This window comes from Zingiber officinale, chromosome 2A, assembly GCF_018446385.1.
Source record: "Zingiber officinale cultivar Zhangliang chromosome 2A, Zo_v1.1, whole genome shotgun sequence".
NCBI lineage: Eukaryota > Viridiplantae > Streptophyta > Magnoliopsida > Zingiberales > Zingiberaceae > Zingiber > Zingiber officinale.
Window position 1 is genome coordinate 13194641 of NC_055988.1, and position 72089 is coordinate 13266729.

The window sequence follows — 72089 nt, forward strand, 5'->3', positions numbered from 1 at the left end:
GTTTGGTATGCACGTTTTTCATTTTCATTTTCTGGAAAATGCGTATTTTTAGAAAACAGAAAATGACTTTTTTGTTAGTCTCTGTTTTTCTAGAAAACGCTAGCCATTTTTTTAGAAAACAAGCACGAAAAACGCAAATCAAATACCATTTTTCAAAAAAAGCACATTTTCCAGAAAATGAAAAACGCGCATACCAAACACACCCTTAATTTTTCAAACAATATTGAAAATTAAAACAAATTCAATTTATGCATAAAATTTAACTTTAATCATATTAAGCATAATTTAGGAATTCAAAATAAGTTCATACGTATTGGATTTATCAAGTATTTTCTAAGAATATATTTTATAGCTACTTTAGCAATTTGCCCCAATGATTTCTAATATACTAATTAAGTCCTTTATAATTTATAAAATTATTTTGTGGGACATATGAGTTTGAATATGCAAAATCTTTTTCTAATTTTAGTTTTTCTATTTGTTCAGTTAACTTTACATTTACAACTTTATTTTTTTCATAAATTTCTTGTAGGCATGCATAGGCTCTTTTGGACTTTACATATTTAGATCTAGATTTGCATAACGATCTACTTAACTTTTTTATAGCATCGTATAATTGATCGGAGGGTAGAAACCTTACCTCACTTACCGTGTTAAACTCATCATTTGATGCTCCCCCTTTATCATTGCTCGTTGCTGAAGTGTCTTTATCATCGTCTGATTGATGGTTGACCATTAGCGCCAGTCCGACATACTCCTTGAGTTCAGACTCTTCTGATGACGACTCATCCCATATAACTTTGAGATTCTTGTGTTTGGACCTTCATGTTCCTTTCACTTTTTCTTTTTTCTTGGTCTTCAATTTTGGGCAGTTGTCTTTGACGTGTCCTTCATTTTGACAATTGTAGCACCAAACCTTTCATTTTCTCCGAAGAAGCTTCTTAGCCTGTGACTTATAAAAAATTGTTAGATTTAATTTTTTAAATTTTCTTACCATGTATGCTTCTTCTTTTCGTTGAGTGATGATTCTGAGTTTGACTCAATTTCTTAGCTTTAAATGCTAGGTTCTGATTTGGCTCCTTTTTCTTTGTTAGACCTGCACATCAAATTTATGCAATTCTAAGATTAAAAACAAACTTTCTAAGGTACTTACCTCAAGATCCTTAGAAATATAGAGGAATCTACTATCGTTGTCCAATCCGGGGTCCCTAGGAAGGTGTTAAGAGCGTATCAGAGAGAATCTTGATTTGTTATCATTTCTCCTAGGTTGGTGATTTCGGTGATCAGTTCCTTGAGTTTGGCATGTAGTTGAGCAACCGTTTTTCCTTGTTCAAACCAGAGGTTGTTGAGTTAGTTCCGGAGCAAATCTCGTTTTGTAAGTTTAGCCTCTGAGGTACTTTCGTTTAGCTCTAGAAACTTCTCTCAAAGTTCTTTCGCTGAGTCATAGGTGCCGATCTGATTGGCTTCTTATGACAGTAGAATGTTCAGCAGATGAAACTCTACTTTGCCGTTTATCACAAAATCAGTCTGCTCCTTTTTTCTCCATAAGTGCTCTTCTTTTTCCTCTCCATGTTGATCTCTGGGTGCTACAAAGTCATATTTTATTGTTAGTAAACTTTCAAAATTCATTTTAAAGAGTACCTCCATCTTCTTTTTTTAGATCGTGAAATCTCCCTCGAACTTAAGTGGACGAATACTCACTTCGGTCATCTCCTTGTTGTTTAAGTTGGTGATTAGTCCTTCTAAAACACACCTTACTCTGATATCACATGTAGGTCCTAGTTAGGTCGACCGGAGGGAAGTAAATAACCTTCAATAAAAATTAATACTTTTTCTTGCTTTGAAACACACATTAATTAACTAATTAAAGATAATAAAAGCATTAATTAAAAGAAGAGTAAGAAAGAACTTTGAATTTACTTAGTTTACAACCGAGAAGGTTGCTAATCTAAGACGATGAAAGCTCCACTAAGAAGATATCCTTCGTTGAAGGCAAAGTAGCCTCTTATAACTTTGTAGGCTCGAAAAACTAAATAACGGCTTGAAAGTACAACAAATGAAATACTGAGTGTGTTGCACTAAACTTCAAGTATCAGAGCTCTATTTCTAGCCCACTAGTCGAAGTTAGTTGTTGGCTGACGTGGAAGCTCCCAAGCTCCTAGATATGGTTCGAGTGCCTGGACGTAGTCACTTTAAACCACTCCGCAACAGCTCTTTGTCAACGACATATCGATTCTATGGCACCTGAACCCAGTCTGGGTGCTTGGAGTCGGCTGACGTGGACTTCAGTACTGATCCTCACTGCAATGACTCGAAGTCGCTAACTTGGTTGGGGCTGGTCCAGGCGCCTGAACCTAGTCCAGTGCCTAGGCAAAAGTAAACTCAACATCGACTTTTGTTTGATCGCTTGGGTGATGTTGCGGTCGTCCAGAGATGAGTTCACTCAAACCCAACTCTAGTCTTCTCCTCGAACAACCTTCCTCTCCGGCTTCTCGCCCCTTGGAAGCGCTGCACGCATCCTTCTCACTTACCGGTGTACTCTTTCATAGATCCTTATCCCACAGATGCACCGAGCCCATCGACTCACTTCCCGTGTCATCCTTTTCGCTCACTACATCTTCCGCTCAACTTCTTATGTCTCTAAATTTCTTCACACTCAGACACAAGACATCAAAAATCATAGGACCTAACTTAACTTGATTAATCATATCAAAACCAACTCGGGGTTACTTACAGTAGTATTGTTAAACGGCATAGCTTACGTGTTGAATTTGTTGTGACATTAGTGCTTATGTCTTCATCTTCTTTATGGCTCTATCATGTTGTCGAGATTATGTTCACTAACATAATCTAATGAAGGTGCACAAGAACTAGTAGCCATAGTTTGTAGAATCGCGATCCTACGCAGGATCGATTTAGGGTCAGGATCGGATCGGTCAGGATCGGATTGTAGAATCGTACGATCCTACCAAAAACCCTTAAAATTTTATCATACATGATTAATAATTAGAAAAAATGCCTAAAAAACTCATTTACATATAAATAAATAACTAATTTTGTATATATATGCAATTATTTACACTCAACACATCAAATTACATTACTACATGTATAAATTTAAATTAACTTGTAATTCAACTATCATTCTCGCATAGTAATAATATTTATATTTTCATATCATAAAATGAAAGAATATAAAATATCTATTAACACAATAATAATAACACATACAATGTCAAAAATATTTCCTTGATTTATAAGATAATTCAATTTAAATGTCAACAAAGCATCTAACGTATATAACAGAAGCTATTGAATCCTTTGATTCAAATATGAATGTCGGAAATAATCTTCTAAAGACTGGTTGATGTCACACAATGTAAAGCCCGAAAAATTCCCGAATTTATTTTAGAAATATCCTATGATTTCTCTAGATTTTTAGGATATTTTCACATAATTTTTGGAGTACCGGAAGTAGCAAAAACAAATAAGTCGCAAAATAGCTTAGGCGGGAATCGAACCCGAGACCTATGGTTTAAGAGATAATGCTAGTAACCGGTGAACCCAGCAGGGCCGTGCTGAAAGAAAGGAGAATCAAATAAATTTATGTTAGAGTTGGGTTCAATTGAACCACTTAATATAAATTAGAAATATAAGTTGGGTTGGTTTTATTGGTTCGGCAGCCCCTCCTCACAAAGAAAACCTCACGCAACTCTCCTTCTCCCGTTTCTTTCTCTCGGCGCAACCAACAAAGCAAAGGAGACCTAGGGTTCCTTCCCTAGGATCGTGTGTTCACTTTCCGGCGACAACACCAGCACGAAGTCGGTTCTTCTCTGCGAGAGGAACGCGAGGACGTAAGTGGTTCGTCGAACGGAGCAGTTTTCCGGAAAACCTAGCGGATAGAATCGTAAGAAAACCTTGCGATTGAGGTAAGAAACCCCTCACCTGCAGTATAATTGCTCTCGCTTGTTAGTTTTGGCGTTGGTTCAGTAGTTCTACAGTTTTCAGTTTTAGGGTGTGCTTTTAGTGCACACCAAGCATTCGGTAGAATGCCCAGTTCAGAAGGATGCACCAGTAGGCATCCTAACAGCATGTAAAATGTATTAGAAACATTTTATTCAGCTTATTATCAGTTATTACAGCTATATGGATCAGATATCCATTGGGCGGGCTCCCACAGTAGCCTCTAGGTTCAGATAACCTAGCTCTAGGTTTAGATAACCTAGAACAAAGAAAGTAAAATAAAGCAAGATTCAAGATTTTACTTTTATTCGATTCTTGTACTTGGATCGATATCCATGATTTGGACTCTCACGATCGTCCCTAGGTTCGAGATAACCTAGTAACCTGGATTGAACTTGCAATCCGGGTCTCGTGGGATCTGCATAGAAATACTGATTGCGGGGCCCAAAGAGATGTTTAGTATTTTCATCTATTATTATATATAGTTTTCCAAATATGTAATCGATGGAAATACTAACTTAGTTCGATTCGATTAATTATCTCGATTAAGTTTCATGATTTGAGTTCATGACCAGTTAGATGTATATGCATGATCGGTTCAGTATTCATGCTTAGTTCGGATATAGTATGATATGCTCAGCTTGTTTGTATGCCATGAACAGTTCAGTACATGTTTGTATGTCATGCCATGTTGCCATGCTCAGTTCAGTTTTCAAACAGCATGTTTTAAAAAACATAATCGCATCCTTGCATGTTTTTGTGAGGTAGATGGTTTCTTACTAAGCTCTTTAGCTTATAGATACTACTTTTCTTATACTGCAGATACAGGTAAAAGAAAAGTGGACTAGCGGAGGCTGGAGGACAATGCTATGGAGGTGTGTGTGTGCAAGGGGTTTGGAATAAAGATCCTAGGGGTCTAAATAGCTTAATTCCAGCATTTACGTTGTTAGTTTACTTATGGTTTAGTCCTTAGCTTGTTAAATGTTTTAATCCAGTAGAACTATGCACTATTCAGTTTGTCCAGTTTGGGACGCATGTAGGTTAATGTTAGAATGTTTTTCATGTATCTAGAACCTATGTTTGTGAGTTGTGGCACGTTCCAGTGCCTGAAAGTTCTGAAATCAGGAACTCTGATTTCATATCAGAGTTGGATCGGTCTGCCGACCGATCCGTTGTAGTATCAGGGTCCTGGATCGGTCAGCCGACCGATCCAGAGGCATACAGTATGCTACTGTATGCTATCTGATCGGTCGTCCGACCGATCCAGCATCGAACAGAGGGCATCCCAGCGTCTCCAGGTGCCTGGATCGGTCTGCAGACCGATCCAGACACACCTGGATCGGTCATGCCGACCGATCCAGCCTCTGCTGGATCGGTCCGCAGACCGATCCAGCAGGGCACAGAATCGTAGCAAGTTTGATCGATCCGTGGATCGATCAATAGCTAGCTGGGAAGTTAGATTTGAGTTCCTAGCTCAGATGGGAGGTCAAGTATCCTCCTTAGCACATGTACACCAACCGGAAAGGGCCCTGAATCCTTCCTTATAACAGCATGGGTGTATCAGTTGTCAGATCAACAGAGTCAGTTATTGAAATTTTTATTTTACCCAGTTTTCCGCACAGTACGGTACAGTAGCGTCAGTAGTTAATGTAGCAATCCGGCTCACAGCTTAGTACCCAGGAGTCGGGTCGTTAAAGAGTGGTATCAGAGCAAGTTCCTCACTTCCTACACACACATCAACATTGTGCCTATAGCTTCCAAGTAAGAACATCTCTCACTCAGTTTTGTTTTCAGCTTTCATATCAGTTATATGTGCTTTCATGTTTGCTCTCATGTTGGTAGTTAATTAATTCATGTTTACAGTAATAGTATTTAACATGTTACCAGTAGTTAACTATAACATGATAGCCTAGTTATATATATATGTATTCTTTGCTATTTAGAAAATGGTACGAGGACGTCCAGCTAAGAAAGCATCAGCGGCTGAGCCCCAGCAAGAGGCAGGCAGTTCCGCTCAGTTACAGCAGCAGTTAGCTGAACAGGAGCAGGAGATAGCCTCCTTAAAGGCTAACACAGTGATTACTCCCCGATCACTCCAAGACCGAACCTCACGACTCCGAATCACGGAGGTTGTACCGGCTCACCGAGTCAGTAGCCCGATGGCGAGGGGCTAAGAGAGAAGCTTACCTTATCCGATGGCAGAGAATTAAGCCCGAGAACTTCTCGGGCACCAGTGAACCATGGGATGCTCGGGCATGGTTTAAAACACTGGAAAGCACGATGGAGCTTCTAGACGGCGAGCACGAAAGGTGAAGTGTGCCTGTTTAACAGGAGATGCACGCATGTGGTGGGAGCGGATTAAATCGAAGTGGCCAGTAAACCAGATGACATGGGCCAACTTCGAGAAAGAATTCTTCGAGGAATTCTTTCATATGCAAGTCACGAACCGACACTATGACGAGTTTACAGAATTTCGTCAGGGCAACCTATCAGTTCAGGATGCCGTGAAGAAATTCAACAGGTTGGCCCGTCTGTGTCCAGAACTAGTCAGCACAGAGAAGGAACGAGTACGGTTGATGCTGAAGATGCTCAGACCAGAGATCGCAATGAATGTGGCTGGTGGCGTTCATAGGCCACAAACCACAGAGGAGCTAGTGAGTAGTGCTTTGATCACTGAGCACTATCAGCACAGCATCACCCAGCAGAAGCAGGTTTCCACAGAGGCCAAGGGACAAACTGGCTCAGGTACTCAGCAGAAACAACAGGGACATAGCTCCAACTGGAAGGGGAAACGCAAGGCAAGCAGTGACCCAAAAGGAGGGCCAGCAGGAAAACATTCCAGACATCCCAAGTGTGCTATTTGTGGGAAACATCATCCAGGAGTTTGCCGCAAGGGTACGCGAGGTTGTTTTGAATGTGGACAGGAAGGGCACATGGCTAAGCAGTGCCCGAACAAGAACAGTCTTCCTCAACCTCAGCCGATACAGTATGGAGCTCAGCCAGCGCAGCTACACCAGATGTATGCTGCCTTAGATGGTCCACAGATCAGTCAGGGCAGATTAGAAGCCCCCACAGCTAACACGAATGCCAGGATTTTCTCACTGACCAGAGGACGTAGTAAATGCCTCGACGCGGTTGTCACAGTCGATCGATTTTCTGACATAATGCAACCGCTTTATTCGACATCGGGCAACCCACTCTTATGTATCAGGCGTTTGCGAGAAATTAGCAACACCTCCAAGTACTAAATAGTCGGTGACAACACTACCCTCGGAGACACTATGACATCTACGTGGCTCGGGCGGTGCCGGTCATTATAGCGATGGAGAACTTTTGGTGATCTGATAGTGCTAGAAATGACTGACTACGATGTCATCTTTGGAATGGATTTTCTGATCAGATATGATGCTTCTATAGAGTGCCGTAAATAGAAGGTCATATTCCAACCTGAAGCAGGAGTACAGTTTGAGTACATGGGAAAACCAAAGAGAAAAGCCAGGAAGTTTCTCTCAGCATTGAAAGCACAGCAGCTATTGGATTCAGGATGCAGGGGATTTTTAGCAAACGTAGTCAACACCAGCCAGGACAAAAACCAACAGTTATCAGAGGTTCGAGTCATTTGTGACTACCCAGCAGTCTTCCCTGAAGAGCTACCAGGCTTAGCACCAGACAGGGAGATTGAATTTGAGATAGAGCTCATTCCCGACACAAATCCAATTTCCAAAGCACCGTACCGCATGGCTCCAGCAGAACTGAAGGAACTTCAGGATCAATTGACAAGGGTTTCATACGCCCTAGTCACTCACCATGGGGAGCACCTGTGTTGTTCGTGAAGAAGAAGGATGGAAGCATGCGCCTATGCATAGACTACCGTGCCTTGAACCAGGTCACAATTAAAAACAGGTACCCTCTCCCCAGGATAGATGACCTGTTTGACCAGCTAAAGGGAGCCACGGTGTTCTCTAAAATTGACCTCAGATCAGGATATCACCAGGTTAGAGTCAAGAAAGGTGATATACCTAAAACAGCTTTCAGGACCAGATACGGACATTATGAGTTCGTAGTCATGCCTTTCGGCGTGACAAATGCTCCAGCTACTTTCATGGACCTCATGAACAGAGTATTCAGAGAATACTTAGACAAGTTTGTCATCGTATTCATTGATGACATTCTTATCTATTCAAGCACTCAGGAGGACCATGCAGAGCATCTGAAGACAGTTTTGCAGATCCTTCAGCAGAACCAGCTGTACGCCAAATGTGAATTTTGGCTAGACCAGTAGCCTTTCTCGGTCACATCATCTCCAAGGATGGTGTTATGGTAGATCCAAGCAAGATAGAAGCGATAAATGGAAGAGACCGGGAATGCCGGTGAAATCGAAGTTTTCGGGATTAGCAGGCTACTACAGAAATTGAGAGGACTTCTCAGATAGCCTCCCACTCACGGCTCTCACGGAAAGAACAAGAAATTTCGGTGGAGGATCATGAGAGATTCAATAACTAAAGCGGAGATTGACCAGTGCTCTATTTTAGCCAGAAAACACAGACAGCTTCGACATCTACGGTGGCGCCTCTAAATTGGGATTAGGAGCGGTACTGATGCAGCAGGCAAGGTGATCGCCTATGCCTCCACAACTCAAGGATTATGAGAGGAACTATCCTACTCACGACCTTGAGCTTGCAGCAGTGGTGTTCGCTCTCAAGATTTGGAGACATTATTTGTACGGAGCTCAGTGCAGAGTGTATACAGATCATCAAAGTTTGAAGTATTTCTTTACTCAGAAGGATCTGAATATGCGGCAGCGCAGATGGTTAGAGCTGGTCAAGGATTATGACATAGATATCCTCTACCATCCAGGGAAAGCTAATAAGGTAGCAGACGCACTCAGCAGGAAGTCCAGTGCTACCTTATTATCTTTAGCAGCTATGTCACCACCCCTAAGGAAGGAGATTACAGCTTTTAGTCTCGAGCTTATAGTCGGGCAGCTTTCCACTATGTCCTTAGCATCTACCTTGCTTGATGATATCCAGACAGCTCAGGAGCAGGATCCAAAATCAAGCAAGGGTTAGCAGAATCCGAAAGTGGAGAGTTGAGTGTCCGATAGGGTAGTGTATTGTGGTGACAGACTTTGTGTTCCGGATCAAGAGGAACTACAAAGAGATTCTAGACGAGGCTCATAGGACTCCTATGCGATGCATCTGGTTCCACCAAAATGTATCAGGATCTAAAGAAACGATTTTGGTGGCACAGGATGAAGCGAGATATCGCCAGATATGTCGGCATCTGTCTAACCTGTCAGAACATCAGAACATCAGGAGGAGTTCTGCAGGATTCAAGTTCCAGAATGGAAGTGGGAGGATATCTCTATGGACTTCATAGTGGGATTACCGAACCACGAATGGTTTCGATGCCATCGGGTAATAGTCGACAGTTGACTAAATCAGCCCACTTCTTAGCTATCGAATATCCTATTCCATGGAGCACGGTTGTATCTCAAGGAGATTGTCGGTGCATGAAGTCCCACGAACCATTATATCGAGAGACAGAGATTTACATCACACTCGAAGTGTGTACGATCACTATGGGCACCCGATTAAAATTCAAGATGACCTTCCATCCTCGACGGATGGTCGACGGAGCGAGTAAATCGATACTCGAAGATATGCTCCGGCTTGTGCCCTAGATTTCAAGGAAGTTGGTGCAAATATCCGAGTCTAGCGGAATTTGCATACAACAACAGTTATCGAGCCACTATCGGCATGGCACCTTATGAGGCACTCTATGGGCGGAGGTGCAGATCCAATCTTCTGGTATGAGAGTGGTGAGCAGAAGGAACTAGAGCTTGAGATGATCTAGTAGCAGATACCACATCGCCCATACAGATTCGCGGAGGATAGAGACAGAGCCGTCGGAAGAGCTATCCGATACACGCAGACCCTAGAGTTTTCGATTGGGATCTTTTCCTCGAGTAGCTCCCATGAAGGAGTCATGCGTTTTGGGAAGAAGGGCAAGCTAGCTCCCAGATACGTGGGACCATACCTTATCATGAAGAGAGTGGGCAAGGTATCATATGAGCTAGAGCTACCTCAGGAGATGTCAGCTGTCCACAACGTATTTCATGTCTCCATGCTGAAGAAGCATATTCCAGACGCCACCATTGAGCCCCAGTTGGTGCAGGTCCGTGATGATCTCAGCTATGACAGTCGGCCTATTCAGATAATAGACCGAGCAGTAAAGAAATTACGGAACAAGGAAGTACCATTAGTCAAAGTCAGCTGGCAAAATCACACAGCAGCAGAGGCGACTTGGGAGACAGAGGCCAGCATGAGACAGAAGTACCCAGAATTGTTTTAAGTTCGGGGATGAACTTTTTATAAGGTATGGTGGATTGTAAAGCCCGAAAAATTCCCGAATTTATTTTAGAAATATCCTATGATTTCTCTAGATTTTTAGGATATTTTCACATAATTTTTGGAGTACCGGAAGTAGCAAAAACAAATAAGTCACAAAATAGCTTAGGCGGGAATCGAACCCGAGACCTATGGTTTAAGAGATAATGCTAGTAACCGGTGAACCCAGCAGGGCCGTGCTGAAAGAAAGGAGAATCAAATAAATTTATGTTAGAGTTGGGTTCAATTGAACCACTTAATATAAATTAGAAATATAAGTTGGGTTGGTTTTATTGGTTCGGCAGCCCCTCCTCACAAAGAAAACCTCACGCAACTCTCCTTCTCCCGTTTCTTTCTCTCGGCGCAACCAACAAAGCAAAGGAGACCTAGGGTTCCTTCCCTAGGATCGTGTGTTCACTTTCCGGCGACAACACCAGCACGAAGTCGGTTCTTCTCTGCGAGAGGAACGCGAGGACGTAAGCGGTTCGTCGAACGGAGCAGTTTTCCGGAAAACCTAGCGGATAGAATCGTAAGAAAACCTTGCGATTGAGGAAAGAAACCCCTCACCTGCAGTATAATTGTTCTCGCTTGTTAGTTTTGGCGTTGGTTCAGTAGTTTTACAGTTTTCAGTTTTAGGGTGTGCTTTTAGTGCACACCAAGCATTCGGTAGAATGCCCAGTTCAGAAGGATGCACCAGTAGGCATCCTAACAGCATGTAAAATGTATTAGAAACATTTTATTCAGCTTATTATCAGTTATTACAGCTATATGGATCAGATATCCATTGGGCGGGCTCCCACAGTAGCCTCTAGGTTCAGATAACCTAGCTCTAGGTTTAGATAACCTAGAAAGAGTAAAATAAAATATTATTAATTTTACTTTTATTCATTGGCAATACTTGGATCAGATATCCATGGTTTGGACTCCCCTAGCCCTAGGTTCGATAACCTAGTACTGGATTCGAACTTGCAATCTCGGGTCTCGTAGGGATGCGCACACAGTAAGTGCAGCCCAAACAGGATGTTTAGTATTTTCATCTATTATTATATATAGTTTTCCAAATATGTAATCAGTGATGGAAACACTAACTTAGTTCAGTTTCAGTTAATTATCTCAGTTAAGTTTCATGATTTGAGTTCATGACCAGTTAGATGTATATGTATGATCAGTTCAGTATTCATGCTTAGTTTCAGATATAGTATGCTATGCTCAGCTTGTTTGTATGCCATGAACAGTTCAGTACATGTTTGTATGCCATGCCATGTTGCCATGCTCAGTTCAGTTTTCAAACAGCATGTTTTAAAAAACATAATCGCATCCTTGCATGTTTTTGTGAGGTAGATGGTTTCTTACTAAGCTCTTTAGCTTACAGATATTACTTTTCTTATACTGCAGATACAGGTAAAAGAAAAGTGGACTAGCGGAGGCTGGAGGACAATGCTATGGAGGTGTGTGTGTGCAAGGGGTTTGGAATAAAGATCCTAGGGGTCTAAACAGCTTAATTCCAGCATTTACGTTGTTAGTTTACTTATGGTTTAGTCCTTAGCTTGTTAAATGTTTTAATCCAGTAGAACTATGCACTATTCATTTTGTCCAGTTTGGGATGCATGTAGGTTAATGTTAGAATGTTTTTCATGTATCTAGAACCTATGTTTGTGAGTTGTGGCACGTTCCAGTGCCTGAAAGTTCTGAAATCAGGAACTCTGATTTCATATCAGAGTTGGATCGGTCTGCCGACCGATCTGTTGCAGTATCAGGGTCCTGGATCGGTCAGCCGACCGATCCAGAGGCATACAGTATGCTACTGTATGCTATCTGATCGGTCGTCCGACCGATCCAGCATCGAACAGAGGGCATCCCAGCGTCTCCAGGTGCCTGGATCGGTCTGCAGACCGATCCAGACACACCTGGATCGGTCATGCCGACCGATCCAGCAGGGCACAGAATCGTAGCAAGTTTGATCGATCCGTGGATCGATCAATAGCTAGCTGGGAAGTTAGATTTGAGTTCCTAGCTCAGATGGGAGGCCAAGTATCCTCCTTAGCACATGTACACCAACCGGAAAGGGCCCTGAATCCTTCCTTATAACAGCATGGGTGTATCAGTTGTCAGATCAACAGAGTCAGTTAGTGAAATTTTTATTTTACCCAGTTTTCCGCACAGTACGGCACAGTAGCGTCAGTAGTTAATGTAGCGATCCGGCTCACAGCTTAGTACCCAGGAGTCGGGTCGTTACACACAATACTAGACAATAGACATCCAAAAACTTATTATTTTGAGAAAAATAAATGACAGAATATTATTGATAAAAAACTAACTCAAAAATAATTAAACATATATTTAAATAATTTAAAACTCTAATAAGATGAAAAAAAGATAATGGTTAAGGATAAACTTTGAAATTTATTAAAGATCTCTGAACGAGCTTTAATTTGATATATTATAGGTCCCGTGGTTCAATCCGAGTCAAAAGTTATGACCTCTCAAAGCTTCCACCGATCCTACTCCGATTCTACTCCAATCCTGCTCCGATTCTACCAATTCTGCTCCGATCCTACCGATCCTGCTGCAATCCTACTGCAAAAACGATTCTGCACGATCCTGGATCGATTTTGGGTTTCCGGATCATAGGATCGTACGATCCTACGATCCGGATCACGATTTTGCAAACTATGCTAGTAGCTATGGCTTGAGCCACGAAGTAGGAGTTGGCTACTCTTGTTGAACTAGCTAATTTCTTAGAAATCCATTGTTTATTTTTATTTTTGTAATGATGACACAACACGTTATGTTGGGTAGTGAAGTTGAAGATGAAAAATATGATTGTTATATCTCTAGGCCAGTAGATTTTCTCAGTATAAGTTTTACTGACCAGAAGGTATTCTTAGGGATCATCATGTCTATCCCATGACCAATTGCTGCCTTAGATAGAAGCACGTCAGTGTTTTAATGGTTTGCTGGTTTAGTAAGTGTTGCCGAGACAAGATCTGGGTTAGAAAGATAATCTTCTAATTCTAAGTGGAGACCATTGACTTCATGAATCTACATTCAGATTAAGTGTCTTACTGGTTCAATTTTTAAGTTTATCCACTTAGGTGGAGAGCATTCAAATGTACAAATGACAAAAATTTGGCTTCAAAAGCATGGGTTAAAATGGTGCCCAGTGTTTTTGGAAAGTCTCGAACATAATCCAAGTCATGTACCTAGAGCTTAAGTAACAGTCCATAGTCCATAAATGTAAAAGGAGTAATTAATTTGCCTTTAAATTTATGTGAAACAAATTTTTCATAATCGATATTCGAATTCAGAAGGAGTAGGTTAATTGACTCGGCAATCGAAATTTGTTGAATTGGCACAAGATTTGGTAACCTTTTGACATTTCAATTTATTATTGAATTCTACTTTATAAACTATTGTCATTCCTGCCAGTGGAGTTGCATGAAGCATTTTAAATATCTCACATAAATCTAAAAAAATCTCAAATGTAGACTTTTCTGCTAAGTTACAAATGTACGTAGAAATATCCTCTCGTATGGTATTGGGTAGTCCTATAAGAATCTTTTTTGAGGCTACTCATTTTGGAGTGACTGTAGTTTTTGCTTTTTTTCTTGCTTGAAGTTCAGCTAAAGTTAAGTAATGATTTAACTTGTGAGTGAGGTTTAATTGTTGTATCTCCATTTCTTTTGGTTGGTGAGAGCTAGTTGTATGTAAATAAGTTTTTGCTGGCTAAACATTTTTCATCAGTCTTAATTAGATGCTTTAAAAAAATTAAGGCCTACTTTTGCCCTAACAGAAGTAAACACCTCATATAAAGAGTAAAAACCTTTGTAAGAAGGTTTTTCATATCCTTAGATGACTGTCTTTACTTCTTACCCATCATAGTATACTCCTGCTTGGGTACCAAAAAAAATAGCATAGGCAAGAAATTTTCTTGCTTTATGGTTTCTGTACTGTTATTAAGAAGTAATTGGATAAGATATTTATAATGATAATTTTATAGTTAGAACTCCCTCAGATTGTAGAAATATTCCAAATATTGTCTAGGAGACAATTTTGTATAGTATCAAGTTTTGTCCTAGAGTCAAAGCGAAACTAGTCTTCATGTCTCTTGGTTACCAAATTTCATAGTTTTCATTGTAAAAGTTTATACTTTCTTTTGTCTATCCATAAGTCTTGCAATAATCATGTAATGTTTTACTACAAAAGTCTAGAGAAGTATTTGTTAAAAAAATATTTATTCCCTTGATGTGTTTCCATTGGATTTTCAATCATTGATTGATAATTTTATCAGTAAATTTAAGCCATCTTTTTGTGCTTATACTTTTTCTTAACCCTTTTGTTCGCTAACTATATTTGAGATTGCTTCACAATTAGTCTTGATAGTAATTTCTTATTTGTTGCAAATAACAAGTATAAATACATCAAGATAATAAATTATTGCTAAAATTTCATAGTTTAAGGAAGTCAATGTTAGTACCCCAAGGATAGTTTTGATATGGTCAACCAAATTTAGTTATATCCTATTGTGTTTGATCCTTATGTCTAAGTGTGCAGGAGCTTAGGAATACAAGAAGTCGAGCGGAAGATACAGCTAGCGAGAAGGATGACACGGGAAGGGAGTCAACGGAGTTGGTGCATCCGAAGGATAAGATGCTGCGGAAGAGTACATCAGCGGACGAGAAGGACATGCGCGTTGTTCGAGGGATGAAAAGTCAGAAAGGAAGCCTGCTCAAGGAGAATGTCAGAGTTGGGTTCGGGTGGGGTCAACTCCGGTTAGCCGGAGAATCACCTACGTGAAGAGATCAACTTTGAGCTGAATTGCCCTGTGGAAGGCGCCTTTGATGAATAGAACGAAGGCGCCTTCCAGCCTTTAAAGGTGCTTTCGCTAGTTATTAGCCGAGGATAAAGTTTTATTCTCGGTGGATAAAACTCTATCTGATGAAAGATGCATTGGACCTCATTAGATGCACCTTCAAGCTGCAGATAACTTTTTCTAGGGACTATAAAAAGACCTCTAGACCTAGGAAATAATGAACAACTCTAGTATTTATTTCCTAGCAACTTTCTAAGTGTTTAGCGAGTCTAAGAGATTTCTCCGCCTTCATTGAAGGAGACTTTTTTAGTACTTTTATTTGCCTTAGATTAACAACAACCTACGTTGTAACCAAGTAACTCTTTTGCCTCTCTTCTTTTAAAGTTGTTCATTTATTTTTATTATAATTATGCTACTGCTACTAATTCGAGTTGGAAGATTGGGAAAGACTTGTTTAATTTTCACATAGGCAATTCACCCTCTCTTTCTGACCCCGCTGTGCCAACAAGTCGTATCAGAGCAAGAACACCACAGAAGGACTAACCACTTGTTGAAGCAACGAGAAGATGGCCGGACCGAGCATCTACCCACCGAAATTCGAGGGAGAATTCGAGACATGGAAAAAACGCATGGAGGTATTCTTTAAAATAGATTTTGAATTGCTTTTAATTATTAATTATGATTGTGTAGCTCCCAAAGACCCACAAGAAAATGAAAAAGAAGAATACCAATGAACCAAGAAGGAGCAAGCAGACTTCATAGCAAATTGACGAGCCGAGTTCCACCTGCTCAGTGTACTTCCACCCCAGGAAGTCAATCAAATCAGAGATATGAATCAGCAAAAGAACTTTGGGAGAAGTTCCTCGAACTACATGAAGGAACCTCCGAAGAAAAGCTTGCGAGACGAGACCTGCTCTGGAACCAACTGACGAACCTACGGATAGAAAAGGGTGAAACAGTCACACATATGCACTCGAGGATCAAAGAACTCATGACTAGACTCACGAATCTCGGAGAAAAGGTAACGAACTGAGATTCATTAAGGTATGCTTTAAATGCATTTCCTAAGACACTAAGTGAACATCTATAGTCAACTCATTTTATATATCTAAAGACCTTGAAGTTAGTTCATTAGAAAATCTATTTTCCACTTTTGAACTTCATGAATCAAGATGTGTAGGCTTACAAAATAAAGAAGAAAAGACAACCCACAACATAGCTCTAAAGGCAAACCAGAAAGGTGAACCAGATCCAGACTCTGAAGAATCCATTGACAAAGATAAAGCAACATTATTGGTAAGAAAATTTAATAAGTTTATTAAATATAATAAATTTAATAAGTCGCAGGCGAAAAAACACTTTCGGAGCAAGAGAAAGGTTCAATGCTACAACTGCTAAGGAGAAGGGCACATCAAGGATGACTGCCCTGAACCGAAGAAGGAGAAGGACAAGGGTAAAAGATCAACAAGATCAAAGCACAAGAATCTGAAGGCCATATGAGATGAATCGTCGTCCTCCGAATCTGAGATCGAAGTTTACGTTGGATTAGCCCTAATGGCAGACCACCAGAAGGACACTGAAAGTTCCTTAGAGATAAGCATCAACGAAGTGGGAGGATCTTCAGAAGAAAGCTGCGATAAAGGGGGAGCATCAGAACACGAGGTAAGTGAGGTACATTCGCTATCTCCCAAGCAATTTTTTAAATTTATCAAAATGTAATCTAAGAATATAGTACAATTAGAAAGAGATAATGTAAGGTTAAAATTAAACATAACAAATTCATGCCTTTTACATATGTTTAATAATTTAAAGATAAAAAATGAAAATTGAAAATAGAAATCGAAAAGTTGAAAATAACCATGCATGTTCAAACAATTTTAAAAACCCAAAATTTAGAATTTATGATAGAATCAATTGGTACATTAGAAATCACCAAGGATAAATTAAGAAAATTCTTAAAAAATATATACCTCCTAAATTTTTAGTAAATATAGCAGGTAGGAACCTACATTGGGTTCCAAAATCTTTTTTAAATTAAACTTCAATTTTTTTTATTATTATGATAAAAATAAAAATTATTTTAAATTTTGTTTACTATTGAGTTATTTTTTATAAAATTATTAACAAAAATCATACCTTAAAACTTAAATTTATTTCCCAAATTTAAATTTTAAAAATCTTTTTTCTGTGATAAAACATAATATTCTCTATCCTTAAAAATATTTATGAAAATTTTCAAATAATGTTTGATTTATTATAATTTTTTTTTGAAAAGATAATTATTAATATTAAAAATTCAAGAAAATAGAAATTTTGAAAAATTTCTTTTTTTTACTATTGAACAATGTGTCTCATACATCTCAGAAAAATAATAGAATTTTTAAAGATTTATTTTCAAAAATTAGTTTTTTACAAAAATAATTTATTTCTTTTCAAAGTGTTTCTTTGTGTAAATTTTTATACTGATCTAACACTATCTAGTTGAGGTTAACAAAACCTTTTATTAGGATTTTTCAAAACTGATAAGTAATTTTTAACATTATTTTTGTCAAAACAGAAGATAAATTAGTAAAAATATAATATTTTAAAAATTATTTTTGAAAAATACCAGTTTACTAGTAATTATTGTAATGTATCTCTCAAAAAAAAAGTTCAAAATTTTCTAATAGTTTACTTTATTTTTTTTCCAAATTTTTTCCCATTTTTTTAATGTGACCGGGGAGAAATAAGTAAAAGTAAAGGGGATTAAGGGAGAGTTAGGATAATTTTCATAATTTTTATCCTTGTATTAATTTTGCAATTAACTTGTTTAATTCATTTTGTTACTATATTATTTTATTACATTTTTAACCCTAACTTAAAATTGAGTTGATGCACTCAAAAAGGGGAAGATTGTTAGTACCCCGGGAGTAGTTTTAATGTGGTCAACCAAGTTCAGTTAAGTCCTGTTATGTTTGATTCTTTGTCTAAGTGTGCAGGAGCTTGTGTTCCTAAGCTCCTGCACACTTAGACACAAGAAGTCGAGCGGGAGACGCAGCTAGCGAGAAGGATGACACAGGAAGAGAGTCGACGAGCTCGGTGCATCCGAAAGGCGAGATGCTATGGAAGAGTACACCGAGAGACGAGAAAGACATGTGCGACATTCAAGGGACGAGAAACTGGAAAGGAAGCTTGCTCAAGGAGAAGGTCGAAGTTGGGTTCGGGTGAACTTAATTCCGGTTAGCCAGAGAATCACCTACGCGAAGAGATCAACTTTAAGTTGAGTTACCTTGTGGAAGGCGCCTTCCATGGTTGGAAGGTGCCTTTGATGAATAGTACGAAGGAGTCTTTTAGCCTTTGAAGGCACCTTCGCTAGTTGTTAACGGAGGATAAAGTTTTATCCTTGGTGGATAAAACTCTATCCGATGGAAGACGCCTTAGACCTCATTGGAGGCACCTTCAAGCTGCAGATAACTTTTTCCAGAAGCTATAAAAAGACCCCTGGACCTAAGAAATAATGAAAAACTCTAGTATTCATTTCCTAGCAACTTTTTGAGCGTTTAATGAGTGTAAGAAGATTCTTCGCCTTCACTGAAGGAGACTTTTTTTAGTACTTTTATTTGCATTGAATTAACAACCACTTAGGTTGTAACCAAGTAATTTTTTTGCCTCTTTTTTTTTTTTAAAGTTATTCATTTATTTTAATTATAATTGTGCTATTGCTACTAATCCGAGTTGAAAGATTGGGAAAAACTTGTTTGATTTTCACATAGTAATTTACCCCCTCTTGTCGGTCCCGTTGCGCCAACATCAAATGTTCTTTTCTTATATATATATATATAATGTTTTAAGTCATATTTTGAATCTTCTAAATAAAACTCCTTCTCATTCGGATTCGCATCCATCGATTTCTATTACCATATAGTCTATGTCAAGTGGAAGAGTTAATACTTAAATAATTTTAACCATTTCTTTGATTTGTTTGATCAACTTTATATCTTATTGGTTAAAATATTTTTATTTTGTATTTAAAGTTTTGTTGTATAATGGTCCACTAATTTTTTCCTATATCTTTGAGATAATATTTTACATAATTAAGAAGTCCCATAAATGCCCTAAAGGTTTTAGTGTCTTCTATTTTATCTGTAAAAGTAAATAATTTGGAACTAATGTAAGGCTGAAGTGTAATTTTTCTTTGTCCAATTTCTATTCTGAAAATTTGTATATATTTGGTGGCTAATTTCATTTTCTTAGAAGAAATGATTAGTATATTTTTCAAATAGATTGAAAATTATGTATAGATGGCATAGTGTTCCTCTTTTATTTTAGACAAGATTAGGATATTATTAAATCTAAACACATGTAAACATAGAGACACCACGAAAAAATATCATTATCTTTCTTTGAAAGACTTGAGGTACTACCTTAAGTTAAAATGATATTACTAATCATTCAAAATGTCATTCTAGGTATGAGAAGATTATCCATTAGATATAATCGACTATTCTTTCCTTTAACTTTTTTTTAGTTGATACTAGTTATTCAACTTACGTCGACTAATCCGACCCTACGAAAGCTTCCAACTAACTACTAGGATAAATTGAGAAGTGCTCATAGTGAGAGGTCCATCAGCTCGAAGTTCTTAGGTCAATCGCCCATTAAGATAAATTCATTCATTAATTCGTCGAGATTGAGATTTGATGCTTAGATGCTTAGGAAACTGATTTCTAAAATTTAAAATAATTTAATATCAAATATCAATGATATACACCCTCGTCTTCAATGAAAAATAGTAAATACACAAGTAAGCAAGAAGTAACAAGGCCACTAAGGGGGTTATGGGGTTACAGCAAAGACACACAAAAGAACAACAGGAGCAACAACACAAGAGATGGCGTCTAAAAGGGCACAAGTGGAGGTCCAAAAGCAGCATTAGACCTTGACCTCGAGTAGGATGAATCATGCAAAGCGCTTAGGTCACACAAAAGTGTAATTATTTGATCACTTGCAAATGTTCACAGATGAAGAGCACCCAAAGTAAACTCAAGAAAGAAAAAAACAATGGCCTCATGAGGCTTGGTATGGTGATAAGAAGTAGAGTACATTTCTCAAGTAATTATAGGATAATTTGTTGTCGGAGATATTAGAAAAAATTATTGAATTAAAATTACACTAAATCAATTATAATTTATTTGTTAAGATGATCTTAGCGGATAATCTCAGGCTATCATCGGGGTTGCTTCTACCAAGCTTCCGATGGTTCGAGTTGCAAAGTTGATGCAATGCGTAGCAGAATCAGGAGTCAATCGTCAAGTCAAGAATGGAATTCGCTGAGTAAGATATCGAGGCCTGCGCTCAACGCAGTTTCCTTGAAAAAAAATGTCTCATCTTAGGCTGTACTTTGAGATTCTATTGGGTCGTCTATTTTCCAAGATACAATGGCGAAACTACACACCCAACCAAACACTGGTTGTTCGTGGTAAACTGAGAATGCACCCGAGTGCTATCACGAATAGTTTAGCCAAACGGATGCATGACTAAAAGGGATTTTGTGGGAGAACAAGAGTGGACAATAGTTCGCTTCCGACTCTTTCTCTCGTTCTATATCTTCTGCTCAAGATCTGAGCTCCCTATATAGGGGCTCAATCTTTGGCTGTAATAAATGACTGATTAATGGTTATTTATTGCCATTAATTACTGACAGTTTCAATTGTATCAATTAATGACCATTTATTATCATTAATTATCAACCGTTTCAATTAGATTAATTAATGATCATTATTGTAATTAATTGTCAGTAATTTCAATTAAAAGAATTAATGACTATTTATTGTCATTAATTATCGGTAGTTTCAATTGAATTGAATTAATTGTAATTGCTCACACATGAGTTAACCTTGGTTCAGTACAATCCATACATTGAATTTACTCCCACCTCTATTCATCCACGTGCGAGAGTCTCTCCCCAAGCATATGTTTACAATATCCATTCATGTACTATAATTTAAACTTACAATAAAACTAAGAGACTTCTAATATAAAACTAATAATCAATGTACAATAGAATCTTTTCATCTCTATCTCTTTATTTCATTCACATTTCTAACAGTAATCATGATTTAACTATCACACATGACACATCTAAATGAAACGATTGTACTGTTAGTGAAACTGGGACGCCACTCAGGAGCTACTAGGGGTGAGTATTCAGTTAAATTCAACTGAATCGAATTAATTTTTTTTCAAACAAATTGAACCGATAGAATTTAAAAAAAAAATCAAATAAATCGAACTGATAAAATATCAATTAATTCAGTTTTCGATTGAATTAATCGTAATAATTGAGATGTTGGAAAAATTTGGTTCGGTTAACAAAATTTGATTTTAGTGTAAAAAATTATGGTCTAAAGATTCGATTCATTTTAAAATTTCAGTATATTCGATTAAACCAAATTAGAAAATTTAAAATCGAACCAAAACTAAATTAATCGTTTTTGAAATTTCTAATAAATCGAATTGAATTTTAAAATTAAGTTGATTTGATGGATTTATTAGATTTAACTGAATTTTTACTCAAATTTACTCAAATTTAATTGAATTTTAAATGAAGTCTTTTAAACACCACCATATGATTCGATGCTTTACTAAGGTACATATGGCATATGACATCAACATCATCACTCCTAAATAACTAAATCGTTTATCTAAGAAAAAGTTTGTTTTGGCTAAACATTGAAATCAATAAACCACTTCACTGTACTACTAAACAAACAAACCCATAAAGTTGAATCAGCGAAATAATCTCCACTCACCGAACTTCACACTGATCTCTTTAATGAAATCATGAAAGTCTGCGAGGCAATAAGAACCCCCCCATCACTCACATGAACTTTGTGGTCTAATTCCAAGAGGCAGAACATGAAACAGAAGGGCTGGGCCATCAATTCAAAAAGCAAACACACCTTTGGAGGGTGCCATGAAGAAGACCTAAAAAAAACAAAGAGGTGGAGGCATTGTTTTGGAATCTTATCAACAAAGATAAGAGCCATTTACTTGAAGGTGCTCCACCACCAACAACAATACACCCACTCACCTCTCTCAATTTTGCCTCTGCTCTTCTTCTTAGTGCCATCTTCATGCACATTTTTGGCCAGTGCCAATGATGTGTTTTGTCAAACTATATACCAGAAATGCTCTTATCTTAAAGAATGGAATCCACTCTTGAACGTGCGTCATCACCTAAGAAAGCTATTGTTTGAGGGACAATCAATATTAAACTAATTCAGCTCACTGTTTGGTTCATGTGAGTAGCATATATTAGCCGGGATCTAGTCGAGCCGGTATTTAGATAGTATTTTTCATTAAAGAAACATGATTTAATTTTTGACTGATGTAAATATTATTTTAAATTATCTCATGACTCCTATCTAAAAAAGGCTGCTCGACTTGAATAAATAATTGTAAGATACATTGTTAAAAAGATTTCACCTTTTATCCTCCTATAGCATATATTAAATGGTAACAAAAATTGACTAAGCACGTTTAGGAGAGCATTTTGCTATAAAGTACTTTTAATATGATTAGCTCTCTCAAACGTATTTAAATGTTAAAAAAATATTATTATTATTTTTTAATTTCTTTTAGAAAATGGAATGTAATTGTAAAAGGGTTTATTTAGTAGGATAAAAGACTGTAATCCTTTTAAAGGATGGAGATTCCAAATAATACCTCATTATTTGGAAACGAACAGGGTTGGTCGGATTATTTTTAGGTCTATTTGCTTTCCAGGCCTGCACGCTGTTACACCGAATGCACCGGAGCGCCAATACGAGCAATCGAGACACGTCGACGGCGGGCCCCACCCAGACTCAGCCCGGCCCGGCGCTTAGGCGCCATCTCGCCATAAAAAAGCATCACGAGGAGGGAGATGCCGGTCCAGTCGCGGAGAGGGAGGACCACAATACGGACTCACCCAGAAGTCGACACGTATGCAGGAATCGAGGACCGCCAGCTCGTCGAGGCGCTGCCTGCTGCGCCGCATCGTGCAGCGGATCCCCGTCCTCGCACCACGCCGGACGTACGGTGCGGCCAATGATACGTCGTCGAGGATGTGGCGGGAAGCACGTGCTGGCCCAGCCTGTCGCCGCCCAGCTATTGCCACGCCGACGTACTCCCGGTTCCCTTCAACTCGCGGTCCGGACCGGGCCGGTCCGGAGCGCCCCGCTTTGTCGCTTCCGCCAGCCCTAAACACCGTGTCGCTTTAAAGCCCCGGTGCCCCAAGACGTTTCCAATTTTCACGGGCCGGAACGTTTCCCCATTCAGGGAAAGTAAAGCGGCGAGTAAAAATACTCTTTCCGAGGTGGTTTCCGTTGGCGATCGGCGGTTTTCCACCACCGTCTTTCGGTTTCCGATCAAGGTATGCTAGTTAGTTGCTTCCTCCTTTGCTTTCCTCGTCCCTCTCTCGTCCTTAAGGAAATCGGCTTCATCTGGTTCTCTTCCGCTGCTTCTCCCCAATTTACTTCTCTTTGTTTTCTTTCATTTACTCACTTCTAGTTCTGTACGAGTTTACTGGTTCGATTTTAGTGCGTTCGGTTGTAGTTGTGCTCGTTCATCCGGTTGTCTAGTGTCGGATGCGAGGAAGATGGCATTTCTGCTGCAGTTTTAGTGGAGGATGCGGTAGATCTGCGATTCGAGTGTTGACGCTCGCAGATCTCTGTTTGTTCGTCGATTTTTTTTTTTTTTGAGAAGGGTATTTGACTGCCACTTATTTTAGATGGTTTTCATTTAGCTGTGTAAACTCTCCTGATGTAAGCTTTCATTTGTTGCTTTCCTTTTTGACTTTGCTGCTTCTGGGGTTATTTAGGACTGTAACACTCTTCATCTGAACTATTCATAAGATGGATATATTTTAGCGAATAACCTTTCGGTGATCATCTTTCCCTTTCAATGCTTTGTCTGTGATTGCATATGCATCACAACCTTTGACAGTTCGACTTCGATAAATCCCTTCTGTTCTGCCTAAGTTTATAGATGATGCAATGGAGCCTTGACGTACTATTTTTGTTGCAAGTTAAAGTTTGTTCTAAAAAAGGAAATGAATACTCGATAGCTTTTCAGAATTCACATTTTTGCCACTAAATTTCTTGCCGTGAACTAGGGGCAACCTCTTGGATAGTTGGGAGGACGTAGTCTTATTTCAGATTATCTGGAGGGTAGTATAGTCTGACACTAGTTTTTTAGTCGATGTTCATTCCATTTATGTTGGTTATTGCTTGTAACAATTGTATGGTTCATATGTAGCCAATTTTTCTAAAATGTTTAAGATATATGTGCTCCATTTTCCACATTTATTTACCTTAGTTAACTATATGTACAATCAAGGAAGCTATAAGAAATTATTCTCTGGCATTGCTCATGCTTAGTATATGTATATAATGGTGGTTTATTTTAATGGCTTCCTACTTCTTTGTACTGTTGCAATATGGAATTTCTTGTCATTGAAATGTATTTTTTATTTTTTTAGTACAATTTGCTTATCTAAGTTTTGTTATTTCTCTGATTTGAATTTGTGCATGCTCTTAACAGTTAACAATATGGTGAGGAAGCGCAGAACTGATGCTTCTGGTTCAGGTGAAAGCTCAGAATATCAAGAGCCAAGTGGTTCTGCAGAGCGGGCAGGGCCTCAACGGGGTCCTGCTCCACAACAACAGGGTGGTGCTAGAGAGAGGGGCTGGGTTGCTTCTGGCTCTCAACAGGCCCAGCAAGGCGGCCGAGGTGGTGGTGGGTATTACCAGGGGCGAGGCAGCCATCCACAACCTCGTGATCCTGAGCAGCCTTTTGCACCATCTTACCAAGGTCGGGGTGGGCATCAGTTTAGAGGTGGAATGCCGTATCAGCAACAGTATGGAGGACGGCGTGGTGGTCGTAGTGCAGCCGGGGGACGTGGGTTTGGCCCCTCTGCTGCAGGTTCAACTAGGCCACCGGTTCCCGAGCTGCACCAAGCAACGCAAGCTCCATATCAACCCACCCAACCAGGACCACTGCAGGCAAGTTCTTCACGACAGTCGGAGATGTCTACTTCTGAGGTTGTAGAACAGTTTCAACAACTCTCTGTGGAAGGTGAATCTTCTAGTCAAGAAATGCAGCCAATAGTTCCGCCAGCTTCTTCGAGCAAGTCTGTGAGATTTCCTGTTCGTCCTGGAAAAGGTACCAATGGAGCTAGATGTGTGGTTAAGGCTAACCATTTTTTTGCTGAACTCCCTGATAAAGATCTTCACCAGTATGATGTGAGTTTTCTCATGGTCCTATTAAATGGCTTTAACATACTGGCTCCTTTTTGTTTGCCTGTTTTCACCTCTAAGTTTTTCTCATTTTGAAATCAGGTATCTATCACTCCTGAAGTAACATCACGTGGTGTAAATCGTGCTGTGATGGAACAGTTGGTCAGACTTTATAGGGAATCATATTTGGGAGGGCGTCTTCCAGCTTATGATGGAAGGAAGAGTCTCTATACTGCTGGTCCTTTGCCATTTACCTTAAAAGATTTTCAGATCATTCTAGTGGACGATGATGATGGTTCTGGCACAGAAAGGTGTCTTTCCTGACCGATTGATAAGAATGTTTATTATTATTTCAATCTATTTTCCCTTTTCACTGAAGAAGTAACCCATCAGATCTTTTTTTACCTTTTTCCAGGCGCCAAAGAACATTTCGTGTTGTTATTAAATTAGCTGCTCGTGTTGATCTTCATCACCTTGGGATGTTTTTAGCTGGGAGGCAGGCTGATGCTCCTCAAGAAGCATTGCAAGTACTGGATATTGTACTACGTGAATTACCTACTGCCAGGTAATATCAGAACATTTAATAATTTAAACTATTCACTTGTCTCAAAGATATTGTTTGGCTGTGTGTTGATGCTTTGCAGATATTTGCCTGTCGGACGGTCCTTTTATTCACCTGATCTGGGAAGAAGGCAGCATCTTGGTGAGGGGCTTGAAAGTTGGAGAGGTTTTTATCAGAGCATTCGCCCTACCCAAATGGGCCTTTCTCTGAATATTGGTAATGATTCAACCTATGCATTTCCTAGGCTTTTAGGAACCATGGTGCTGCAGTGCAATGTTCAGTTATCAGTATTAGGGACAATCCTTGAGTAGGGGGAAAAAAGAAATCTCCTAATCAATATACTAAATTATCCATTGATTTTTTTTTTAATATTTTGATGTTGCCCTTGCATGTTCCAGTGTTTATATTGAATTTCTTTGCTAAGTTTTCTATACTATAGTGGCTCATGGCTAAATGAGGCTACACGTTCCTTGAGAATTATGCAATTGCAGGTTTGTGACTGAAGCTTCAGTGGAAGCACAAATTATGATACACATTCCTTGAGAATTATGCAATTGCAGGTTTGTGACTGAAGCTTCAGTGGAAGCACAAATTATGATACACATTCCTTGAGAATTATGCAATTGCAGGTTTGTAACTGAAGCTTCAGTGGAAGCACAGATTATGATATCTAGTGTTTTTCAATTTATTTTTATCACCCAACACTTATTTTATCATCTAAAACTTGCAAATTATTGGTAGTTAATGGGATTTAGCGAGATATAGACTTGACTGTATATACTTTCACTACCACTTACGTATAATCTGGTTGTATATTTATCACTTTATCAGCTGGTTCTTACTTATCTTGTTCAAATGAACACCAGTTGGTTCAGACGCTATATGATTTGGTTGGTACTAGTGTGATTCTTGTAGATTTACATATTCAACTGTTAATTGAAGCTTGCTTATGAGTGGATTGACACATCCAACTACTTCTGATTATTCTGAACTATTTCACTATCCTATAATTGTTTTAATGTTATCCATATTGTTTCTTTTCTTTTCTTTTTATCTGATCTAAATATAATTTTGTGAAGGTGAAGCATCCATATTCCTTGTTCTGATTCTGCTACTCAGCTAATATATTTCTTTAGCTGCTGTTTATTTGTATATTTAATTCTGTTGATTTGCCTTTCCCACTTTGCTTTGTGATGCAGATATGTCCTCCACAGCCTTCATTGAGCCATTGCCTGTCATTGAATTTGTTATTGAGCTTCTTAATAGGGATGTCCAATCAAGACCTCTTTCTGATGCTGATCGTGTGAAGGTTTTTTTAATTTATTTCTTTTTTGTCTCTTTTATTTTATCAGCAGAAAGTGCGGTAGAACTTTTTTACCATAATCTTTTGACATATTAGTTGTTAAATCTCTGATCTCTGAAATCTATATATTCATTTCTTCCTATTGGCATAGTTTTATTTGATCATGTTTAGTTCACATGTAATCTGCAAGATTTTTTTTTCTATATTTGAAATTGATATTGTTTCTGTTAAATATAACTTCGTTCAATAAATTCAGCTTCCATTTCTGAATCTCAGCCACTGCTTTTAGATATCAATTTGTTTCATTTTTTTACTTGATGGTAGCATAGATTTTATTATAGTCAGTTATTTTATGTGCTCATGCAGATCAAGAAGGCCTTGAGAGGTGTGAAGGTGGAGGTCACTCACCGGGGGAATATGCGCAGAAAGTACCGCATATCTGGTTTAACATCACAAGCAACTAGAGAGCTAACGTAAGAAAACTTTGGTTATTGTTGCCATTGAACTACTGTCTGTCATATTTGAAAGTGATTTTAGTATGTCTTAATTTTACTGAAATATCTGAATGACAGTTTCCCAGTTGATGAGAGGGGTACAGTGAAGTCTGTTGTACAATATTTTCAGGAGACTTATGGTTTTACTATCCAGCACACAAGTTGGCCATGTTTGCAGGTTGGTAATCAGCAGAGGCCAAATTATTTACCTATGGAGGTAAGCATCTGTCATAAAAGTGCTGCTTGTAGTAGTTTTATGCATATAATTCATATTATATATCATTTTTACATATTTTTTTTTTCAACATCATCTTAATAATGTACACGCTTTTATTTTCATGTTGATATACATATTGTTGTTGAAGGTGACAGGCATGCCAAATGTCTGCTGGTCTTTCTCTCTGTAGGTTTGTAAAATTGTGGAAGGCCAAAGATATTCTAAGAGACTGAATGAGAGACAAATCACTGCACTCTTAAAGGTGACATGTCAACGGCCTCATGATAGGGAGCTGGACATTTTACAGGTTATGTTTTATCTTCAGCTTTTGATATTAGTTTACTTTCATGGTTGCTGTTTCATCTTCAGCTTTTGATATTAATTTACTTTCATGGTTGCTGTTTCTATAGCAAGCCATAATTACTTGATTATCCTATGCTAATTCTTGCTGCTAATTCCATTTCACTGCTTGTGACTTTTAAGGTCATGTGGTGTGTTGTGCAACAAGTTTGCTTGTGAGTTGGTTTTCTGATGTAGTGATGCAATTGTAGCCCTTCTTGTCAAAGTAATATATTACTATTTGTCTTTATTTATATACATTTGAACTGATACTAAGTTCGGTTTGGTGTATTACTTAGGGAATGGGCTGCCAGTGTGCTGGCTTTGATTGCCATGTTAGATGGCATGCATTAACAGAAACCATAATTAATGATTGGTCTTCTTGCAGCTGGAAGTATTCGTGGTTGCTCCTGAACTTCTATATCAATTGGTTTATTCATTATTTTAGGCTAGGTGGTTTTCAGAAAGTTTATGCAGATGATTCTGGTGCTGTTTCTTTCAGCGTAGTGCCTCGAATTGAGGGAAGCTTATCCATATCTAGTGGTCTCCGAAGCTTATCCATATCTAGTTCACTTTCTATATACACCATGTTCAATTGTGATCTTTAGTTACATGTTGTATGCAATTCTACAGCCTAATATGTAACTTCAATATATATCTAATTTTATGTAGTTGTTTATTTATCCTTGTGGACTAATATAACTTTAATCTAGAGTCGACCTGTGATGATCAATTAATTTATCTTTGATTATTAATTTTGTACAGACAGTTCATCACAATGCTTATCACGAAGATCCTTTTGCTAGAGAATTTGGGATCAAAATTAGTGAGAAACTTGCTTCAGTTGAGGCCCGTGTTCTGCCTCCTCCTTGGGTAATTAGATGGCATAAAATTAATTATGTCATTCCAGTGTCATAATGCTCTTGTCTTAAAGTGGTCTAACTTTTTGAAATCCTGTATCCTTCTTGTCATGCAGCTTAAGTATCATGATACTGGCAGGGAGAAAAATTGCTTGCCAAGAGTTGGTCAGTGGAATATGATGAACAAGGTAATGCATCTGATTGCAGCTTTTCTAGGTTTTGTCCTGAGTTGATTTCTACAGAATTCTGATATTGAATTGTATAGTGAAACGTGGTTCTAGCATTGACAATGTTGTGTCCCCCTTTGTTTGCTTGTAGTTGTAGCAAGTTAAGTTGATTTCTGTTGAAGCTTATATACTGAAGATTTTGGCTTAAGTTATATGCAAAATATTTGATATTTGACTACTACATTGCAAGATATTATCCACATTCATGTTCTAGACAAAGAGTACATCATTGTTAATTTCGGTACTAGCTGCTACAGAAGGACTAGATGGCTGTGATGTTCTAATAATCCAATTCTTATGTTATTCATTAAACAACTTGTATGGTAATTTTATTGAATGAGTTCAAATCTATTGCAAGAAACAATCTTAATATCACAATTCCATAGTCTTGCCTTTTAGGATATGTTTAGTCCAACTGATGGAGGTAGAAAAGGTAAAATAAAGATGCGGAGGTGAGGAAATAAATCCACCCTGGTGTTCACTCGGCCAGAATGAATTGGAAGAAACTGTGAAGCAATGAAAATTTTCTATGATCCTTTTTTTTTCTACTCATCTGTCATTTTGGATGAACCAAGATGGAGAGGAAATAAACCCTCTGCATGTCCTACCCTCCTCTAGGCTTTGTTTTTTCAAGAAGGTTGATAAATGAAAAGATGGATATCTAAAAAAACATGGAAAAGATGATGGGGGAGAATGAGAAATATCCCTTGAAGTTTCCTTGAATCATTGTAGGTTGGTATGACAGATATAGTTTTATATCCAATAAGTTCTCATTAGTTATTGTAATTGTTTTGGGTGGATGAATTATGAAAGATAGAGATGCTCATGGTTAAATTGGAAGTTGTGTTGCTATTTTCTCACAAGGTTTTCAAACTTGATCATTTCTCAGTGTTGATAAACTGACTTTAACCACCATATTCGTGAGATGAGTTTGACCATACAGGTATCTCCAACATATTTTCCAGGTCATTCAATTGACTTGCATGTGTTTTGTTCACTAGAACTCCCTGTTAACTACTCTGGTAGCGAGGTGGTTGATTAATTTACCATTTATGAATGGGTCTTCATTTCTATTTGGCTGTTGATAACCCATGTTAGGATTTAATAAGTATCTTGACCTTCCAGTTGAGATATTAGAAATCGTAGTCATTATTTTCTATCACTAATGGTTACATCATGGCATGCTATTATTTCCTAAGAAACTATGTGCTAGTCTATATGTCACAAGATTGTTGAAGAATACTCTCTAGCTTGATTCTATATATATATATATATATATTTTTTTTTTTCTGATGCATATATAAAAGCATAGATTGTTATTTGGATGATTTAAGCTCATCTTGTTACTTCATATCTTGTTCTAAAATTTGTAGAAAATGGTAAATGGTGGGAGAGTGAATAGCTGGACATGTATCAATTTTGCAAAGAATGTGCAAGATAATTTGGCTAGGGGATTTTGTCATGAGCTTGCTCAGATGTGTCAGATATCAGGAATGGTATGACTTCAACATTTTTACTAAGCATATGATTTACTACATACAACTTAATTCTTAATTATCTTATTTGAAGAAGAGCCACATAGATCATTATTTTTATCTACATGTTTTGTAGGAATTTTCTCTAGATCCTGTGCTTCATCCTCTAACTGCTCGGCCAGATCATGTTGAAAGAGCGCTGAAAGCACGCTATCATGATGCAATGAGCATACTCCAACCTCAGGGAAAGGAGCTTGATTTGCTCATTGTAATATTGCCTGATAATAATGGCTCTCTTTATGGTATGATGTCTTTCTTGCACTTGATCTTGTTCGATACAACTTGATATTTTTGCCTAACCTTTTAGCTTTAATTTTTTTCCTCTCGTTCGCTTTATTATTATATGTCATGGTTGTTACAGGTGATCTAAAACGGATATGTGAGACTGACCTTGGTTTAGTTTCACAATGTTGTTTGACAAAGCATGTTTTCAGGATGAGTAAACAATACCTTGCCAATGTTGCCCTCAAGATCAATGTAAAGGTGAGTACGTGGAAGGTGGATCTATTTTTCTTGTTTTGCTTTGTGGTACTAAGGCTTGATTCATAGGTTGGAGGAAGGAACACAGTTCTTGTCGATGCATTGTCAAGGCGCATTCCTCTTGTTAGCGACCGACCAACTATAATATTTGGTGCTGACGTAACACATCCTCATCCTGGGGAAGATTCTAGCCCTTCTATCGCAGCTGTAAGTAATTTTGTCAATCTTTATTTATTGCTCTATGTATAGTTGCCTTGATGTATCTTCTTACTATCTTGACTATATTTGGTTTGTCAGGTTGTTGCGTCTCAAGACTGGCCTGAGGTGACGAAATATGCTGGATTGGTCTGTGCTCAGGCCCATCGGCAAGAATTAATTCAAGATCTGTTTAAGGTCTGGCAAGATCCTCAGCGAGGAACTCTTACTGGTGGCATGATAAAGTATGAAATACAATCTAAAATCAGTTTTTTCTAATTTTCTGGGCTGAGTAAAACATCTGCCGTTCAATATCTAGGGAGCTACTTATTTCCTTCAAAAAGGCTACTGGACAAAAGCCTCAACGGATTATATTCTACAGGTATGAATCTTTGGAAAACTTGAAAAAGAGTTGATTGTTTAGATTTAATATAACAAGTTGTACATTCAGGGATGGAGTGAGCGAGGGTCAATTCTATCAAGTTCTACTATATGAACTGGATGCGATCAGAAAAGTAAATTTTCCTATCATTTGTACTATGATTCTTGTTTCAGTGTTTTTTTCTACTCGCATTTCATTTGTGTTTCAGGCCTGTGCTTCTTTAGAACCAAACTATCAACCTCCAGTGACTTTTGTGGTGGTCCAAAAACGTCATCACACTAGACTGTTTGCTAACAATCACGGTGACCATCAATCTGTTGATAAGAGTGGAAACATATTGCCTGGTTAGTTTAGTTGATAGCATGGATGCATCATTTTCAGGATAATTCTATTTTGTATATTTTTTTCAAATCTTGTTTTCTCAATAGAGCTTTCCATCCTTGAAATTGCAGGGACTGTTGTTGATTCTAAGATATGCCATCCTACAGAATTTGATTTCTACTTGTGCAGCCATGCAGGCATTCAAGTAACTGATCTCACAACGAATACCTTTTGTATAATGTACTTAATTTAAGATAATGGTAGCTCATTCTACAATGCTATTTGACCATGCATATTTGCTTAAAGGGTACAAGCCGACCGGCCCATTACCATGTCTTGTGGGATGAAAATAAATTCACAGCAGATGGTCTGCAAACTCTGACAAACAACCTCTGTTACACGTAATTCTTCTAGTCATTCAATTCCCCTAGTGCTACTGTTTGTATTATGTGCCCCTTGACTGATTCTTAAACCTTCATAAATTTGCAGGTATGCAAGGTGCACTCGCTCTGTATCTATAGGTATTTATTCTTATTCTCTGAGGATATTTCTTTTAGTTTTCATATCTTCTAGCTTAATTGTGTATATTCTTTGAACAGTGCCGCCTGCTTACTATGCCCATCTAGCTGCATTCCGGGCTAGGTTTTACATGGAACCAGAGACATCAGATAGTGGTTCTCTGGCAAGTGGAGCAGCTGCTGGACGTGGATTTCCACCGGGTGGGGCGCGGGCAACCAGGGGCCCTGGCACTGCAGCTGTTAAACCTCTTCCAGCCCTGAAGGAGAACGTCAAGAGGGTCATGTTCTATTGTTAAGCAGGTGACTGGCAGTAGGTGGATTATGCAACTTACCTGTTCTACTTATTTCCTGTTCTAGCGTGTTTAAACTCTATGCTCTTATTTAGCTGATACTTGAGAACTTTTGGATGAGTTGTATGCGTACCTTGTTAAACGTACTGTGTGCTCTAGTAATCAAACTGTTTTACTGAAAGCCTGTGGCATCTTTTGTCATTCATCTGCTTTGCAGGAGTCTGAAAAATTTTCGTAGAAGTTGAAACTGGCCATATTTTGTAGTCGACCGTTATAGAACAGCTGCAGGTTTCTTCTGTTTGATTTGCTTCTCTTGTTCAGCTGCCCCCAGAATCCATAGATCGACCCCATGCTCCAGGTGGAACTGCAAATCAGTACTTTTTAGTTCTCCCGATTAGTTCATGCACCATTTTTATATTTTATAGTGGTCGAAAAATAGTTGTGCCCTTCCAATTATTTAAAAATTAAAATCTTATTTTTTACCCTCCTTAATATCTATATATATGATTATATTACTAAAAATATTGAAAATTTTATTATAACCCATACTTCACAGAATGAACAGAAAAAAGTGCAACAATTATCCTCCAAAACTTTAACTCAGTACCATTCAAACAACTTCAACATCCTACACTCAACTGCTCACAAAGTGTTAAGTTCAATGAAATTGCTCATGACCATCGCAGTGATCCCCTCGCTGTTCAGCTGCCCCCAGAATCCATAGATCGACCCCATGTTCCAGGTGGAACTGCAAATCAGTCCTTTATAGTTCTCCCGATCAGTTCATGCACCATTTTTATATTTTATAGTGGTCAAAAAATAGTGGTGTGCCCTTCCAATGATTTAAAAATTAAAATCTTAAAATATTGAAAATTTTATTATAACCCATACTTCAAAACTTTAACTCAATACCAATCCAAAAATTTCAACATCCTACTAGTATTGCACTGCTCACAAAGTGTAAGTTCAATGAAATTGCTCATGATCATCGCAGTGATCCCCTCGCTTGCCAAGTTTGGGAGCATTTGAGAAATATTTGGAAAATCGCAGCTTGATTAATATTCTTGCGGAAAATGCACAGAGAATCTGGTTCCATACTCATGCTACGGCTGTTTGCTTCTCATCATGGTCGTCAATGTCCAGAGCTTGCAAAAGCATTGGCCAAGATTCTGGAATACCCCCAGGCAAATCGAAGTCTATGAGCTTACCTCGCTTGCGGTAGAACTCTTCTACTGGTTCGCTCTATATGCCAACAAGGTAATAATTTGATTTAATACTATTATAGCATGCAGTAAAGAAGCACATTATCCTGATATTACTTGTTCTATTTGTTTATATTATATGGTTAAGCAAAATAAGTGCAAATCAAGATGCTGAATATATATCAGAGATCAAATTGAAGTAGATGCAAATTCCTAAACTGTGTTCTAATTTTGCACTATATTCAATCATTAGAAAGCTAAGGAAGATTCTTCATTAGTAAAAAAGTAATCATATCAAAAGAAGAAAAAAAATGGAAGGATTGTTGCATTACCATTTCATAGTATACACGCAAACGCTCCTTCACCACCTCTTCAGTGTCATCTGCTCGAGCGATGAGTTTCGACATACAATGTTCAGGAGGCAAAAGTGGGGCCATAGTTATACCTGGTCTCCCATGCTCACCCTTGATGTCGACGGAGGCAATGTTAAAGTTACCCCTACATTGGCTACAAATTCTCCTCCCAAGACATTTTGCAAACAGTGCATCTTCTCTGAGCTTTAAGTTGACAACCAAGTCAATTTCTGCTACTCCCTCTAGTATTTCCTGACATGTATGTCATTGTCATTTGACAAAATATTAGCTAGAAAATAGTTTACTTATTTGTGATTATTTTGTTTATGTTTTTTATTTGACAAAGGTTACACAGGTTCTTCTAACACCTTTTTCACTGAAACTCTGGTTACCTGAAGAAAGTCAATTTCTGCAATTTACTTTTTAGTGTTTTCTAACATGTATTTCAAGTAAAAGAATCAATAGTAGAACAAGTTGCATGATTTTGCCATTAGACAAAATATTAGCTGGAAAAAATTTCAATATTAGAGAAATTATTAGCTGAAAGGTCTTTCAAATAATTTTATTACATAAAAAACAAAAAATATATCATATAATGCATGACAAAGTATATCATTTATATAAAAACCAAATAGTAACATATATCTTCCTCTGACTCTACAAGAGGAACCAAAACTAATCTTTCAAATACAGTAAGTAACAGTGTTCCCTTATCCCTTTGTCAAATAGAGGCGATCCATTATATATATGATTGTGTTTTTTGGGTAAAAATATGATTGTGTTTGTGAAGCAAATAAGCAATATATAGGAAACTGGTTCCTATTTCTTAAAAAATTATGTTGATAATCCTAGACTTACTATAATGCAAGTATATTATTATATTAGAATAATTATGATTTTATAATATCTTATTTACATTATGTTTTCATTTTTAATTTCATGGGTGTTTAATGTTTTCACTGGTACCATTCAAAGAGAGTAGAAAAAACACTTATAATACAAATTGAGTTCTTGAGTTTGTTATGTTAAACTTACTGCCTGTCGTGTTGTTCGTGGAAAACCATCAAGAATAAATCCTGATTCACCTTTATTTCCTCCATCTTCTAGACGCTTGGATAAGAGATTGATGATAATCTCATCAGACACTAAATGTCCTTGATTCACAATTTCTGCAAGCTACATAGTCATATTGAGATGTAGTGAGCATGACAGAACCACTGAAAACGTGTATACATACAATGCAGATTATAAGCAATCCTAAAGTAATCAATAGGAATTGGCCAGCTATAGTATTGAGGAATACTTTCAGAGGAAGAACTGCAAAGTTTTTCTCTAATAACAAAAGCATATGAATGCACAATATTCAAACAACAAATACGTATGAAATCATTAGCTTCTCATATTTTGTAAACCTTTTCCTAGTGATCCTTTACTTTCAATTTACCATATAGACAAATTATGGGGAAATCAATGTAACTAACCACCAGCAACACTTCATAATTGGCATACTCAACACTCAAATAAGCTCGTCATATAACCTAAAATTGATAAATAGTCTTATCCATTTCTTCATTACTAAGGAGCACTAGCTTTCACTTTACTTACCTTGAAAAAGTTCAAGCTCATGCTTTCCATTAGTACTTGTTAGCAATCCTTTTTGCATTATATTCCTTTGTAACTGAGTACTGGCTTTCAATTTACTCACCATGCCTTCCATTACTATTTTAAAAATCTTTCAATTCCACTAAGTTTGGGCAACAAAACCTGATCCTGTAGATATCTAATCCAATCAGATCCAAAATTTTAAATTATTTTGATTTTGTGCCAGTTCATGGGTTAAAAAAAATTGATCTTCAACCAAAAGATCATGACTTATACAAATTCATTTTTTCCTTCATGCTCCAAGTATGATAGTTTTGACATAAACTGAATTGGTTTCAGTTATCATTTTAGGTCACATTAAAGTACTTACTAATGTTAATACAAAAAACTTACTTTACCCAACAAAATTTCGAATTTATGTTAAAAATTCATACATATTAAAAGGCTTATTTATGTCATACAATAATAAATCTAGACAAATCACACGTGGGCATAATAGTTGTACGATGCAACAAAGTTTTCAAGAGTAATACCATCATTCTTTAATGATACTCTTCCATTACTACTAATATTGCAATCTATTGACACACAGAAATTTCTTGGAGCGAATTAATCATATCATTACCAATAAGAATGGCTAATTCGTGATTTACTAAGTATGTAGTTCAATCCAGAGTAAATTACATTCAAATATGATTACATTTGGGTTGGTCAAATTAACTGATTTTGAATTCCATATTCTTGACCAATCCAAGACCCAAATACCTTTTCTTTGACCTGTGAAGTGAAATCAAAGCAATCCAAGATTTTGGGTAGGATTGGATCGGCCAGTAAGATCAGATTTTTTTACCCACTCCTCCTCGCAAGCATAGTATGCCACCAAACAAATAAAAAAACACTTCCATTTCCCTTTCAAGAGCGCTTGGTCAACAACGTGGACTGAATTCCTCATTTAGGTCAAATTGAACATTGATCGACTACTGTCCACTCGAGATCACATGTAAAAGAAAATCAGAGGCGAAAAGGACAAACAACAAGCAAAAAAACCTGTTTCGAAAGAGGGCCCGACGAGGCGAGCTCGTCCCGGACGAGATCACCGGTGGCGATGTGCGGCACACCAAGGAGACGAGAGAGGCGGCTGGCGTAGGTTCCCTTCCCGACACCTGGGCACCCTAGGAAAACCCACTGCACGCTCGGGCACGCAGGATCCCTCGCAGGCACGACCCCCATGCGTGCCACGCTCGGCGGACATGCGATCCCCGATTCAGCGACCACCGAAGACATCCACCTCCCCGCCGCGTTGTGCCTCAGCAAGCGGCTCAGAGCCGCCATCTCGTGCAATAGAGGAGCTGCTTGGATCGGAAACCCTCCGGAGCCTTATATATAGTAGAAGGAATCAAGGGCGAGGGCAAGAAGAACGTGGCCAATCCGGTGATCAGCAGCAGGCTAGCCAATGGGCTAGTCGTCCGATTTTTTTTTCTTTTAAAAGTAAATAATTAAAATTATTAATTAAATTAAGAATCCAATGAACTTTAAATTCAAAATAAAAATAATAAAAAAAATAAATAAAAACAACAGTTTCTTTTGCGCGGTATCGACAAAAAAATCTAGAGATCAACGCGTTGTTTACTATAGGGGATTGAGAAAAGAAAAGAAATTCAAAATGGGAAATAATCGTATGGAAAAGGTAGAGAAAAAACAAAGAAAAAAAAAAATCTAAGGGGAAGGTAATTTCACAAATGCGTACGTCGAATATAGAATTTATCAAAAGATATATTATGATTTTATATTTACCAAAAGATACAGTAAAATATGAAATTTTACTTTTTATATCTCCTCCTGCCGACCTCTCTTTTCCCACTCTATTTTTAAAGACGTCTGAAACACATTAGAATCATTTTAATTTAAAATTTTTATTGATAATTGAGATTAGAATAATTTTAATTTAAACATTTTATTGATGATTGAGATGCTGTAATATTTTTTTCCCTCACTCTCTTAGCGCATGTAAATCTTACCATTTTTTTAACTATTAGAGAAAATCTTTTTGTTCTATTTTAGTTGTGAGATCGTCCCTCCACTGAAAGACTATTTAAGTATCTTCGAGTGTCCCTCATGCGACATCAAGGGCTTTTGATGAAAATTCACACTGATCATTTCTATGCAGTCAAGGGTTTAAGGTTTCTATCAATACTCTTTTTTCATAATAGCGCAAGGAAGTGGGTCGAGCATTTTATCGTCTACTGTTCAATTATCCGTAAAGGTATCACCTTCGAAGCTATTAGATTTATAAAAGCTCAACCATTTTGTTAGTTTTTTTGTTATTAATTTTAATTTTTTTTTAAATTATAGGGTTAAGTTGATGTTGGGCAGTAACAACATTGGAACAATGTATTAGGTCATTTTAACATTTTTTTTTAAAACATCCACAAAGAAAAGACATCATGAATATTGGGTTTAGGGTTTGTTATTATTTTACATGATCGACATATAACAATGTTCAAACAGTTTCCCTTTAGTATTTTCTTGGATATACAAGATATACAGCATATCCATAATATATTGGGTCAATATATTTCAAAATTGAGATTCAACTTCTCAAACATTTAGATTCTCAAGTATAACTTGCAATTGTGAATTTTAAGCACAAAGTGGTAGTATAGTAAAATAAAATAGTTTGAAAATCTTAATATTTATTCATTTTGGTTTATCGATGGCCCTGGTATTGGGATATTATGGCAAACGAGGATATGAAATGATCTCATATTAGAGCCAATGTGGACTTGATATGATCCATATCAGGCCTAACATGGGCTTGATATGATCCCGTATCAGGCCCAATGTGGGCTTGATATGATCCTATATTAGGCCCAATGTGGACTTGATATGATCCCGTATCAGATCCAACGTGGGTCTGATATGATCTCATATCAAGTCCAACGTGGGCCTGATATATTAGACATGATATTATCTTATATAATATTTATCTTGTCATAGAAAATAACTAATCATTTAAGTTTTTCAGGTGTATCGACTGACTTCACTAGAAGTGGCATTTCTTTATTGCTTTGTATTGCAGACCGAGGTGCTTTGGTTCCGATTAATTCAACTAAAGCATTTAGTGACTTCTAACTTACTTCTCAAATAAAAAAAAAGTACCAGCTTAAGAATTGAGGAGTTGCTTAAATTTTATATCAATCACGTTGAAGTAGATGATGATACTTTATTATTTTATAAATTCTACATTTTGTATATATTTGTTTGTATCTTATTTTCTTCTAGTACATATAAGGTCTCTTTAGGTCTTATAGATATAGTAGATGATTTTGACTATCTTGTTAGATTCAACTGGGTTGAAGTCATTCATAAATTTATGCTCCACAATTACTTAAAATTGGGGGCATATTTTCATCAACTTAGACAATACACTCCAACACCAACCTCCCTTACCTAAAGGGATTTGCTGGTCTTTTGGCAATGAGTTTATTTTTTATGGTAAATTTGACAACATTTTGTGGACATGTATAATATGTAACACTTGTGATGATGAAGCAGACATGATTTTTAGAGCATGTTCCAATCCAGAAACTATACAATATTGAAGGAGCATGAATAAACAGGTGGAGGAATATTCCTTCACATATTAGTAACGTGAAGGCTTTGTTCGACCGAGTCTCATCTGAAGAAGTAAATATTGAAGACGGTCACTTGTTAGGTTAATATGCAGTTTTTAGCTTTTGTTTAGTAATTTGATAGGTTATGACTGAACTAATCTCTACCCAATATGAAAAAGCATTGGTTGAAAACCTTGATTTCATTGACGACATTCCACGTTCAATGGAAACATCACAATTTGATGACACCGAAGCAAGAGGGCAAAATAATAAGGAATGTTTTAACTGCATTATTCAAGCAAACCGAATCAAGGAGCTAACAATGGAGAACATATATCTGAATGATAGAGTGAAAGAATTACTCAAAATAATAGAAAATAAAGGCATGTAGTCTTAATCAAGCGATTATGTAGTCAATCTTCATTCTGAACCAGTAGCTTTTGGAGCAAGGAAAAGGAGAGGACGTGACAAAAGTCGCAATGATTATAGGGATACTCCAATTGATAGTCCACTGTGGCTCAAACTTTTACTTAAGAGGAAGCGGATCAAGATACAAATATGTGAGATTGTGGAGAACATTTTAGTAGAAGTAGAGGGTCAAGAATTTGTAAAAGAACTTGATGTTGTGGACAAGGGGAAAGGAAAAAATGATGGAGATGATATGGAAGAAGAAAGAGACACCATCACAATAATAGAAGGTAATTCTAAAGAAGAGGCAGAGAAGGAAGCAGTTAGAATTGACCAACTTAACAAAATGAAGAAACAAGTCATTGTTGTAAGTGTGTATTTGCATATAAAATAGTATTTCGTTTGATTTAATTCATTAATTAAATGTGCTTTATATTTATGATCGTAGTTTGTGAAGAAGCAATTTAAAACTTTGAAGAAGACAAACTAAAATGAAGATGCTGGTGCAGGTAGGGGTGTGTTGGTTAGTCCTAAGAAAATCGTACCGGTTCCACTGTATAAAAATTTTGTATAAGTGTCGAACCTTTCCTTAAATAACCTATTGTGTTCTTTAGAAGTTAAATTAGGAATGCAGACGGAACTTAACATCATTGATTCCAAATTTAACTTATCTATTCTTAATGGTTTAGATTTGAATCGCAAGCGGAACTTGACACTATTGATTCAAATCCACCTATGTTATTAATTCCATTAAATATTAATTTCCAAAATTAGCTTCCAGGACTGCATGACGAGGCACATGACCTCCTTGGATATGGGAGCAACCACCACCGCCTAGACAAAGCCTTTTAAGGAAAGCTAATATTTAATTTCCTTAAATAACTCTAGGTTAACCAAAAAGAACAATCGAATCACAAATTCAAAAAACAAAGAAAACACAAACTCGAAAAATAAATTCGAAAAACTAGATCTAATGCCTCTTGTGTTTGGAATTCTTACAAAAAGAAATAACTAGCATGATGTGGAAAATAATTGCTAATTATACCTTCTCTTTGTATGCTAATGACCTCGAGATCTTCTACCGTATTTCTCGCCTCGCCTTGGACGTCGTGTGGGCGACGATCTTCCAAGATGAACACCACCCAAAAGCTTTCATCCTCTTCCTCTAAAATCCGGCCACCACCACCACCAAGGAGAAGAGAGCAAAGGGAAAAGAAGAAGGGGAGAGGGAAGGGTCGACCACCTAGAGAGACTCCACCAAGAGAATAAGAGTTGTGTCTCATGAAGCCCCCTCACCCCTTCTTTTATATTAGTTGCCCAAGGCAAATAAGGGAAGAATTTTTACAAAAATTAAAATATTCCTCTAATTTTTCTTTTCCCTTTTAATTTTTCCTTTTCTTTCCTCTTGATTGAATCAATCACCAAAATTAATTGATGATGATTTTATTTTTTTAATATGGTCGGCCACCTTGCTTGGGCACCAAGCAAGGGTGGTCGGCCCCTATAAGAAGAAAGGAATATTGTTTTTTTATAAAATTTTACAAGAAGAAAATCTCTTATAAAATTTTACAAGCTCTCTTTCCTAAAGTAGGAGTTAAAAAAATGAAAGTTCTAAAAATTAAAACCATGTTTTAAAATTTAAAACTTCTCTTATCAGATTTCCTTTTTTAACATGATGATAGAAATTTTAAATTTTAAAACTTATCTACCTTTTTTTTAAACCATGAGGATGGTTAAAAAAGGAAAGTTTTAAAACTTTTAAAACTCTCTATTAAAACATGTGGCCTAATTCAAATAAGGAAAGTTTTAAAAATTAAAATCTCTCTTTTAAAACTTATAGTTTTCTACAAAGAGAAGATTTTAAAAATTTAAAACAACCCTCCTTGTTTGAATTATTGTGGCAGACCCCTACTAGCTTGATCACCAAGCAATAGGGTCGGCCCCTATAGAAGAGGATGTGGCCGACCCTTGCTTGGTCACCAAGCATTGGACCGGCCCCCTTCTTAGACACCAAGATGGACCTTTCTTTGGATGAACTTGAGACTTTAATGAGGCTACGACAGGGACCTAGAGGAGAAATTACTTTCGGCCTTCCGATGAGCTTGAGTATCCCATGTTCGCCCCGAACACACAACTCAAGTTCATCGATAATAATTCATTCCACTAGAGAGTTATTACCGCACTACCGCACCAATCTCAAATTACATTATGGACTCCTTCTTATCATGAGTGTGTTAGTCTCCCTATGTTTAAGATAACAAATGCCCACTAATTAAGTAAGTTACTGACAACTCACTTAATTAATATCTAGCTCTAAGAGTAGTACCACTCAACTTCATTGTCATGTCGGACTAAGTCCACCTGTAGGGTTTAACATGGAAATCCTTATGAGCTCCTCTTGGGGACATTCTCAACCTAGATAATTAGGACACAGATTCCTTCTATAAACAACAACACACACTATAAGTAATATCATTTCTCAACCTATCGGGCCTATTGATTTATCGAGCTAAATCTCACCATTTGATAAGTTAAAGAAATAAATACTAAATATATGTGCTTGTTTTTATATTAGGATTAAGAGCACACACTTCCATAATAACTAAGGTTTAGTTCTTTTATTTAGTCAGTACAAAAAGAACTTACTTAAAATGATCTTACTCAATACACTTAGAGTGTACCAGTGTAATATATTAATCAAGATAAAATAATACTTAATTACACTACGACTATTCCGATGGTTTGTTCTTTTCCATCTTAGTCGTGAGCAACTATTTATAATTTATAAAGAATCGACAACATGATCTTCTGAGTGTGACACCACACTCCATGTTATCTACTATATAAATTAATTGAACAATTATATTTAACAAATAAATACAGATATTGACAAATGTGATTCTTTTATTTCAAAAATAAATGTTTACAAAAGCTAGGCTTTTAGTATACACTCCAATAATCTCCACTTATACTAAAAGACTAAGCTGCCATATCTGTTGCCATACATCTGATTCTCATCCCCTCCACATGCCGATCAAAAGCTTTCGCCGGAAGGGCCTTAGTGAAAAGATCTGTCAGGTTATCTGCTGATGCAATCTTGGCGACGACAACTTCTCCTCGCTTGACGATGCCTCGTATCAGGTGGTACTTGCGCTCTATATGTTTACTTGCTTTATGGGCTCGTGGTTCCTTCGAGTTTGCAACTGCACCGCTATTATCACAATAAATTGTGATGATCTTGGGCAAACCAGGAATCACATCTAAGTCCATTAGAAAGTTCCTCAGCCATACAGCTTCTTTGGCTGCCTCAGAGGCTGCCAGATACTCAGCTTCCATGGTTGAGTCCGAGACGCATTTCTGCTTAACACTCCTCCATGCAATGACTCCACCTCCTAGAGCAAATACATAACCTGACGTAGACTTACTATTATCCCTATCTGATTGGAAATCCGAATCCGTGTAACCCACAGGGAGCAAATCGTCTGCTTGGTAGACTAGCATATAATCTCTAGTCCTTCTGAGGTACTTCAATATATGCTTTACAGCAGTCCAATGTCCTTGTCCAAGGTTACTCTGATATCTGCTAACCATGCCCACAACAAAACAGATATCAGGTCTCGTACACAGCATTGCATACATAAGGTTTCCTACAGCCGAAGCATAAGGAACTGCCTTCATATCCTCCATCTCCTTTGATGTCTTCGGAGACATCTCTTTAGATAAGGCTACTCCATGCCTAAAAGGTAAGAAACCTTTCTTGGAGTTATGCATGCTAAAACGAGCAAGGATTGTATCTATATATGAAGCTTGAGATAGACATAACATTCTTTTCTTGCGATCCCTTATAACTTTGATCCCAAGAATATGTGTACATTCTCCTAAGTCCTTCATATCAAATTGTTTGGATAACCATACCCTTACGTCTGATAATACCTTGACATTGTTGTTAATTAACAAAATATCATCTATGTATAGTACAAGAAATACCACCACATTTCCGTTACATTTCTTGTATACACAAGACTTATCCGGACATTGAATAAATCCATAAGACTGGATAACTTCATTAAACCGGATGTTCCAAGATCTTGAAGCTTGCTGCAGTCCATAAATGGACCTATTGAGCTTGCACACTAGATGTTCTTTGCCCTTTTCAATGAACTCTTCTGGTTGCTTCATATGGATGTTTTCTTCAAGACTTCTATTAAGGAAAGCTGTCTTGACATCCATTTTCCAAATCTCATAATCCATATGAGCGGCAATGGATAAGAGTATCCGGATAGACTTAAGCATGACTACCGACGAAAAAGTCTCCTCATAATCGATTCCCTCTTTCTGAGTGTACCCTTTCGCAACAAGCCTTGCTTTGAAGGTTTCTACCTTCCCGTCTGTCCCTCTTTTCCTTTTGTAGATCCACTTGCATCCAATGGCTTTTACACCATCAGGTGGTTCTACTAGCTCCCAAACCTTATTAGAATACATAGATTCTATTTCAGAATTCATTGTCTTTTGCCAAGATACTACATCTATATCTTGGAGTGGTTCGTCATATGTCCGGGGATCAGGTTCATGCTTACCTGTGATCAAATCCGAAGACTCTCCCAAAAACATGAATCTCTTAGGTTGCCTTACAACCCTCCCACTACGACGAGGCACTGTCTCTGGTTGTGTATCATGTGTGACACGTGTTGTAGTTTCTTGTGGTACTTTATCTTGTACTGTTGGTATTAAAGTAGACGTGTCCTCTCTTATTTCTTCTAGAACTATTTCACTCATGGGCTTATGGTTCATTATATAATCTTCTTTTAAAAATCGAGCATTGGTGCTAATAATGATCTTCTGATTTTTAGGATTATAAAACAAACCACCTTTCGTTCCTTTAGGATATCCCACAAACAGACAAACTTTTGTACGTGATTCCAACTTGTCAGTATCTCCCTTCAGCACATGTGCTGGACTACCCGATATCCGGATATGATTCAGACTAGGCTTACGCTCATTCCATAATTCCATGGGAGTAGAAGGAACTATTTTAGAAGGTACCATATTCAGAATGTACACTGCTGTTTCCAGAGCATATCCCCAAAATGAATTTGGTAATTCTGAATAACTCATTATCGATCTAACCATTTCCATAAGAGTCATATTCCTTCGCTCTGCCACACCATTCTGTTGGGGTGTACCAGGTGCAGACAATTGAGATTGAATCCCGACTTCTGATAAGTAATTCCTAAACTCTCCAAAGAGGTATTCGCCACCACGGTCAGACCATAGTGTCTTGATACTTTTACCAAGATGTTTCTCCACATCAGCCCTATATTCTTTGAACTTGTCAAAGCATTCAGACTTGCGGCGTATCAGGTAAATGTATCCGTATCTTGAATAATCGTCTATAAAGGAAACGAAGTATTCATAACCACCTTTGGCCTGGATAGACATAGGACCACACATATCAGAATGAACCAGTTTTAACGCATCTTTGGCTCTATACCCCTTGGCCTTAAAAGGTCTCTTGGTCATTTTACCTTCCAAGCAGGATTCACATGTTAGAAAGTTTTCCAACTCTAATGAACCCAAGAGTCCATCGACTACAAGCCTTTGAATCCTACTTAAGTTAATATGACCAAGCCTTAGATGCCAAAGATACGTTTGGTTCATTTCTGAAGGTTCTTTTCTCTTATTAAAATTAGATGATGTGTTATTAATTTCCATATTTTGCTTTGTGGGAGAAATTGGATTTAATGTATATAAATTGCCAACCAATACACCAGAACAGATAATCACCTTATTTCTCTTTATAACCACATTGTTACTAAAGGAAACTGAATATCCATCCAAATACAGTTTAGAAACTGAAATTAAATTCTTTTTAAAATTGGGTACATAAAGACAATTTCTTAAAACCAAATTCTATTCCTATCAAAAGATAAGTAGACGTCTCTCACTGCAACAACCGCCACCTTAGTAGCATTGCCCATGTAGACGGTTATCTCTCCTTCAAATAGTCGTCGGGTTTCCTGGAACTCCTACAAAGAATTGCAGATATGATCAGTGGCTCCCGTATCTACACACCAGGTGCTGGTAGATAACACCGCTAAACATGTTTCAACTACTAAAGCATGAGATATACCTTTATTGTTCTGATTCCTACGAGGGCAGTCTGCCTTCCAATGTCCTGACTGCTTGTAGATGAAGCACTTGCCTTTCGGTTTCTTCATTCCAACTTTTTGTCCCTGAGGTTTCTTCACTCTCTTTGTTGAAAAGACCTGTTTCTTCTTCTTCTTGTCTTTCGACTTAGAAGTAGAACCATTTTTAGCATAGTGAATCTGAGAACTTTTTCGAAATATACCTTCTACTGCCTGTAGTTCTGTCAGGAGTTCCGCCAACGTATATTCTCTTTTGTTTATGTTATAGTTTAGGCGGAACTACTCAAAACTTCTGGGTAGCGTTTGGAGAATTATATCGACCTGGGTTTCTCCATCGATTTCTCCTCCAAGAACTTGTATTTCGTTTAAATAGGCCATCATTTTGAGGATATGATCCCTTACGGGTATCCCCTCAGACATGGTGGCTGTCATTAATTTTCTCATTGCCTCTTGCCTAGCAGTCCGACTCTGATCCCCAAAGAGTTCTTTGAGATTGTTCATTATATCATAAGCTGTTGGTAAATCTTGATGCTGATGTTGCAATACATTTGACATTGAAGCCAAAATGTAACACCGCGCCATCTCATCAGCTTTTACCCATTTCTTATGATACTCAATCTCCTCTGGGGTAGAGTCACCGTCAGGTGCATCAAGGCAAGCCTCAGTCAGTATAAACTTATAGCTTTCAGTAGTAAGAACAATATCAAGGTTCCTTTTCCAATCAATATAGTTGGGACCAGTAAGTTTGTTTTCTTTCAGTATAATGGCCAGTGGGTTGAAAGTTATCCTAAGAATCACAAAAATAAACTTTGGTCAAGACTCTAAATTTAGAATAATATTGATTTCTCAAACAATACTATTTTAAATTAACCAACACCTCAAATCATCGTGAATATTGCATGCCACGTTAGTGTGGACGTATACAAATTCAACATTTGTAAGAGGAGGGTGTGACCCATTAATTTTATTATCTTGTCATCCTAACTTTATGACAAATAAAATTAATAGTTGGTTTCACTTTGGTCACACAAAACAATAGCAGTGACTCCGTTGGGGAGGATACTATTGAATGTGTCTAAGTGTATACCATTACTTGATACTAAGTCCATTAAATAGGATTGTGCCCCTTCAGTTGGAGAAGATCACACACTCCTTCCTATAACCATCCATAAAAGGAAGTTTGATCTAGTGATCCGCAACAAACTCATCCGTTGTGGAGGGAGGCACTCAGAGCCAACATGCAAGCTTGTTGCATCACTTACAAACCAGTAATGGAGACCATGAGATTTATTTAAAAATCTCTCTCCCACTTAGTTATTTAAAAATGAGGATTTTAACCTATGCTAGCATACATCATATGCACATAAACATCACAGTAAATAAAAGCAATAAATTTGGAAATTAATTTTCCAACTATTATGACCTTTTCTATCACTGTCTTTAGTATGCTCCAACCCTAGCTGCTACCATCTTTAGCCACCGCCATCGGGTCGAGTTGTCACATCTATCTTGCTTCTTATTCCGCTGCGCCTTTGGTCCTCCAATAGCACCACGCATCGCAAAGATACGATCCGCAACAAATATAGAATTTTACATATATCGATCCTATATTCTATAAAGGAATGTACATGTATTCTAGATCGAACAAAAATAAAATTCTAAAAATAATACATCTCCTGCTGTATTTGATATATACAATCATGCACACAAAATAATACCCTTGACATGTTTAAGGGTCTAATCACACACAATATCTAAATGCCATAATAGTTGGAGCCTGCAACCACAAAGTTAGCACATCCTACTATTATCCTGCCTAAATTATGTATGACATGTGCATAATTAATTTGAAAACCAAAACACACAGAGGTAAACCTTAGCTCTGATACCAATTATTGGTTAGTCCTAAGAAAATCGTACCGGTTCCACTGTACAAAAATTTTGTACAAGTGTCGAACCTTTCCTTAAATAACCTATTGTGTTCTTTAGAAGTTAAATTAGGAATCGCAGACGGAACTTAACATCATTGATTCCAAAGTTAACTTATCTGTTCTTAATGGTTTAGATTTGAATCGCAAGCAGAACTTAACACTATTGATTCAAATATACCTATGTTATTAATTCCATTAAATATTAATTTCCAAAATTGGCTTCCAGGACTGCATGGCGAGGCACATGGCCTTCTTGGATATGGGAGCAGCCACCACCGCCTAGACAAAGCCTTTTAAGGAAAGCTAATATTTAATTTCCTTAAATAACTCTAGGTTAACCAAAAAGAACAATCGAATCACAAATTCGAAAAATAAAGAAAACACAAACTTGAAAAATAAATTCGAAAAACTAGATCTAATGCCTCTTGTATTTGGAATTCTTACAAAAAGAAATAACTACCATGATGCGGAAAATAATTGCTAATTATATCTTCTCTTTGTATGCTAATGACCTCGAGATCTTCTGCCGTATTCCTCGCCTCGCATTGGACGTCGTGTGGGCGATGATCTTCCAAGATGAACACCACCCAAAAGCTTTCTTCCTCTTCCTCTAAAATCCAGCCACCATCACCACCAAGGAGAAGAGAGTAAAGGGAAAAGAAGAAAGGGAGAGGGAAGGGCCGACCACCTAGAGAGACTCCACCAAGAGAATAAGAGTAGTGTCTCATGAAGCCCCCTCACCCCTTCTTTTATATTAGTTGCCCAAGGCAAATAAGGGAAGAATTTTTACAAAAATTAAAATCTTCCTCTAATTTTTCTTTTCCCTTTTACTTTTTCCTTTTCTTTCCTCTTGATTGAATCAATCACCAAAATTAATTGATGATGATTTTATTTTTTTAATATGCCCGACCACCTTGCTTGGGCACCAAGCAAGGGTGGCCAGCCCCCATAAGAGGAAAGAAATATTATTTTTTTATAAAATTTTACAAGAAGAAAAACTCTTATAAAATTTTACACGCTCTCTTTCCTAAAGTAGGAGTTAAAAAAGGAAAGTTCTAAAAATTAAAACCATGTTTTAAATTTAAAACTTCTCTGATCACATTTCCTTTTTTAACATGATGATAGAAAATTTAAATTTTAAAACTTATCTACCTTTTTTTTTAAACCATGAGGATGGTTAAAAAAGGAAAATTTTAAAACTTTTAAAACTCTCTATTAAAACATGTGGCCTAATTCAAATAAGGAAAGTTTTAAAAATTAAAATCTCTCTTTTAAAACTTATAGTTTTCTACAAAGAAAAGATTTTAAAAATTCAAAACAACCCACCTTGTTTGAATTATCGTGGTCGGCCCCTACTAGCTTGATCACCAAACAATAGGGTCGGCCCCTATAGAAGAGGATGTGGCCGACCCTTGCTTGGTCACTAAACATTGGACTGGCCCCCTTCTTGGACACCAAGATGAACTTTTCTTTGGATGAACTTGAGGCTTTAATGAGGCTACGATAGGGACCTAGAGGAAAAATTGGTTTTGGCCTTCCGATGAGCTTGAGTATCCCGTGTTCGCCCCGAACACACAACTCAAGTTCATCGATAATAACTCATTCCACTAGAAAGTTATTACCACACTACCGCACCAATCCCAAATTACATTATGGGCTCATTCTTATCATGAGTGTGTTAGTCTCCCTGTGTTTAAGATAACAAATGTCCACTAATTAAGTAAGTTACTAACAACTCACTTAATTAATATCTAGATCCAAGAGTAGTATCACTCAACTTCATTGTCATGTCGGACTAAGTCCACCTGCAGGGTTTAACATGACAATCCTTATGAGCTCCTCTTGGGGACATTCTCAACCTAGATAACTAGGACACAGATTCCTTCTATAAACAACAACACACACTATAAGTAATATCATTTCTCAACCTATGGGCCTATTGATTTATCGAGCTAAATCTCACCCTTTGATAAGTTAAAGAAATAAATACTAAATATATGTGCTTGTTTTTATATTAAGATTAAGAGCACATACTTCTATAATAACTAAGGTCTAGTTCTTTTATTTAGTCAATATAAAAAAAACTTACCTAAAATGATCCTACTCAATACACTTAGAGTGTACCAGTGTAATATATTAATCAAGATAAACTAATACTTAATTACACTACGACTATTCCGATGGTTTGTTCCTTTCCATCTTAGTCGTGAGCAACTATTTATAATTTATAAAGAACCGACAACATGATCTTCTGGGTGTGATACCACACTCCATGTTATCTACTATATAAATTAATTGAACAATTACATTTAACAAATAAATGCAGATATTGACCAATGTGATTCTTTTATTTCAAAAATAAATGTTTACAAAAGCTAGGCTTTTAGTATACACTCCAATAGGGTGTTCATTTGGTTCGGCTCGGATTATTGGGTTATTCAGTTCGGGTTATTCGGATTTTATAATTTTCTAAATCCAACCAAGAACCAAACCGAATTAGCTATAAACCAAACCGAATTACCCGAAACTAATTCGGGTTTTCGGTTCGGGTACCAATTAACTCAATTTTATTTTCATTTCAAATTTTCAATCTTTTTCAAATAAATAAACTCTTAATAATTTACATTTATAAATAAATAAGCTCCAAATTTGATAAAATAGTTTCATTCAATATAAGAAAAAAAAAACTTACACATTCCAAAGATTCCAAAGATTATACTAAAAAAATTAAAAAAAGATATTAATTCCTTATTCGGGTTTCGGGCGAGTTATTTGGATGGGGAGTTAAATCCAAAACCAAACCATTAACCCAATTAACATTTTGGGTCAGTTCATTCAACCGACCCGAATTTCATTTAACCAAACTAAATAACTCGAATATTATTTGGATCGGGCGGGTTAATGGATTGACCCGAATAATGAACACCCCTAGGTGCAGGGTGCACCAGACGATCGAACCTATATTTTGACAATGGTAAAGAGGTTTAAAATTAAGTTATCTTGTTGTCTAACAAGTGTGACTGAGTTTGCAGGAAAGTTCTAAGTTGTCTTATGTAAAAATTTTAGTAGATTCTAGGCAGGTGGAAAGTTCTAGTTGCAGTTAGACAATGAAGTCCTAGTCCGGGGAACTGGGCAAAGTTTTGGCGGATTGAGAACTTTGGGCATAATCTAGAGTCGAGAACTCTAGGTAAAACTCTTAGGGGTCGCGAACACTAGGTAGAAGACTGGACGGGTCGTGGATCAGACGTTCAGCATGAAATCCTGAAGTCTCTGATGCGAAGCAAAAGTTCAGACGGTCTGGAGGACTGGTCTGGAAAAAGGTAATTTCTCCTGAGAGTAGTAGATGAGAACATGTTTCCTGAAAAGGGAATAATAGGCGTTGGCCCGACCTAGAGTTTCAATATATCGGTCTGGGCACTTGGAGGTGGTCTAGGCGCCCGGAATGGGCTATAAAAGAAGGTTTCGATCATCATCTAGAGAACATCAATCTAAAGAAGTTCTTCTATTGCGTACTACTTAAAAACACTTCTACAATGCTTAAACGCTACTCTGATGACAGAAGCCTCGCTACTTCAGATCTTTAAGAGTTGTTGGTATAATTTAGTTTACAGATTTAATTCATTGTAGTTCCTATTCATAATTCTTATAACACTTTCGAACTACTAGTGGATTACCCAATGAAAGTGATCGACGATTACGAGCCTAGAAGTAAGAGTCGTTACAAGCTCTGAACTAAGTAAATCAAAGTGTTATAGTTGTCTTGTTTTCCTTTTCTTAAATACATTGTGCTTTACTCCGATTATTTTTAAATGAATATGAAAGCCACGAGTGCTATTCATCTCCCCCCCTTCTCTTTGGCACGCAACGATCCTACAGATGTGACCTACTTGTTAAAACAATTGGAGTATACATGTTGGGGTTGTAAGGTTGTAAATATAGTCCCATATTGAAAAAACATGGGAAAGATTATGAGTTTATAAAAAAAAGATATCTTCAATGGTATGAGACCTTTTGGGTAGAGTCCAAGAGCAAAACCATGAGGGCTTAGGGCCAAAGTAGACAATATCATACTATTATAAAGATATCTAAAATCTTTTGGTCATAACAATTGGTATTAGAGTGAGATCGCTCTTCATCGAACTAATCGCCGAAAGAAGCATGAGCCAGAGCCATAATCCAAGATCAAACCATGTGGGTGAAACCTTGAATAAAAGAGGGGAGGCCTTGAGCATGTCAGTGACCTGATGCTTAAGGGGAGGTCTTGAGTAGGTCAAGAGTGATTTAATACTCGAGGGGAGACCCTGAGCAGGTAAAGAGTGACCTAATACTTGAGGGGGGACCCTGTGATCCTTTGTTTGAGGGGGGGGGGATTATTGGGGTTGCAAGGTTGCAAATGTAATCTCACATTGAAAACACATGGGAAAGATCATGATTTTATAAGAAAAAGATATCTCCATTTGTATGAGGCCTTTTGGGTAGAATCCAAGAGCAAAACCAGAGCTTAGTCCCAAAGTGGACAATATCATATTATTGTAGAGATATCTAAAATTTTTGGGTCATAACAATACATAGTATATTTAATTAAGTGATAAGTTAAGATAATTATCTGGTGCTTTAATTTATTTTCCTGATTTAAACTCATTGATTTACTTTGCAGGTTTACAAGTGAATTAGTTTGGGAAGAACCATCATTTTGTTTAAATGTGCATTCCTTCTTATCTGGTGTGAATGGAGAGATTTTTACAAAAGGGGAGGTAATTGACATATATTGTAAAATTCTATTTAGTGAGTGATGTTGACCTTTTTGCATGTCACGTGGCACATCAAATTAATAAAGATTGGAAACTCATATTAACTAAGACAAGTGTTGTAGTAACGAGTCCCAAGTCGTATTTTTCCAAGGATGACTAGTGAGTGTGTGTAAATTCTAGAATTGGTTCCAATCAAATTCTTAGATTAATAAGTTCTATTAAGCTCTTCCATTCTCAACTTCATTCAACGATGTGAAATAGAGGTTAACAATGAAAAGCACAAGTTATTCTTTCACAACTTAACTAAATGTCAGCCATAACAATCCAATTCACAAAACAAAGGTAACAAGCAACAAGTGAACTCAAAATCTCAAACATCTTGTGAAAACCAAAGTATCATCCAATTCTCAATTACACTTAATTCAACCATTAAACTCAAATGCTCAATCACAGTAACCTTCAACAGAGGAACACAAACAAAAACCTTCAGTTAAGCATTCACAAATTAAACTCAATCTCAACACAATAAATCCAATGTAAAGGACAAAGACTAGCTAACTAAATAACCTAAACTAATCAAACTAAGGTTAATAAGAACATCTAATTCAAAACACAAATTGGTTAGCAAATTAATCCAATAGTAAATCAAGATTCGGATTGCAAAATTTTCACAAGTTCAGGATTGCAAGTTGGAACATGAGAAATGGAATTACATAAGGAAACTTAAATGAAAGTGTAATTGCAATGTAAAGAATCAGATATGAAGATCTGAGCAGATTCAAAAGCAAATTAAAGACAAAGATAAAGAAAACTAAACCCTAAGCATTCCACAACCCAAATCCGGATCAAAATTCTCCACTCTGCTGTGAAAATAGAGGTGCTCTCGGAAACCTCCTCTCAAACACCCAGCGAGCAATGTACAAGCTTACAACTATTTCTAGAAGGTACTCACAACTCTCGGAAACCTCCCTCAAAGCTCACATCCGACTAGAAACCTCATTAGCCAAAGAACAAAGCGAAGATCCTGTGATTGGCAAAGCTAATTCAATTGATCAGATCAACTTAACCTCACTGTGGAATGGAGATCGGAAAATGACCAGAGACTCTTAGAAACCTCCATTCAAGCTCTGGTGGATGCGAAGATCACTGATCGGGAACCTCCCTCAATTAAGATAGCAGTGGTGGAACAAAATCCAAGTTGCAATTGGGAAACCTCCCTCAAAGCTCTCTGCCCTCGGAAGATGAACGCCGAAGCTTGGAGATCGCCGCCGGTGAAGAAAACTTGCGCTCAGATCTGGAAAATGGAATGGGAGTTGCGGCGTCGCTGCGAAGAAGATGCAAGAACAATGGAAAAATCGTGAAGCCGAGCCCAGGAAGCACTGTAGCTTCTCACGCTATTTAAACCTCCTCACATCTGATCGGACGGTCTAGATTGCTTGGGGCTTGATCAACGGCTGGATGAACTCAGATCTGGATCAAAACCTTTGGATCTTCATCAACGGACGAGATCTGCTCCTCATTAGGTCGGATGGACCAGATTCTTGACGGATGGCTCAGATCTCTCCGATCTTCAATGAACGGTCCAAATTGATCCAAAGCTTGATTGACTTGTTTAGCCCTGGATTTGAACCTAAATGTGGTCTGATCTGATCGGGTCCATGACCCTTTTGATGCCTACAAAATAAAAATAAAATATTAGCATCAAATACCATGAAAATAAGCTAATTTGTAATTAAGTCCAAAATCAAATGCAGTTTATGAAATGTAGAGTAAACATGAATTTAAGCTATGAATAGACCATTAAAAACATGCATTATGAATCAAAATAATATAGCAAAATCATGGTTATCAGGGAGCATCCTCGTCTGGTAGGTTATACAACAAGTCTATATATTGTTTAGCCTTCTTCATAGTAAGGAATTTAAATGATTTAAGAATATATAATATTAGATTAGATTTTATTATTTGGTTAAATATATATGACTTTGCATATTTGTAGTCAATAATAAAATTCTCAAGCAAGTTTGCCTTGCAATAAGTGATAAAGATAAATACGGAAGATGAAGGGTTTAGGTATATGTTTATACCTTTGTCCAGTGATAATGCATACTTTCACTTGTTGTCAGTGGACACCAAAGCAATGAAATTCAATCATTACAATTCTCTTGCAAGTGGAGGTAAATTAAAATATGAATTTGAAGCAGCAATGAACATCCAATATTTATGTGTATATTAGTATTGTTGTGTAAATGCCATGATGTAAAATTTTATTGGTGCAATCAACTCCAGGATTTTGATGTTTGTTTGACACTATGTTTAATGGAGTCTAGTCAGGTCAAGGTTAATCGGATGACTAGCAAGGATAGGGTGAGAAGTCTATCGAGTGACTAGTTCTAACTACGGTTAGGCAAGGGAAGTCCTAATTGTGGTTAGGCAAGGAAAGTCATAGTAGTAGTTAGGCAAGGAAAATATCGGCAGATTGTGAAAACCAGGTAGAATTCAATAGGTATGTAGGACCTGATATCGAATCCCTAGCGGGCCGATTTGATGCTGAGCCTTGATGAGTGAACCGGGTGATGAAAACCCTTGGGGGAGGTAACCCTAGGTCTTGGTGAGTGAAGTCAGGTGGAGAAAACCCTAGGGGAAGGTAACCTTAAGTAACGAGAAGTCTTAGAGGAGTAAATTCTAAGCAAGGTTGATCGAAGGTTTTCGGTCGACCATGCGTTGTCAACCGGACCGGCGAATCTTTGTAAACCTAAGTTTAGTTTTACCATAGTATTTTACATTACTATTATTGTTGTTGGATAATTTAATATAGTAGGAAAAGTCTTAGTAGATCAGGTGATCAGCCACTGAGCAGAGAAAGCCAAATAGGTCTGGATGACTAAATGTTTGACAGGTAGGTTAAGGTAAGCAACTGGAGTGGAGCGAAGGGGAGGTTGTGTCCCAAGAAGGGACAAACTCTAGGTCGCTAGTCCAACTGAAGAAACTAGAAGGTTTCTAAGTTGAGATCAAGACAATCCTAACTGTCATACTCATGCATATTTAATATCGATTATCTAACTCAATTTTGTAGGTTCAATATCTATTATCTAACTCCATGTTGCAAGATCATATGCCCCCTTAAACTTCAAAGGGTCATAACTTTTGACTCAAAACTTGGAATCATGCTCTGTCAGCAACACACACTTCAGAGATCTTCATTTAACCAAGGGTTTGGTCGACTAAATAGGAGGTTCAGTTGATCGATCATACCATTTTATCAATCGACTGAATGGAGATTCGGTCAACCGAACAAGCAAGAATGGAAAAATAGATCAGACTTGCAAACATAGTATCATAACATGATCGGTTGACCGAACCCAAGGATTATTCGACCAAACATTTAGGATTATTCGACCAAACATTTAAAGGCATTAATAATGAGGAAGATCGAATCTCAGAGAAGAAGGAAATTATGTGGATCAGTAGACCGAACAATAAATGCTATTAATGGGACAATGATCAGATCTCAGCAAAGAAGGAATTCTGTGTGATCAGTCGACCGATAGGGAGATCGGTCGACTAAAAGGATCAGTAGATCGAAGGCTTTTTTAGTCGACTGAATGCAACTTATAAAAGGATCATGAGATCCGAGTTAACGACAACACTTCTGCGCAATCTTTTGAGCATCTTTCTACTGTTCATGCTACCGCTCTACGCTTTAACTCTATGCAAGCTAAGAAAACTAAAAAGCTCCGACGATCTTCATCTTGTATTTTATTGTCGATATATTTACTTTAGCTTGCATACTACTTGTAAACTTCATTCTATGAATTATAGTGAATTACCCAACGATGCGATCAAGGATCGTGAGTCTTGGAGTAGGAGTTAAAACAGGCTCTGAACCAAATAATCAACCTTGTTACCTTGTCTATTATTTTTAATTCCACTGCTATGTTGGTGCAACATCCCTTAGGTCAAGGTTGACCTGGTTGACCAAGCTTGAGTCTTGGTTTGGGTTTCGATGTTTGACAATGCAAGGTTGATTGAAGAAGAGTCAAGTAGGTCAAGGATGACCGGATACTTGACTGGGAAGTCCTAGTGAGTGAAGCTAGGCAGAAGGAAAATCCTGGTGAGTGAAGCCAGGTGAAAGACCTAGTGAGTGAAGCTAGGCAATTGGGAAGTCCTAGTGAGTGAAGCTAGGCAGGAGGAAAATCCTGGTGAGTGAAGCCAGGTGAAAGACCTAGTGAGTGAAGCTAGGCAATTGGGAAGTCCTAGTGAGTGAAGCTAGGCAAGAGGAAAATCCTGGTGAGTGAAGCCAGGTGAAAGACCTAGTGAGTGAAGCTAGGCAATTGGGAAAGTCCTGGTGAGTGAAGCCAGACAAGAGAAATCCAAATGGGTCAAGGTTGACCAGACATCTGGTGAGAGTCCAAGTAGGTCAAAGGGATTGACCGGATACTTGGCATGAGAAAGAAAAGTCCAAGTAGGTCAGAGGGACTGGCCGGATACTTGGCAAGAAGAGAAAAGTCCAAGTGGGTCAAAGGAATTGACCAGACACTTGGTGAGATAGTCCTAGCTGGTCAAGGGTGACCGGATGCTAGGTCTTATGTACCAACAAGTCATGGTTGACTAGATGTTGGTTTAGGGGGCTTTAGACTTGGTTTTGGGCAAAAACCAAGATCTGGATTGATCAGCCGATTGATCCAGCAGGTTTGGATTGATCCGTGGATTGATCCAGCAGGTTTGGATCGATCCGTGGATCGATCCAGAAGATCTGGATCGATCCGCCGATCGATCCGGTGAGTCCCCGCGAACAGAACCCCTCTGGATCGATCCGTGGATCGATCCAGAGGTCCCAATCGATCAGTGGATCGATTGGGACGCTGCTGCTTTGTGCGATAAGCGCTGGATCGATCCGTGGATCGATCCAGGCATTTTTCCAGAGCACAGAGGCGCTCTGGATCGATCCGTGGATCGATCCAAAGCCTCCCCGATCGATTGGAAGCAATCCAATCGATTGGGATTCGACCGTTGGCGTCGTTTATAGCTGTTGGCGTGCGATTCCTTCAGCATCTCTTCACCGTTTCATCTCAGATCTTCGCCAGCTCCTCCACAGCACTCTCAAAGCTCGTGATCACCAGTTCTTGAAGGTTCTTGGAAGCTCTCCGAGTCAAGAGGCGGATCAAAGGCAAGAAGAGAAGCTAGGGTTAGGGTTTTCTGCATTCATTGTAAGCTTTGTGCTTGTATTTTGTTTCCCTTTCCTTCTTCTTGTACCGAGAGGGTTGTAGGGCTTCTCCGCCTTTGGTAGTTACCATTAAGGAGTGTTATTCATAGTGGAGGGTGTGTGTGTTGGTGTGGATCCTTGGATTAGTCACCTCTTGTGAGGTGGATACCAAGTAAACCAACCGTGTTAGCGTTGTGTGATTGTTTCTTTGTATTTCCGCTGCACATCTTTGAAGGAACAAGCACCGCCGAGCACCGAGCGAACGCGACGAGCTATTCACCCCCCCTCTAGCTACTTTTGGTCCTAACAATTGGTATCAGAGCCCGGACTGCCAGAAGGTTTAACCGCCGACTGTGCACAAGAGCTATGGTCTGATTGAACCATGTGAGTACAATATTGACCTCGAACAAAGAAAGTGGGGGCTCCTATGTTCGGATCAAGAGGACCAGACACCAGGCAGGAAGTCCTAGTAGGTCGGGTGGACCGAGGGGCAGGAAGTCCTAGTTGCGGCTAGGCAAGGAAGTCCTAGTAGGTCGAGTAGACCGAGGGGCAGGAAGACCTGGTGGGTCGAGGATCAGACGTGGGAAGCCCATGGTCCTTTGTTTCAGGGGGGGGATTGTTGGGGTTGCAAGGTTGCAAACATAGTCCCATATTGAAAACACATGGAAAAGATCATAGGTTTATAAGAAAAAAGATATCTCCATTGGCATGAGGCCTTTTGGGTAGAGCCCAAGAGCAAAACCATGAGGGCTTAGGTATTTAAATTCTTTTCGATCCTAACAAGAGCAAAACCATGAGGGCTTGGCATGAGGCCTTTTGTGGAGATATTTAAATTCTTTTCGATCCTAACAAGTGGTATCAGAGCGAGGCCGCTCTTCACCGAAATCATCGCCGGAAGGGTCAAGCATAACAAGAAGAGCTAGAGGGTGAAGAAGTTGAAGCAAAATTGTCAAAGTCAGAGAAATTCAAAAGCTCAACTTCTACAATGGAATTCCGAGATGGGCTCGGATTCGACACGAGGGTGGCTCCACCATACACTTTCACGAGTTTCGATTCTTGGAAATCAAGAATCGAAAATTTTCTTATGATGGACATAGAGCAATGGTTTGCTCTTATGGAAGGCTTCAAGACTCCAACAAACTCAAAGGGCAAAGTTCTCAAGAGGAGCAAGTGGAGTCAAGAGCAAGTCCAAAGGTGCGAGGCCAATGACAAAGTGACCAAGCTTTTGGTAAATTTATTGCCAAGCACCATCCTTTGCAAAATTGAAGAATTTGAAGATGCAAAGGAATTGTGGAGTAAATTGGCCAAGCTTCATGAAGAGATCCCCTCCACTGTACAAGAGCAAGAAGAATCCAGAGAGGGTGACTCTTTGGAGCAAGACCAGGAGGAGGACTCCAAGGTTGAGAGATGCTCAACCTCCGAAGAAGAAGTCCAAGAAGAAGCTTCATCTTCAAGGGAGTGCAATGAAGAGAACAAGGAGGGAGCATACTCCTTGTTCCATGTACAAGATGATGAAGCCTCTACCTCTAGGATTGAGGGGGAGTGTAGATCAATGAACCCGGAGCAAGAAGAGGCCTCCACATCCGGGTCAAGTGAAGAAGAAGAAGATGGTGCCACCTCCAAAATTCAAGAAATATCAAATGGAGGAGCAAGTGTCATCCCTACACAAGAAGGTATAAATGTCTCAATTAAAAATAAAAATCATATAATATGTTTTGAGTGTAGGGAAAGTGGGCACTACAAGAGCAAGTGTCCCAACTTGGCCAAGAAGAAGGGTCAAGTGACACAAAAGGGCAAGGAGAAGCCAAAGGAGACCACCCCCGGGACAAAGAAGAGCAAGGAGCACATTGTGTGCTTCTTGTGTCAACAAAAAGGGCATTACCGAAGTCAATGCCCCGAGGGGAAGAAGATGGTCAAGGCTCAAGGAGGCACTAGTCAAGGGGGAGCCTCCAAGGTAAAGAAGAAGGTAACATTTATTGAGCCTACCCCTTTACGTTATGGTAAAAAGCATGATAGTTCAAATTTTTATCATTTTAATGTAATTTACCATAAGAATAGAAAGCATGAGGGCATTAAGGAAAAGCATGTGGCCCTACATGCCAAGACTACCCAACCTAAGGTTAGGAAGGTAGATAGACATTTGGGCAAAAACACTAAGGATAATAGATACTAGCCCAAGAATAAAAATGCTCATGGATCAAATGAAAAATCAAATACTAAGGACTTAGTAAGGGAAAATCAAGTCTTGAGGTCAAGACTCGATAAATTAGAAAAGACCCTAAAAATATTGGAAAATATCCTGTTAGGGCAAAATGAGCATAACCTAGGTTTAGAGGTACAAAAGCCATCCAATGACCATAGAGGTTTGGGATACAAACCCAAAGCTAAAAAGGATGCGCCTAGTTATCATAGGGTTCCATATAGTTATGGAACAAACCCTAAGTCTAGGGGTCAAGTCAAGGATACAAGGGAAGATATCCCTAGAAGTATCTTTGCAACCAAAGTGACTAAGACTTCTAAGAAGTCTAAGAAAGTCACCAACAAGGTCACAAGGGAGGCTATCCCTAGAGTTGACCTAGAAAATGTGACCAAGGCTTCTAAGAAGCCCAACAAGGTCACTAGGAAGGTATCTAGGGAAGTTATCCCTAGTGAATACCTAGAGCATCCAAGGAGCACCAATAGGTGTTGGGTTCCTAGGAGCATTTTCTCTACCCCATAAATGGGTTAGAGAGTGTCAACTCTAAGTGAAAGGGTAGTTAACCCAATCATGAAGAAATTGACACTCAAGGAGCATTTTCAAGGTTTTTGTTAACCTTTGAAAATGAAATTGAATTATTATTTACTCCTTGAAAGAGTAAAATGTGCCTAATGGTGAAAAATTGATTTTATCTTAAAATGGCATAAATTGGGAAAACCTAGAGAAATACCAAGTTGGGATTTTGGTATTCTCTTAGAAATTTAAGGCAATCCGGGCCTTGATTTATGTGATTATTCTCGAGGAAAAATGGAATATGCCAACATTTGAGGATATGCTTAATTTTTAAGTGGCATAAACAAATCAAGAGAAATAGAAATGTCAATTTAGGTTTTGGCATTTCTTTGAAGCATTTAGGGCAATCTAGGTTTAACATTTTAAGTTAAAACAAGTGATATATTTTGGGTTAGCTAAGTGGTTAAGGATACTTAGATAGGTAATCTAGGTATATTTTATTTATGCTAAATCTTGCCATGATTATTTGCCCATCATATGTCATGACATCATGTCTATTTTTGCATTCATATCTTACTATGAAAAATCCAAAAAAAAAAAATACCATGTCATGACACACATGCATCATGTAGCTATAGGGTACTTTCTTTTGAACATTATCTCCTTTTGATGTATGCCATAACATAATCATGCATTAAGTTTAATTCCTTGTAATTAAGGACAAATGGCATTTAACAACACTTATTAACAAGTGACATCCTAGGTGGATGTCTAATATCTCTAAAAATGCCTAGATAGATATGCATGATCCCTAGAATAGGGCAAAACTAAAATCTCACATCTCACAAGGACTATAAGGTGACTTGTATGTGTTTTAGTGCACATTAGATACAAGTGAGATGTTAGAAAGATGAACAAAACTCAAGATGTTGATTTAGTGCATTCTTTTGAGTTTTAGGTTCATCAAAACACATAGTTATGTGTTTTTCCATCATTGGGAAAGCTAATGTACAAGTCATGTGCATTAAGCCCAAGGAACATGGTGGGATATTGGTTTTGAAAATGTTTTTAAAAATAATTTTGGAAAACCTTGGTGAAGGCTATCTTTTGATAGTAATTACCATTGAATAGTTAGACACAAACTTGAAGAAAACACTAAAGTTTTTGCAAGTTCTCAAGTTTGTGTCAATCTTTGAAAATATGATGTATTTTCATAGAAAACTATTTTTCCATGATAAAGTATGCCCTAAATAATGTCTACACGAAATTTCATGATTTTTAGATTTTTGTAGAATTTTCTAGGGGTTTTTGAAGTTGGCTGAATATGAAATTCAGCAACTATCAGAGCTCCAATCAATCCATGGATCGATTGGAGTTCCTGAATCGATCCGTGGATCGATTCATAAGGCAATTCTCGCGAGCAGAAGCTCGCTGGATCGATCAGCCGATCGATCCACACATCCTGAATCGATCAGTGGATCGATTCAGATAGGTTGAATCGATTGGAACCCAACTCCAATCGATCCAGGATGTTGATTTTGGTTGGGAAGGCCTGATTTCAGCACTCTAAACCTGTTTAGTCAATATAACCATTCCAGACCCCTGAAAATACATTTGTATACATAAAAAGGGTGTTTTCGTTTGGAAAACAAGGATGGATTGGTTAAGGAAGGCTAAGTTGAAGTTTAGGTTGAGGTTTGTTTCAAATTTTGAATATTTGAATCTCAAAACTTCTAAAATTGGATTTCCTAAAGTTTTGGGGATTCCAAGTCATTGTTGGTGCAATGACAGAAGTTACCACCATGTCTTTAGGGGGAGGGACTCTTTAAAGACATGAAAACTATTTTTCATGAACCTTGGAAGGTGGTCAACCTTCCGTTAAGAACATGCTCAAGGTTGAGCGTTTGACCTTTAATGGGGAGTGGATATCCTCATTGTTCAAGTGGCTTCAAGTGGATAATGCTCAAGGATGGGCATTTGCCTACATTGGGGGAGAATGTAGGGTTAAGGTTAATGAAGGGTATGGGACCTTCATTATCGTGTTGATCACAACGAGTGAAGTTGTGAACAACGATGAGTAACTCTTCAGGGGGAGAGTTTTCAACAAGTGAATTTGTTGATATGTGCCCAAAAATGGGGCATGGTTTGATGTGTGCCAATAGGGGGAGAATGAAAAGGAGTAAGTTAGGCTTTCATTACCTAGAGGGAGTTTGCCCTCTTAGGGGGAGAATGAAGGGCTTAACTTATGTATTCATTACCTAGTGGCATGAAGAAGGTTTAGGCTATGGGATTAGCCTAACTTACATGTGGTATTGTAAGTGATAGTGTTGGTATTGTCAAACATCAAAAAGGGGGAGATTGTTGGTGCAACATCCCTTAGGTCAAGGTTGACCTGGTTGACCAAGCTTGAGTCTTGGTTTGGGTTTCGATGTTTGACAATGCAAGGTTGATTGAAGAAGAGTCAAGTAGGTCAAGGATGACCGGATACTTGATTGGGAAGTCCTAGTGAGTGAAGCTAGGCAGGAGGAAAATCCTGGTGAGTGAAGCCAGGTGAAAGACCTAGTGAGTGAAGCTAGGCAATTGGGAAGTCCTAGTGAGTGAAGCTAGGCAGGAGGAAAATCCTGGTGAGTGAAGCCAGGTGAAAGACCTAGTGAGTGAAGCTAGGCAATTGGGAAGTCCTAGTGAGTGAAGCTAGGCAAGAGGAAAATCCTGGTGAGTGAAGCCAGGTGAAAGACCTAGTGAGTGAAGCTAGGCAATTGGGAAAGTCCTGGTGAGTGAAGCCAGACAAGAGAAATCCAAATGGGTCAAGGTTGACCAGACATCTGGTGAGAGTCCAAGTAGGTCAAAGGGATTGACCGGATACTTGGCACGAGAAAGAAAAGTCCAAGTAGGTCAGAGGGACTGGCCGGATACTTGGCAAGAAGAGAAAAGTCCAAGTGGGTCAAAGGAATTGACCAGACACTTGGTGAGAGAGTCCTAGCTGGTCAAGGGTGACCGGATGCTAGGTCTTATGTACCAACAAGTCATGGTTGACTAGATGTTGGTTTAGGGGGCTTTAGACTTGGTTTTGGGCAAAAACCAAGATCTGGATTGATCAGCCGATTGATCCAGCAGGTTTGGATTGATCCGTGGATTGATCCAGCAGGTTTGGATTGATCCGTGGATCGATCCAGAAGATCTGGATCGATCAGTGGATCGATCCAGAAGATCTGGATCGATCCGCCGATCGATCCGGTGAGTCCCCGCGAACAGAACCCCTCTGGATCGATTCGTGGATCGATCCAGAGGTCCCAATCGATCAGTGGATCGATTGGGACGTTGCTGCTTCGCGCGATAAGCGCTGGATCGATCCGTGGATCGATCCAGGCATTTTTCTAGAGCATAGAGGCGCTCTGGATCGATCCGTGGATCGATCCAAAGCCTCCCCGATCGATTGGAAGCAATCCAATCGATTGGGATTCGACCGTTGGCATCGTTTATAGCTGTTGGCGTGCGATTCCTTCAGCATCTCTTCACCGTTTCATCTCAGATCTTCGCCAGCTCCTCCACAGCACTCTCAAAGCTCGTGATCGCCAGTTCTTGAAGGTTCTTGGAAGCTCTCCGAGTCAAGAGGCGGATCAAAGGCAAGAAGAGAAGCTAGGGTTAGGGTTTTCTGCATTCATTGTAAGCTTTGTGCTTGTATTTTGTTTCCCTTTCCTTCTTCTTGTACCGAGAGGGTTGTAGGGCTTCTCCGCCTTTGGTAGTTACCATAAAGGAGTGTTATTCATAGTGGAGGGTGTGTGTGTTGGTGTGGATCCTTGGATTAGTCACCTCTTGTGAGGTGGATACCAAGTAAACCAACCGTGTTAGCATTGTGTGATTGTTTCTTTGTATTTCCGCTGCACATCTTTGAAGGAACAAGCACCGCCGAGCACCGAGCGAACGCGACGAGCTATTCACCCCCCCTCTAGCTACTTTTGGTCCTAACATGCTATACTTTAATTTAGTTTTATGAAACGAAAAAGATTTTTAATGAGTGATATTCACCCCTTCTCTTTATCACCTATTTCGATCCTTTAAGTTTTAATTTCACGTTTGTTATTACAAGTATCAGATTTAAAACAATATAATTGTGATCAGCTTGCTACTATTTATTCATATTTTGAAAGGCATCATCCCTTCGATCAATGAGTGTCTCTCATAATAGAATGTCCACAACAAGAATATAGGTAAGTAAATGAGAAACAATGTGAATAGAAAATATTTATATAAAATAACAAATATTAAATTGTTGATGTTATTTATAACATTGACTGTGGTTTCTTCGTGATGCAATACATTAGATGTCTTCTATATGATCTGAAGATGAACTTCAAAAAAGGAGACATGAAAAAGATTAGAATTGGTGTACTAGTATCAATGTTAAGGGATAGGTTCTTCAAAACATTGGATAATTATCCATAGTGTTGTAAGAAAAATAATTGGGTAGAGAATGTAAAGGTACAAATGTGTAGTGTAGTTAGTTTTATATCTTTGTATATAGTATTTGTTGTTTAATATAGTATTATCTATGATATGAAAAGTGTATACTAAATGATCATAGAAATAGCATTACTACTGTATGGCGAAATAGAAATCACAATATCCAAATTGATAATGTGGTGTTGATAGGTGAAAAGAGGTAACGTCACTGTAAACTAATCCCAGTAAGACAGAACTAATACTTCACACCATATCTCTGTTTTGCAAACTAAGAACTTGCTAGTGGTTACAATTTTTAGAAATTCAAATAGGCTAGATCCAATAGTGGTTTCAAGTCTACAGGGTGTACTTAGAAATTTAAAATAGGCTTGTATATTGGGTTCAACTCAAACTAAGTTATGAGTTAAAAAAATGTTATTATTTTTGTAAATTAAAATTCGATAGGGTTTGTTGTTCATTGAAATCCATCAGGTGCACTGTTCCGTGCCAACTAGCGCGCCACAATAACTTCATCGGTAGTAGTTAAAGCTAAGTTTTGACACTATATCTAGATTCTCCTCACTCAAACCTTCCTAGTGATTGTGAATTTGAAGAAATCCAAATATCCTAGGTCCATCAGTGGGTTTCGGTCAAAATCCACTGATGGACCTAGACAGGTCCGATTGCATCCATTTCAAGTCTTATGAGTTACTGGTGTTGCAAGGACTCCAACGATGTTATCCATTACTTATTTAAAACACTCCAGAGGTGCTTCAATATTACTATCAATTTTAGCATGAATGTGGGTCTGATATGGGATCATATCAGGCGCAATGTGAGCCTTATATGATCCAACCTTGGCCACTTTATTAATTAATCACAATCAAGATTTTGATCCTGACATCTAAAACTTCATACCATATCTCTTTTTTATAAACTAAAAACTTGGTAGAGGTTGTAATTTTGTTTAGAAATTTAAATAGGTTAGGTCCAACAGTTGGATTCAAGTCTATAGGGTGCGCTTGGAAATTTAAAAAAGTCTTGTAAATTTGGTTTGAACTCAAATTAAGTAATGACTTAAACAAAATGATTCTTGTTATTTTTATAAAATAAAACTCTATAGGGTGTGCTATTCATTGAAATCCATAAGTTGCACTGTTTTGTGCCAACTAGCACGCCACAAGAATTTCATGGTTAGTAGTTAGAACTAAGTTTTGACACTATATCTAGGTTCTTCACTTAACCCTTCCTAGTGATAACGAATTTACAGAAAACCAAAAATCCTAGGTTCATCAGTGGATTTCGGTCAAAATCCATGAATAGACCTAGATAGGTTCAATTGCACCCATTTTAAGTTTTGTGAGTTGTTGGTGTTGCGAGGACTCTAATTGTAATGACCCGCCTTCTACTAACTAGGCTGTAAGGTCGGACCGTCACATTATGCTGTGCTAAGCTATATCCATGACCATTACTAAGTCTAGGTGCGAAAAACTGTACCAATTTAAAACTTTGCTAAGCTAATACAAGTTCTTGGTCCTACATGTGCTAAGGGATGCAACCTAAGGTATTCATGGCATACCCTACATCCTCTATGGTCAAGGAGCTGAACTACAAGGTCTCTTGGTCGAAACCCAACTTCCCAATCGATCCAGATTGAACTCGATCGATTGCAAGCTGTTGAATCGATCCATGGATCGATTCAGATGGCTACTGTGCTCGGGGTAGTATTCTGGATCGATCGGCTGATCGATCCAGACTGGTCAATCGATCGAACGATCGATCCCCAAACTCTCTGTTCGCAACAGAATGCGACTGGATCGATCGGCTGATCGATCCAGAAGCTTACTGTATGCGACAGAATGCGACTGGATCGATCGGCTGATCGATCCAGAAGCTTACTGTTCGCGGAACCAGGCTCCCAATCGATCCACTGATCGATTGGGGTTTCTGATTTCGCAGCAAGGCTCTGATTTCAGCACTGTTTCGTGCCAAACTCACCTACATAAGTTCTAAAATAACTGGAGAACACTCTAATATCAAACAACTAACATTCTAAACATGGTTACTAACAATCTAAGCAGATTTTCTATAATTCCATGCATTTAGATACTGAATAAGCAAAGAGTAACATGATAAGAAACACTAAGTTCTTAAATGTTCTAGTTCTTCCAAGGTCTTTATTCCAGGTTCCATCCACACACATCTTCATCATTGCATTGACCTCTAGCCTCCGCTAGTCCATCTTCCCTTTACCTTTATCTGCAGTATAAAGAAAAATAGTATCTGTAAGCTTGAGAGCTTAGTAAGAAACCATCTACCTCACTAAAACATGCATACGATGCAATTTATGTTTTTAAAATATGCTATTTGAAACATATGAATACTGAACATGTAAGAGCATATCATGGCATACAAACAAACTAGTCATGGCAATAAGTGTTAACATAAACTATCATATTGTATCAATAGAGAACTGAACTGATACAAAAACTGAACTAAGTTAATTCTAACCAATGCTAAAGCTGTACTGAATCCACATAACTATTTGTGAAGTTTTAAAAACTATTTTCATAAATAGATTAAAATAATAATCATGCTGCTGTTTGGGCCCGGCAACTGTACGTGCTATGCGCGCATCCCTAACTAGACCCGGGTTTGCAAGTCCCGAATTTAGTAGGGTTACTAGGTTATCTGAACCTAGGGACGACAATGGGAGCCCAACCCAATGGATATCTAATCCAGTACAGTGCCATTGCTAAAATAAAATACTGATTATAGCTGAGTTCTTCTTATATTGCTATTTCTAGGTTATCTGAACCTAGAGCTAGGTTATCTGAACCTAGAGGCGACTGTGGGAGCCCACCCATTGGACCGTAGTCTCATATAAGCTGTACTAAAGCTAAACATACTGAATGAATGCTTCTATTGCATTTAGCTAAGCTGGTAAAATGCTTAAGTTGCATTTTAACCGTGCTAATAATTTAACCGAACACTTGGTATGCGCTAATTTGCATCCTTTGTGCCGAAAATCTACATACTACTAACTGAAGCATAAAATTCATACGGAAGCTACTTATACTGCAGGTGAGGGGTTTCTTACCTCCTGCGCTAGTTTTCTTACGATTCTAATCACTAGACTTCCGGAGAAGATGATCCCTTCGACGATCTTCTCGCGTCTATGCGTTCTTCTTGCGGAGAGAAACGTCCTCGTGTCGGAGTCGTCGCCGGAAGGTGCTCTTATAGCCCTTGGGATAAAACCCTAGGCTTGCTTGTGGTTGGCGCCGAGAGATGAGGGAGGAGAAGGGGTCGGCGTGTAAGGGTTTGAGGGAAAGGTTTTCTCGTTTAAGAAAATAACAATTCCTCATTTAAATTCCCTATTTATATTAAGTGGGTAATTTGGCCCAACTCAAATATAAATATAATTGTTCCCCTTTCCTTTCAGCACGGCCCTGCCGGGTTCAACTGGTTACTAGGGCTATCTATAAGTCGTAAGACCCAATAGGTCTCGGGTTCGATTCCCGCTTAAGCTATTTTACATTTCTATTTATTTTTGCTACTTCCGTTACTCTAAAAATTCTATAAAAATATTCTAAAATTCCAGAAAAATCATAGAATATTTCTAAAACAATTTTGAGAATTTTCGGGCGTTACAATCCCCTATACTTTATAAAAAGTTCGTCCTCGAACTTATAATAACTCTGGGTACTTCTGTCTCATGCTGGCTTCTGTCTCCCATGTTGCCTCTTCTGCTGTGTGATTTTGCCAAATGACTTTTACTAATGGTACCTCCTTGTTCCGCAATTTCTTAACTGCTCGATCTACTATCTGAGTAGGCCGACTATCATAGCTGAGGTCTTCACGGACTTGTACCGACTGGGGCTCAATCACCTGGGTGGCATCTGGGATATGCTTCTTCAACATAGAGACATGAAATACATTATGAACAGCTGACATTTCCTGGGGTAGCTCTAGCTCATATGCTACGTTGCCAACTCTTCTGCTGATAAGGTATGGTCCCACATATCTGGGACTTAGTTTGCCCTTCTTCCCAAAACGCATTACTCCCTTCATGGGAGCCACTTTGAGGAATACTGTATCCCCAACTGAAAACTCTAAAGGTCTGCACCGTGTATCGGCATAACTTTTCTGGTGGCTCTGAGCTGTCTCTATCCTCTGGCGGATCTGCTGTATAGCTGCTGTGGTATCTGCAACTAGATCTGTCTGGAGTTCTAGTTCCTTCTGTTCACCACTCTCATACCAGCAGATTGGAGATCTACACCTCCGCCCATAGAGAGCCTCGTAAGGTGCCATGCCGATAGTGGCCTGATAGCTGTTGTTGTATGCAAATTCTGCTAAGCTCAGATATTTACACCAACTTCCCTTGAAGTCTGGGGCACATGCTCGGAGCATATCTTCGAGTACCTGATTTACTCGCTCCGTCTGACCATCAGTCTGAGGATGGAAAGCCGTGCTAAATTTCAACTTAGTGCCCAATGCTGACTGTACACACTCCCAGAAGTGTGATGTGAATCTACTGTCTCTGTATGAAATGATGGTTCGTGGGACTCCATGTAATCTAACGATCTCCTTGAGATACAACTGCGCTGGCTGCTCCATGGAGTAGGATATCCTGATAGCTAAGAAGTGGGCTGATTTAGTCAATCTGTCGACTATTACCCAGATGGTATCAAAACCATTCGTGGTTCTGGGTAGTCCCACTATGAAGTACATAGAAATATCTTCCCACTTCCATTCTGGAATCTGAATAGGCTGCAAAACTCCTCCTGGTCTCTGATGTTCTGCCTTGACCCTCTAACAGGTCAGACAGGTGCTAACATATCTAGCGATGTCTCTCTTCATCCCAGGCCACCAAAAACGTCTCTTCAGGTCTTGGTACATCTTAGTGGAACCTGAATGCATCGCATAAGGAGTTCTGTGAGCCTCGTCTAAAATTTTCCTCTTTAGTTCCTCCTGATCTGGAACCCAGAGTCTGTCACCGAAATATAATGCCCCACTATCTGATACTCTGAACTCTCCACTTTCTGATTCTGCTAACCCTTGCTTGGTTTGCTGAATTTTAGGATCCTGTTCCTGAGCTGTCTGGATGTCACCAAGCAAGGTAGATGCTAATGTCATAGTAGAGAGCTGTCCCACTATGAGTTCAAGACCGAAATCTGTGATCTCCTTTTGTAGGGGCGGTGACATGGCTGCTAGGGATAGTAAGGTAGCACTGGACTTTCTGCTAAGTGCATCTGCTACCTTATTAGCTTTTCCTGGGTGGCAGAGGATGTCTATGTCATAATCCTTGACCAACTCAAGCCATCTACGTATTCAGATCCTTCTGAGTGAAGAAGTACTTCAGACTCTGATGATCTGTATATACTCTACACCGAGCTCCATACAAGTAATGTCTCCAAATTTTGAGGGCGAACACTACTGCTGCAAGCTCAAGGTCATGAGTAGGGTAATTCTTCTTATATTCCTTGAGTTGTCTGGAGGCATAGGCGATCACCTTGCCATTTTGCATCAGTACTGCTCCTAGTCCCAATTTAGAGGCGTCACTGTAAATATCAAAGCTATCTGTGTTTTCTGGTAGAGCCAAAATAGGTGCACTGGTCAATCTCCTCTTTAGCTCGCTGAATCTGTTCTCGCAGTCCTCTGTCCACTGAAAATTTCTGTTCTTTCTGGTAAGAGCTGTCAGTGGGGAGGCTATCCTGGAGAAATCCTCTACAAACTTTCTGTAATAACCTGCTAGTCCCAAAAAGCTCCTGATCTCACTGGTGTTCTTGGGTCTTTTCCAGTTACTCACAGCTTCTATTTTACTAGGATCTACCATGATACCATCCTTTGAGATGATGTGGCCCAGGAAGGACACCTGATCTAGCCAAAATTCACATTTCGTGAATTTAGCGTACAACTGGTTTTGCTGAAGGGTCTGCAATACTATTCTCAGGTGCTCTGCATGTTCTTCCTGAGTTCCTGAATAAATAAGAATGTCATCGATAAACACGATAACAAATCTATCTAGGTAGTCCCTGAATACTCTGTTCATGAGATCCATGAAAGTAGCTGGAGCATTTGTCACGCCAAAGGACATGACTACGAACTCGTAGTGTCTGTATCTAGTTCTGAATGCTGTCTTGGGTATATCCCCTTCTTTAACTTTCACTTGATGATAATCTGATCTGAGGTCTATTTTAGAGAACACTGCTGCTCCCTTTAGCTGATCGAACAGGTCATCTATTCTGGGAAGAGGATACCTGTTCTTAATCGTGACTTGGTTCAGTGCTCGGTAATCTATACACAGGCGCATGCTCCCGTCCTTCTTCTTCACGAACAATACCGGCGCTCCCCATGGTGAGTGACTAGGACGTATGAAGCCCTTGTCAAGCAGCTCCTGTAGTTGCTCATGAAGTTCCTTCAGTTCTGCTGGGGCCATGCGGTAAGGTGCTTTAGAGATCGGATTTGTACCGGGAATGAGTTCTATCTCAAATTCAATCTCCCTGTCTGGTGCTAGACCTGGTAACTCCTCAGGGAAGACTGCTGGGTAGTCACATACGACTCGGACCTCTGCTTGCT

General features: G+C 38.3%; 2 protein-coding genes across 2 annotated transcripts; one reads left to right on the forward strand and one right to left on the reverse strand.

Annotated features, from left to right (window-relative positions):
• Positions 1-23415: 23415 nt before the first annotated feature.
• LOC122040761 (protein argonaute 1B-like) lies at positions 23416-33328 on the forward strand. Its single transcript, XM_042600186.1, has 23 exons — positions 23416-23560; positions 24730-25430; positions 25527-25735; positions 25840-25989; positions 26069-26202; positions 27186-27295; positions 27656-27762; positions 27862-28000; positions 28191-28307; positions 29105-29212; positions 29316-29387; positions 30800-30922; positions 31038-31203; positions 31323-31444; positions 31511-31648; positions 31739-31881; positions 31956-32018; positions 32088-32151; positions 32227-32362; positions 32471-32544; positions 32646-32740; positions 32829-32860; positions 32939-33328. The coding sequence occupies exons 2-23, from the start codon at positions 24738-24740 to the stop codon at positions 33151-33153; spliced, it is 3210 nt and encodes a 1069-aa protein (XP_042456120.1). The 5' UTR covers positions 23416-23560; positions 24730-24737; the 3' UTR covers positions 33154-33328.
• A 669-nt stretch (positions 33329-33997) lies between these two features.
• On the reverse strand, positions 33998-37676 carry LOC122040762 (probable adenylate kinase 1, chloroplastic). The gene is made up of 4 exons (XM_042600187.1): positions 37352-37676; positions 35738-35878; positions 34682-34954; positions 33998-34389 (listed from the first exon to the last, which is right to left on the reverse strand). The coding sequence occupies exons 1-4, from the start codon at positions 37634-37636 to the stop codon at positions 34246-34248; spliced, it is 843 nt and encodes a 280-aa protein (XP_042456121.1). The 5' UTR covers positions 37637-37676; the 3' UTR covers positions 33998-34245.
• Positions 37677-72089: the final 34413 nt, after the last annotated feature.

Bases quoted from the DNA above. Each gene is read 5' to 3' on its own strand.
- LOC122040761 (XM_042600186.1), top strand. From the start codon at position 24,738: ATGGTGAGGAAGCGCAGAACTGATGCTTCTGGTTCAGGTGAAAGCTCA. The intron at 30,923-31,037 runs GTATGACTTCAA...CATGTTTTGTAG, and splicing joins TGTGTCAGATATCAGGAATG to GAATTTTCTCTAGATCCTGT. The intron at 31,204-31,322 runs GTATGATGTCTT...TGGTTGTTACAG, and splicing joins TAATAATGGCTCTCTTTATG to GTGATCTAAAACGGATATGT.
- LOC122040762 (XM_042600187.1), bottom strand. From the start codon at position 37,636: ATGGCGGCTCTGAGCCGCTTGCTGAGGCACAACGCGGCGGGGAGGTGG. The intron at 35,879-37,351 runs GTTTTTTTGCTT...ATGACTATGTAG, and splicing joins CGGGCCCTCTTTCGAAACAG to CTTGCAGAAATTGTGAATCA. The intron at 34,390-34,681 runs GTAATGCAACAA...GTTGGCATATAG, and splicing joins TGCGTGTATACTATGAAATG to AGCGAACCAGTAGAAGAGTT.